Below are 72,089 nucleotides of genomic sequence, written 5' to 3' on the forward strand. Positions count from 1 at the left end.
TTGAAGTATGTTCTAAAAGAGATCCAATGGAGGATACGATGGGACGTCCAGGGGGTTCAATGGGATTCTTATGGAGTTTGGGAAGTAAGTATAGAATAGGTGTTCTAGGGTGTGCGCAATATAAGTATTGGAATTCTTCCTTCTCCAATAATCCCTTGTCGCTCCACTCTAATAATAGATCTCTGAAAGCTATATTAGATCGTGATGGCTCGTCACAGTCAGTTTTACTATAGCAATTAACATCGTTCAATTGACGTTGACCTTCATTCAAATACCTGTTCTTATCAAGTACCACAACATTCCCCCCCTTATCACTTTGTCTGATAACAATACTGGTATCACTTTTCAGATTGTCCAAGGCTGTAATTTGTTCAACAGTTAAGTTTTTCTTAGTCCAAGAGAGTTTGTGATTGCGTATTCTGGTTAGATCTTTTAAAACCCCTCTTTCTAAAACCTCAATCGCATCACATTGAATCATTGGAAGAAAAACTGATTTAGGTTTGAATTTGGAGCCTGGATTGATCCCCACATCAGTTCCCCAAATGTCACAATCCGGAGTGTTATTGAAATCCTCAGAGTCTGAGTCAATAACATGTAATAGTTCTATATCATTCATGTCAAGATTACTGATAGTTGTCGGAATACTCACTGTTTCCCCAGGCTTTGGCTTGGTCTCAAACCATTTTTTCAGTTTTAATTTTCTTGAGAACAAAAATAGATCTATCCGTGTATCTGCGAAATTCATATTCATAGATGGACAGAATGAGAGTCCTAAACCCAAGGTTTTTTCTTCTTCCTGGGTAAGGATCCTTTGTGATAAGTTGACAACAGTCATATTCATTTTTGGATCTTGCTCAATGTTGCCATTCCCATTGGAGCTTTGTTTACGCCGGCACCTCCTCTTTTTGGCTTGTTTGTTGCGACGGTTCCGCCTCTGTTGCCTCGTCCTCGTCCTCTTTGTGAATTTGCATCCTGGTACATTTCTGTCCAATTCTTGCTGATCATCTGAAATTGTAATAAAAAATTGGGGTTTTTTGTTGGATCTGTTACCACATCTTGATTGCCTTCTGGATTAGAAGCATCTGAAGCATTCCCATCAGATATGTCACTTTCTGTAACTTCTTGTCCAGGACAGGATGTTGTCGGTTTTATTACTGCTAATCCAGTCTTCTTATCAAATAGATGATCATACTTCTTTTGAAAGGTGAGCGTACGCCCAGATTGGTAGTCCTTGTAGTCTTGTATGAACTTGCGTTGTTTTTCCGCAGTTATTTCTTCCTCAAGTTTCTCCATTTTGATAGTTAATTTTTTGAGAAATTCATCCAGAGCCTCTTTAGATATCAGGGAACTTAATTCCGTAGTTAATTGTTCTATGTCTACCAGGAGTTTCGCCCTATCTTTAAGGGCATACTTGACCAGAATGCGCATCATGGTGACTGAGCATGATGCAGAATTATCGGTCCATTCCTGGAGCATATCAGCATCAGGGCCTTCATAGGGGGGGATGGTGAAAATGCAAAGTCCCCTCGGGACTCTTTTCACTTCAATATACCTTTGTAGGGACTCCGCGTCCCACCATTTTGCTAGTTCTTTCTTATACAATCTTTCAAGTATATTCAGTTTCGTTTGCAGGTTTAACTCTATCCCAATGCTCGAAGTGGTGGGTCTTTCATCAACGTTGGTACTTGAGTTTGTGAAAAATAATTTGTCAGCGGTCTTCTTACGATGAGCATCTAATTCATCTGCCATCTTAGATATTGTAAATATCCTTTAGAAGCTCTGCACACTTCTCCGATTTTTAGATAGCAATTAAAATTGGTAAAGATGCTCCCAGCCCCTGTGTTACGATCTGTGCCGACGGACTTGCGTTCAGAACACTCCGGTAATCCAGAATCGTAAGCGGCACCCGGAAATGTTGCACTGCTCGTAGACTCCTTTTCCCGTCGTTCCGAACTATTATCGTGCAGCACAGCAAGTATATATATATATGACAAAGTGTTTCTTTGGAAAAAGGTACAACAGGTATTACGAAGAATATAGTTCCATATTGAAAAAGATAACCATTGTGTTTAACATAAAAAGTTTCCATACAATAGCAACATTTGATTTAAATAATTAATCAAATTTAAATAAGTGAACAGTAATATGCATGCGAGCAAGCAATGGCAAAACCAATTGGTTTGATGTTTGTATGACGTGGATTAGGCTTGTGGATGCACACAAATGTGAAACCTATTGACTCTTCAAGTGCTTGTTTGCCCATCAGCACTGAGATGTGAGTGCAGAAAAAAGGTATGAAAAACTAATCCCACAGAAAAAATACTTGCTTTATTTTTTGTAGCATCCATTTTTCGGATGCTTTTTGTCTCACCAACTCATTTTAGATGTAAAAAGGTCCCTCTTGTTTAGCAACGGAGGAGAAGGGACACATTCAAACAGCCAATGAAAAAGTGGTAGGACTACAATAATCCTGTGGGCTTATCCAAGAGATGATTTACAATGTCTCATGCTAATGTCTGGATCAGGATGGAAAAGGTGATAGTTGAGTGAGGCTGCCCTGAAGTCCTTAAAGTAAGTGCAGAATAGAATATGATTGACAGGAACTGCATATCTGCCATACATGACAAACCTAAAAAGTATTGGCAAAGCCAATAAGTCTCACCTGTTCGAGATCTATTGGCATCGTCAATTATTTTTTAAGCATGAAAGGATTATTATAGAGTAATATATTATTTATTTCATAATGCAATATTTATTTTTACTATAATATTATGATGATTCTATGCAATCTGTCGTATGGAGTAATATGATATGTCATGGTATTTATGTTATGATGCGGCCTCACAATATGGGGCATGATATGGCTTGTTAGTGTACAGCATGGTTATGGTAGGGTGTGGCATGGTATAGTATGGTATGGCATTGTATGGTATGGTATGTATGACACGGTATGGTATGTATGACCTGTCATTGTATAGTATTGTATGGTATTGCTTGTCATTCCAATCTATGCATGCTATGGTATGGCTTCTCATGGTATGGTATTGTATGGTATTCTATGGTATGGAGTGGTGTGGTATGGTATGGTATGGTATGGCATGCATTATATTATATGGTATGGCATGGCCTGTCATTGTATAGGGAGCATAGTTAGGTGTGGTATGAATTTTCATTGTATAGTATTGCATGTGATGTTAAGGCATTGCCTGTCATTGTATGGTATGGTGTGGGATGGTATTGTATGGTATTGTATGGCCTGCCATTTTGAAGTATGGTATGGTATGTTGTATGGTATGGTTGGGATTGTATAGTATGTTCTGCTAATGTATCATATGGTGTGGGATGGGATGGTAAGGTACGGTGTGGCCTTTCATTGTATAATATTGTTTGTCCTTTTATTGTATGGTATGGAATGTAATGGTATGGTATGATATGGGAATCGGAATGGGATGGCCATTCACTGTAGGCTATGGTATGGTGAGGTACAGCCCTTCATTGTATAGGATATTATGGTATGGCCTGTCATTGTGTAGTAGGAGATAATATAGAAATCTGTGTTACAATGTACACATTAAACTACAGGAGGAAGTGCAATAGAAGCATCAAAACAAGTAAAGAGGTGTTTTACATTCACATTAGAATGTTTTATCCTAACCCAAATTGTGCAAACATCGACCAATTTGAAACACATCCTGTTTTTTGCTTAAAACTTTTTAATCATGCCGAAGTCATCCTATCCTATAAATCATGAGACAGGTACCAGAAAAGCACTTTGTTACAAACTAAACTGGTAAGTAGTTAATAGTGATAGCATAAAGCCATTAATGTCTTTTGAAATCATTGTTAAAAGCACCATTAACAACCTGTGAGCTGCTGGTGTTGTTATGCTGCAGCAAAGAGTAAAAGGGGAGGCCTCACTGCTCACCTTCCGCGACCGGCGTGTCTCCAAGAGGGTCCACCACTTGCCAGTGAAAGCTCCAAGCCTGGGGCCCACAACCTCGGCAGCATCCCAATCATGCAGCTCCACACCGCGGGCAACCCGGTCACACAGTTGATTCTGGGTCTTGATATCACAATGGCCCAGAACTTATCAGTGTAGGGCATCATCGCAGGCTGCACACCCGATCAGCCCTTTAGGTGCCACTAACTCTGTGTACCGCAAGGCCACGCCACGTCGCTTAGGCCTACACTGCGGTCCAGCAGGGCTCGCAAATATTTAGCAGTCCGGACCACCAGGACGGGGCATCATCGCAGCCTGCACACCTGCTCAGCACGTTAGGTGCCCCTACCTCAGGGCACCGAAAGTCACTGTCCCCTGGCATTGTGCCTGTGTCGGCCACAGTGTGTCCGGTGCCACCAAGTCTGTAACCCTCAAGTCATGGACTCTATATGATTGGGTATTGTGTTGTGGACGCCATCATATAACCTCTGGGAATGTGCTGTGGTAGGGTCCTATGCCCTCATGCATGAATCAGAAGCACACAGACACACCCAGATAGAGAATGGACATGGCGTACAGCACGTGCGCCCGGGCCTTTTTATTGGCAGGGTCACATGTCCTGTGATGCATGTCCTGGATGGATGTGGGGTGGGTGTAAACCAGCCGTGAGGGAGTGGTTGTGGCATGCTGAGAACTAGATCTGTGACCAGCAGATCACTACAAGGAAGACCTGAGACATGTAGCGTTGTCGTCCCCCCGTAAGTGTAAGTGGAGTGGGCTGGCCTGGTGCATGCCAGACCAGGGTAAGGGTGTGAACAATGACCCCAGGGCTCTGGGCGTGGGTCCGTCCTGGGCTGGACAAGGAAATAACTGATGTTTGTGTCCCTGTTGTGGTGCTGGTGCCACCCGGACCTCAATCGGCAATGTGTCACCCTGTGACCTGAATCCCACAACATGAACAACATGGACGTAAGGGGGAGTCACTGACCCAACATTCGTCCATACTTCCACACTTGAAAGATCATAGATATGAAACATCTGTGTGAATATGAATGTTTAATGCACATCCAGTGGAGTGTTGTAGCTGGAGCAGTACAGGGCCATGCAAACCCCACTTTACATTGTTGCCCCGTCGAGGGCCAGCCAGAGTCCTTCAGGGAATGACAAGTTCATTGGAACAGGAAGAGCTCAGTCCGCAGTATGAATGCTGTGTCATTGGTGAACAAACAGAATATGGTAGTCCATGTCGAGGTCCAAGGTGAGTGTCACAGAGTGTGTCGGGGGACAGTGAAGGTGGTGATGCAGAGGGCAAAATCAAGCGGAAACCGTTCATATGGCGGAGATGAATGCTACAGTTTTCTTCTTACCAGGCAGTCAGATTCATCCGCATCTTCGTCCTCTGCTGTTTCATGTGGCTCATCATCAATAAACTGCAGTTGAGGAATCTGGCTTAAAACCCAAGAAGAAAAAGCAGTAGATTCAATTTACTGAAATTGAAAGTGTCTCCAGCACTGCCACAGAGTGCTGGAGACAGAGCACCACCGCCCTGTGTGGGCAGTGGTGCTCTGTCTCCAGCACTCTTTTGCAGTGATACCTCAGGGGCAAGAGGTGGAATGTCTGCCACACTGTGTGGCACTGACACTTCAGGGGGCGGAGATATGGATGTAGTGGTAGCAGCAGCATTCATCAGCGCCAGGTCTTGTGGCAGCAATGCCATGAGGAAGGTTTTTAGGTCATTGAGAAACCCAGCTACCACTCGCTGGTGTGCAGCCATGGCAGCCGCTCTTTCCGCCTGCGTTTGCTCCATGGTCTCCATTAACCTTCACATGTGTCCCAACTCCCGGGTGAGTTCGCTGGAGCCACTCTGACTAGGAAGTTGTTCTTGTCTCAGAGTCAGGACTCCAGCAATGTCAGCCATGGTTCTTCGGTGGGCAAGGAGCGGACTGTGGTGTATGTTAGGGGCTGTGAATAGTCCCTGATGGGACTTGGACACCCACTTATGACATCTAGTTTGGCTGCCATGCGGTCGAACCACACCCACACCTGTTCAGCCTGCTGCTCCTGGCACCTGAACACACGGCGTTGGAAGGCCATGTAATCTTTGTGGGGGTCCTGGGAGGCAACTGTGGTCGTGGGTGCTGCCTGCTCTGTGGTCTGTGCAGGGGGTGGGGTCTCATCCATGCAGCTGGGCTGCCCTGCTCCTGGAGGTGGACTGTGGAGGCTGTCAAAAAATTCTTCGAGGGCGTTGGTGTCGTAGGTGTGGTGGTCCTCTTCGTCATCAGAGAAGAGAGGTTTGTGCTGCTCTGCCTGAGGTGTTGGTGTTCCCTCTGCTATGTGAAGGGGAGATGCAGTTTAACATTGTGTTCACATGCATGCTGTCGCATTTTACATGTTTACATACAGACTGCATGACATTGTACATTGTGGCTGTTTGGGAGGAGCTGCCTATTTGATGCGGGACAGTGGACATTTTGACAACATCACTGATGTGTGTTTGTACGTGTACATTATCATATCACATTTCTCTGCTATGCCAAATGTTATTGGCCAGTTTCTACACACATGCAGAACCAGTTGTGTCCTCTATTCTGTTGTGGACGTGTTGCGGTTTGTACCACATCATTGTTAAAGTTGGTGTGCTCTGCATGTCCTGTGTGTGTGCTGCATTTTGGGAGAGTTGCCCCTGCAGCTCCGATTTTGCTGCCCCGTCTCCCTTACATGTGGTGTGCCTTTGACTCCTGTGCTTATACAGTGATGGGATGTTGCATACTTGGGTACATTGGTCTCTTGGTGAGAGTAGGGGTCTGGGGCATGGTTTGTCGGCATATATTCTCTACTTAATAGTGCATGTGTGCCATTGTGCCCATATCCCCCTTTCCTCATAGTCCCTGGTTGTTACTCACCCTGATGCTGTTGTTTCCGGTCATGTTTAACTGTGGGCCAAAAATCCGTTCCGCTCGCGGAATTTGCGGATTTTCAGCAATTTCGCAATCAGCAAATCTCGCGGAATTGCTGAAAAATCCGCAAATCTGCTTGTGGGTAGATTTTTTTTTGGGCCCACAGGAAGCACTTACAGTTAAGGCAGGTGCTCAAGTTGAAGCTAACTTTGTAACCATTTTAGAATGGCACCAGCAAGCTGCAAGAGTTGAAGTTGCTTACTTGTAAGTTGCAACTTCAACTCTGGCAGCTTGCCGGCGCCATTCTAAAATGGTTACAAAGTTAGCTTCAACTCGGGCACCTGCCTTAACTCTGTAAGTGCTTCCTGTGGGCCAAAAATTAAACCTCAACAGGAAACACTTACAGATATAGCAGGTGCCAGAGTTGAAGCTCAAACTCAGTAACGTTTTAATCAGCCCAAAACATTAGTGAGCACGGTCGAGGCTGGGCAAGTGTGCTTTAACCCCATATCTGTAGTCGAAAATTAGCTGTAATACTCAAGGGAGGTTTTGAGTCCCTGAGTTTCTCGAGCGCAACCCCCGTGTAGCTCCTGTGACCAGGAGGATGCTTTCTCCTCACCTGCTGCCCTGCTCGCTCTCTGACCCTTTATACAAAAGAGGCATGTTGACACACATAGAAACCTCGCTCGTTTGGCCCAGCGCAACACACTAGTGGTATCAAACATCTACCCGCCCTTTCCCAACTATGATGGAAAGCTCACTCAAGGGACCTCGGCGCCTTTTGGTGCGGTGGCAAAGTTACAGGCACACATGGTCAGTGTAGACAAATCTTCTGGCCCTTTACGCAGCTGCAGTGTAGGAAAAGCACTTTACATTTACCCAACGAGGTAGCACTTACTGGATTAGCCAGTAGAAAGTACTCCAGTTGAGTAGAGGTATTGCACAAAACGGTGGCATCTTCGTGGGTAACTATGCAGGGCAGGATTCATTCTGGCACGAGGCTCCTGTCACAAAATTTAAACCTCAACAGGAAGCACACACAGATATAGCAGGTGCCTGAGTTGAAGCTCAAATTCAGTAACGTTTTAATCAGCCCAAAACATTAGTGAGCACGGTCGAGGCTGGGCAAGTGTGCTTTAACCCCATATCTGCCGTCGAAAATTAGCTGTAATACTTGAGGGAGGTCTTTGAATCCCTGAGTTTCTCGAGCGCAACCCCCGTGTAGTTCCTGTGACCAGGAGGCTGCTTTCTCCTCACCTGCTGCCCTGCTCGCTCTCTGACCCTTTATACACAAGAGGCATGTTGACACGCATGGAAACCCCGCTCTTTTGGCCCCGCACCACACACTAGTGGTATCAAACGTCTTCCCGCCCTTTCCCAACTATGATGGGCAGCTCACTCAAGGGACCTCGGCGCCTTTTGCCGCGATGGCAAAGTTACAGGCACACATGTTCAGTGAAGACAAATCTTCTGGCCCTTTACGCAGCTGCAGTGTAGGAAAAGCACTTTACATTTACCAAACGAGGTAGCACTTACTGGATTAGCCAGTAGAAAGTACTCCAGTTGAGTAGAGGTATTGCACAAAACAGTGGCATCTTCGTGGGTAACTATGCAGGGCAGGATTCATTCTGGCACGAGGCTCCTGTCACAAAATTTAAACCTCAACAGGAAGCACACACAGATATAGCAGGTGCCTGAGTTGAAGCTCAAATTCAGTAACGTTTTAATCAGCCCAAAACATTAGTGAGCACGGTCGAGGCTGGGCAAGTGTGCTTTAACCCCATATCTACAGTCGAAAATTAGCTGTAATACTCGAGGGAGGTCTTTGAATCCCTGAGTTTCTCGAGTGCAACCCCCGTGTAGTTCCTGTGACCAGGAGGCTGCTTTCTCCTCACCTGCTGCCCTGCTCGCTCTCGGACCCTTTATACACAAGAGGCATGTTGACACGCATGGAAACCCCGCTCTTTTGGCCCCGCACCACACACTAGCGGTATGAAACGTCTTCCAGCCCTTTCCCAACTATGATGGACAGCTCACTCAAGGGATCTCAGCGCCTTTTGCCGCGATGGCAAAGTTACAGGCACACATGGTCAGTGGAGACAAATCTTCTGGCCCTTTATGCAGCTGCAGTGTAGGAAAAGCACTTTACATTTACCAAACAAGGTAGCACTTACTGGATTAGCCAGTAGAAAGTACTCCAGTTGAGAAGAGGTATTGCACAAAACTGTGACATCTTCATGGATAACTATGCAGGACAGTATTCATTCTGGCACGAGGCTCCTGTCACAAAAATTAAACCTCAACAGGAAGCACTTACAGATATAGCAGGTACCCGAGTTGAAGCTCAAATTCAGTAACGTTTTAATCAGCCCAAAACATTAGTGAACACGGTCGAGGCTGGGCAAGTGTGCTTTAACCCCATATCTGTGTATGTATAAGGGGGTTTACCCAAACATAGTCACTGGGACCTGGGTTCAATAATTACTAGGAGGAAAGGGTCCCAGTGTAGACAAGGAACAATATACACAATTCAAAGAATTAATCGTCAAAACAACAAATAAATCCACAAAGTTTTAATTCACAGAGGGATGGGGTGTAGTAGATATACACAACAAATTATCAAATGTATTTACGGTTATACAGTGCCCCGGGGAGGAAGGGAGGAAGTGATCAAGTGAGGATGAGGAGGTGATAGGTATAAGTGACAGTAAAATCAATAAATAGAGCAAAATTGGCAGTTAATTACACAACCAAAAAAGCCAAAAAATTTTTGCAAATTTCATTGGATGAACATACTTCACAGAATACAACTAATGTAAAAATGGTGGCGTAAAGTTGACACGAGATGAGCAGTTGTCGACGTTTCGACCCTCTTATCAATGCAGGGAACAGTTATACCCTTGCTGCGGGGTCTTCATCAGGACCAAAAAAGGGGGTGGGGGGCAGGTAACCTGGAATTAGTTGAGGTGGAACTAGATGGACAAAGTTCTGTTGAAAGCAGTGTTCCTCTAGGATGTGTCTTTGGGTAAGAATCCTCAAAATGATCGTTAATTTATGGCGTAGCATGTAGAAGGACCGCATCGATAGACAGGGAAAACGCATGTCCGTTAATGAGCCGTGTTCCATGCAAAGTCGGGAATGCGGGAAAAGAATCCACGATATTATTAATGCCGAATGAATCGGAAGGCTCTGTGCGAGGAAACCCCGCTCGTTTGGCCCTGCACCACACACTAGCGGTATCAAACGTCTTCCCGCCCTTTCCCAACTATGATGGACAGCTCACTCAAGGGACCTCGGCGCCTTTTGGCGCAGTGGCAAAGTTACAGGCACACATGGTCAGTGGGGACAAATCTTCTGGCCCTTTACGCAGCTGCAGTGTAGGAAAAGCACTTTACATTTACCCAACGAGGTAGCCCTTACTGGATTAGCCAGTAGAAAGTACTCCAGTTGAGTAGAGGCATTGCACAAAACGGTGGCATCTTCATGGGTAACTATGCAGGGCAGGATTCATTCTGGCACGAGGCTTCTGTCACAAAATTTAAACCTCAACAGGAAGAACTTACAGATATAGCAGGTGCCTGAGTTGAAGCTAAAATTCAGTAACGTTTTAATCAGCCCAAAACATTAGTGAGCACAGTCGAGGCTGGGCAAGTGTGCTTTAACACCATATCTGCTGTCGAAAATTAGCTGTAATACTCGAGGGAGGTCTTTGAATCCCTGAGTTTCTCGAGCGCAACCCCTGTCTAGTTTCTGTGACCAGGAGGCTGCTTTCTCCTCACCTGCTGCCCTGCTCACTCTCTGACACTTTATACACAAGAGGCATGTTGACACGCATAGAAGCCCCGCTCGTTTGGCCCCACGCCACACACTAGCGGTATCAAACGTCTTCCCGCCCTTTCCCAACTATGATGGACAGCTCACTCAAGGGACCTCGGCGCCTTTTGGCGCAGTGGCAAAGTTACAGGCACACATGGTCAATGGAGACAAATCTTTGGCCCTTTACGCAGCTGCAGTGTAGGAAAAGCACTTTACATTTACCAAACGAGGTAGCACTTACTGGATTAGCCAGTAGAAAGTACTCCAGTTGAGTAGAGTGCAAATCGCAAAAAAATCCATGAGTTCGCGGGAAAATCCTCAAATTCTTTGATTTTTTTGCGATTTGGCGCGAATTTGCGGATCGCAGATCCTCCAACTCCTGCCATCGTTTCCCGACTGATGACTGTGGACACCCTTTCCTCCATCTCGTCCAGGTCCTCCTGTGGCGCTGAACTCTCACCTCCGGTCTGCATTAGTGCCTTCCGGTTGTCTGCGAGTTTCTGCTTGGTTTTGTGCTTCACATCATTCCAGCGCCTCTTGACCTCTTCCATTGTTCTCTTTAGCACTCCGACTGCCTTCACCTTGTCCACGATGGACTGCCATATTCAATTTTTTGTTCCCAATGACACAGTGGAGGTGACGAAGAGTTGTTGATGGTGTTCTACCACCTCCATTATCAGTATCCAGTTTTCCATCGGACTGAACTGATTCTTCCTACTCTTCTTGTCCTTGCCCTACCTTGACCCCCAGGTCCCAGGCTGGTCATCCGGGGGTCTTGTGGTGTTCTGATTGTCCTATGTACTTGCTCCGGCTACCTCCATTGTGCTTTGCTGTTTTTTGTTTTTTACTTTTATAGCGATTTTTCCTGCCTGACGTGTGTGAATTGTAGGCTTGGGAAGATTGTCGCTGATTTTTTTATCGCGGTTGGGCCCATCACAACTTTTTTTTGCATTGGGGTTTACTTTTTTATCACCGTCCCGTTGACTTTATCACAGACTTTTGACGCGTTATCGTGAGACTATCGCATGGTACCGCCGTGTTGGGAATACAACGTTAACACAGCATTGTTTTCCCGCAATAGACTGCGATATGAAGAGTTACGTTAAGCTTATTTTGCTATGATTATCACACGTTCTTGTGAATATACCCCCCTGTACGTAAACAAAATGTCTCACAAGCACAGGTGGTAGATGGTAAATCTTAGGAGATATAGTCTTATTTACTTATCCCTTGTACTGTTGCAATTCAGTCACACAGTAATGTCTGCAGGTTTGCCAATACACGTTACATACCGTGTGCAGGGGAGAAAACATGCTATATGATACGGTAGGTTCACAGATGTGCTGCAATTACGAGTATTCTGCCTTAAGGGAGAAATGATTTGTTGAAGGCTAATATAGTCACTAACCAGGCAATAACACTCAATCTTACAACATGGAACGATGCAGATGAGGCCGGAAAAAGAACAAAACAACTTTTATGTATAGCTCAAGGGAATACTGGTAAATTGCAAACTCATTGTACACTTGCATTCGCTAAGGTTCAATTTTAAATTATAATTTTTCAGACATGCAAATTATTCCAAAAAGCCTATAAATGTAGATGGTTTAAACTCGAATGGATTCATCCATTCAAGCTTAAACCGACAAACACATAATTTCGTACACATTGTGAATGTAGCTCAGTCCTCGACCTTCACACAACAGTATTCTGCGTGTTCGTCATTACAGTAACATTCAGAGTGAGAAACAAGCCCGCATGATGCTTCTTGCTGTGGGCATAAGTCATGGCAGAATTGTCAGCAGTACAAATAAGTAGGACCACGGTGGAACATCCGCCTACCTATTTGGAGTTGGCGCGGGCAGTGGAGTGCAAAGGCTGCCACAGCCCTAATGTAAGCAAGGAAAGCTGATCTTGTCAATAACACCAAAATCCTCAGTTATCCTAGGACGCTGTTCAACCCACCCGGACAAAATCTCTACCCTCCTCTTTGCCACTTCATTACTCACACAAAATGTTTTTTTACATACATTCAGAGGTAGGTAGTTGCATCTTGCCTGTGGTGTGTGCTTCACCAAGAGAAGCACTGCACTTAGGTCAGTCACAGATACCCTCAGGAATGAAAGTGTAAAAATTGTATTCACTCTTGAACAGTGACCATGCTATGGAGTACTTGATTATGCCCACTGAGAATGGAAAACATCCAGTTTTACAGAGTTTGAAAAGTGAGTCTGGATTTCAACGTCACTCAAGTATTTTTTCCTGAGATTTTGTCAGGTGCCTTGTTGAGCAAGATTTCTCCCATTTTTTTTTAAATCAGCTACTTATTGTTTCCAATATACATAGAATGGACTATAGGTCTGCCCCTTACTTCTGTTTAGGATTACTTTTTCTCTAGCTCAGTTGCCTCCTCTTGGCTCAATGGGTTTACACCATATTTTAGGGGCATATTATCAAGGGGGTTTATCTCCGCTTTTTTGGCTTTAAAAGCCAAGAAAGCGGAGATAAAATTATCTCCCTATTACATAGCTGTCGCTAACACCAGTTAGCGACAGCAAGTAGGAGATAGTGACCTTCTTGGGCCCCACTTTGTATGTCAGTGATATTTATCACTAATGACATGCAAAGTGGGCGTGCCAAGATGTTAGCGACTGGAAACAGTCGCTAACATCGCTATCTCCTATTACCAACTTTTGGAGATATTCGCGCTAAGCGCGAATATCTCCAAAAGCTAACACCTGCCTTGAGCAGTTCTTAGCTATGTTATCCAATGGGAGGTGGATAACATTGTTAAGAGCATTAGCTCGGTAATGCATGAATATCGCTGACTTTTCAGCGATATTCATGCATTGCGGCTGATTTTTATCGCATTTGCGATAAACCTTGGTAATACCAAGGTTTATCTGTGATAAAAATCGCCGCAGCTCAGCGGTAAATTTTTGTCTCTAATCAAGCAATAGCGATAATTATCGCTATTGCTTGGTAATATGCCCCTTAGTGTTTCTCCCGTTCAGGACCATTTCGGTCTCGCAGTGATCTGGCTGGGTGGCTTGCCTTCAGGGAACTACTTTTTTATTCTTTAAAGGACTCCAAGGGGTATACAACCGTTACCACGCATTTTTTACCATGAAGTACTGTTACAACGAAACCATTACAACGCATGGGTATTTACAACGCATATATTTACAACGCATTACACTACAACGCAGCTACTATTACAACGCATACCATTACAACGTAAGTATAGGTAAGTTTATATTTTTTTAAATACATTTATTAGGGGTATTGGGTTATGGGGTACAGGGGTATTTTAGGGTTGAGGGCTGGGTTTGGGTTTTGGGGTACAGGGGTATTTTTAGGGTTCAGGGCTGGGTTTGGGTTATGGGGTACATGGGTATTTTTAGGGTTCAGGGCTGGGTTTGGGTTTTGGGGTACAGGGGTATTTTTAGGGATCAGGGCTGGGTTTGCGTTTTGGGGTACAGGGATATTTTTAGGGTTCAGGGCTAGGTTTGGGTTTTGGGGTACAGGGGTATTTTTAGGGTTCAGGGCTGGGTTTGGGTTTTGGGGTACTGGGGTATTTTTAGGGTTCAGGGCTGGGTTTGGGTTTTGGGGTACAGGGGTATTTTTAGGGTTCAGGGCTGGGTTTGGGTTTTGGGGTACAGGGGTATTTTTAGGGTTCAGGGCTGGGTTTGGGTTATGGGGTACAGGGGTATTTTTAGGGTTCAGGGCTGGGTTTGGGTTATGGGGTACAGGGATATTTTTAGGGTTAGGGGCTGGGTTTGGGTTTTGGGGTACAGGGGTATTTTTTTACATATATATTTACAAATTCTTTAATTAAATTAAATTTAAATAATTAAATTATTAAAAAAAATGTAATTACATTATTTAAAAAAATTATATACTTACCTATACTTACGTTGTAATGGTATGCGTTGTAATAGTATCTGCGATGTAATGTCATGCGTTGTAAAGGTATGCGTTGTAAGGGATCCTGCGTTGTAAAAATTGCATGCTAATGGTATGCGTGGTAAAAGTATGCGTGCTAACAACATACATCCACTCCAAGGCAGTGCTTGTGTTTTCTTGCTTTATTCCATTTGTTCTCCTTCTCCTCGCCTTCTGTGTTGCTTCCTCAAACACCCAGCCTGCACATTCCTGCACACACCCAGCTGTTTTATTTTTTTAATGAAAACCCATCAGTTCCTTCGATGCATGGTGGCCATTGTGAAATAGACTTTCTTTAATAAGAAACCCATTCCAAGATTGCCAAAGATGCATGTGTCTTCATGCATGCGTTTGCATGCCTATCCAAACAAGCCTTTGCAAAGTCAATAGCTCAACTGTTTTTTGCTGATTGGCTGTGCCAATGATTATCTTTTGCAACTTCACAACCTTCATTTCCAAAGATTCTGAAGTTTAAAAAACACTTCACAAAGTTTCAAGGGAAAAAGTGGCATCATCGCGCATCCGTACTGAGGGCCTGATTACGATGACAGTGGGACCGCAACCGAGAGCCTGTAAGTGGCGGTCCCTCCGCCATTATAATGAGGATTCCCACCTGCCATATTAGGATGGGTGGCGGATGAGTGGTGGTCAGAGAGACTGGCCGCCATGGATCCGACGGGCTCAAGGAGCCTATCAGACCGTCAGAGGGAACTTCAATCCCTACAATGGTGGCGGTGCCTGCCAGGCACTGCTGCAGGGATTAGAATGTCCCTCCCCGCCGGCCGTTTCATGGCGGTTTACCCTCCATGAAAAGGCTGTCAGAAAGGGACATTGGAGGCCCGTAGAGGGCCCCCCTTGTCCCCTGGCTCTCAGCTTTGGGTTTTGGAGGCATATCCCTGCACCATGTGGAAGGAATCGCATGGTGCCTGCCACGTAGTACAGAGCAATGTGTAATGTCTTTTTTTTGTACTTCGTCGTGTGCTGCAGCGTACAGCACCCACCACAGTCCAAATATAGACATTGCGACCTCCGTGGTGGCGGTCACATCTTAGTGCCTATGGAGGTACCACCGACAGCCAGTCGTGCGGTCCATTTTATGAAAGGATGGCGGTCGGACATGAGGCCCCTAGTTCCATGTTTATAAGATAATTCCTATGCCTGCAAAAACAGGAGTTTGCTCAGGGTTCAGGGTTTAGAATTATGACTTTTCAGAAACACCTGCACCTTGGGATTTTCCCCTGATGAATTCGGCAGGTCAAACCCGCAGAAATGTATATGGGAAAAATGTAAAGAAAGCTACCATACATGCAGACAAAGATGGTTTAACACCTATGTTAGCATGTAATGCCCCATTTTTCCAACGACATTTCAGAATCAAAGTTATTTACCACACCTCGCAGAGAGTGGCAATATCCCTCGCACCCCCCCCCCCCCCTCATCTGCACCACACTCAGAAGTGCCATATGTCACACGCTAATACTATAATCACATTATATTACTTAATACGTAATTGCTATATCTCATACGCAATGAAGTGAGGTGGGGAAGACTGTGTTGGGGGCGAGGTGAGATGGTGGGCGCGAGGCGTAGAATGGCACACTCACCCACAACTGCATTCTAATATTGGCAATACAGAAGGGGTGTTTATGTACACGCTAAAGCGAGAAAATGTGTACTTAAGTGAGCAACAAAAGCAGTTTGGCTTCCGAACCAATTATACAAAACTAAGAGCACGCAAACTGCATCCCCACACTGGAAGGAAGTAATGTGTTTTTCAAGCTGAGCCGGACTTTAAAATTGCATTCGTCACCTTTAATCCATTTGCACACATATTAAAATTCCACTATGCCACGAGGCGCAGTGTTGAGGTGGTTCACATATTGTTCTTCCAGTAATCTTCATAAATATCAAATCAATGAATGTTCTTTAATGCAACGCGCTGACCAGGGAATTGAACGGCGTCGAAAATCCATTTGTTTGAAGAAGTAATTTTATTGCACAGCTTCGGAGATCAAGGGAACCGTTTATCATAAATGTCAACCATCAAATATTTCACCGGAAGTAGTATTTGTGTTACTAGTGCGGTGGAGGCTGTGGGCTTCACACATACAAACACCTGCGCACCTAAAACAATTACTTTTAGAGGCAACAATCTATCCCCCTTGATTTAGAAAAGCAGTTCAACAATCAGGACATTTCAGAGTCCAGACCGAACTGCGAGACCAGGGTTCTCGGACCAGAAACACAAATTATCACCAGACCGCTTTTAGCTTATTTGGGCGTTATCAGTGTTGTGCAGGGTGTGGTCTGTAGCGCAGTGAGCACGGGACCCTGTCTGGGCATACTTGTCACACTTAGGACTTCCCACTGAGCAACACAGAAAGGTGGTGGATTGAATAAACTCAAAATCTCAGCCACTGGCAATCACTCCAGCTGCATTCCTGTCCACCTTTTTCACCACTATGCCACTCAGTCAGTGCCCAGTTTAGGCAAACCATTCAGAGGTGACCTGGCCTGGCACTTCGGCCTGGCACTTCGGGCTGGACTGTTCCTATTAGATCAGGACCAAGCCTGTATTATATACGTTTGTTTCTGTCTGAAGGGCCATAGTGGCAGTTCAAGTGTTAGTTAAAAGGTGCAGGGAATGCAACAGTCGGCTGGCATGTCATCCAAATGATCATCGGTGGCAGGGGTGGCTCCTCCACTATGCTTTTAAGCAGTGAGAAACATAAAATGACAATAACTTAGAGTTATTGTCATTATATGTTTCCTGTCCTGCTGCTTCGCAGTGTTGCAGGTGGGTGAGGCTGGTCTGCCCTCCGAGCAGGACAGGGAGGAGTGGTGTGCCCACTCCTAAGTACCCAATGACTGATTGATCAGCACTCTCGTGCCACCAAAACAGTAGGGCAGACCAAAACAGTCATGCCCTCTTTCCTGTTCTCCATGCAGGCTGTATTACAGCCAGCATGCAGAACATGCCCACCCATCTAGCCCCTGGCTGAGCGCCGTGTCACAGCACTCAGACCAAATTCACAAAATTGCATTACAGCATTCTGATTGGCTTAGAGGAGAGAGCCTGGCTGCCTGCTTCCTGTTCTTGAACAAACTTTTGAATACACTGTATCACCATCATATCATACTATTTTTATTATTTTCACATTACAAATACTTTGCAGTAGCATTCCATCTTAAGGGTCCTGACAAAAGCCGGATAGTGTCTTCCATTTGGCCGAAACATGTTGACCTCCCTGCACCGCGCCATTATATAGTTATATAATTTTACACTATTAGGCGCCCTTTAAATCTTGACACTTGGACAATATTCATTAAATTTGTTATTTGTCCTGGTAGTAATTTTTAATTTCACTTACACGTATGCACTGCACATCATCAGCACCGCATTTCGAGAAACGCTTTGGGAAGAATACAACGTTTGGTATCCATTGCCGCACCATCACTTGATGGCTTGGGCGGCTGTTTTGGATCCATTACCTATTTCTACATGAAGATGCTCCGCCAGAAGGGTGGGCTGATGGGAGTTTCTCAACAAGGCGTTATTCGAATGGTTGCTGTATGATTCCTGTTATCTTTTGAGTACATGTACAGGGCACACACATCTTCTTTGACCGGGCTTTTCCTACTGTGTTTTTGATATATTGAGTTGGGGGTGTGGAGATGCCATGGTGGGTAAATATATTCCACTAGACCCTTTTTATACAGTTTCCTTTTTGATCCAATATTTCACCCACACACAACAGGAACAATAGCACAGCAGAAGGTAGAAAAATGTATACACATGCAGGGCAAGCACAGAAAGTATAGCAGCAGTAAATGCTTCCATATGTACACAGAAGCAGTATAACAGCAGAAGCAGTGCAAGCTTTCCCAACACAAACATATAGTTGCATTATGGACGGAACCATTCCAGGCTTTTCCTACTGTGTTTTTGAAATATTGGATGACATTTATACAAGCTGCACCTGTTGTGTGTATTTGAATGCGTGGAAGGTTCACTGCCTCAGCTACGTGTTCTACTGCTCCTGTGCATGTGAGGGAAGCTTGCACTGCAGCTTAAGCTTTCTCCTATCTGTTTGCGAATGGAGTTTGCATTGCTGCTGTTCATGATGCACAATTACACAAGAGGCTTGAAATAGGTTATAAGACATTCCACAGCTTTTTCATTGATCAATGCAAATCTCTCAGCAACCAAATCTCATGTCATTCGTCAGTCCTTTGTGCAGACCATCTTCTCTCTGGTCTTATCGCGATAAGACCTTCCTTCAAAATGAAACAGCAAGCTAAGGCCATTTACATTATGGGTAAATGTTAAGTTCAAGGAGTCCACAAAGTTTACTTTCATCAGCTTTTATTCAATCAGCCAACAAGATCGGACGTTTCAACTCCAACTGCTATATTAACATTACACTTGGCCCAAGTTCTGTTCTATTGTTACTATGATAACATCATATTCACACTCTTCAAGACGCGTCATGGGTATGAAGGAACACAAAAGAAGGAAACACAGACGTAAGTTATAGCACATCTCCCTTTCTACTCTTCCTAAAGATACATTTTTGTATTCAGTTTAAAGCATAAACTGAAATTACAAAACCTTCCTAGAAAAAACAAGAAGGAAAACACATTAAACACATTACAGGAACAAAAAGCAACAGATTAAACAGAGTATGTCAGAGATGGACAATAAAATTAACTAGGTAAAGAGGCTAATACAGTTCATAGTCTCTTAGATGTAAAGGTCTTACTCTGTCATGATAACCTCTATAATCAGCCATGTCACTGGCAACCGTGACATCACTATGAGCCCGATGTAGGTAATAGTGAAATACTGAATTCTAAATACCCAATTTTACCGATTCAGTACTTAGAAATCAGTATTTCAGATGTAGGTAAGAATTCAGTAAAAAATACAGAATTCTTAATATTCGTTATTACCGAATCAGTAATTGAGATTCGGTAATAAAGAATACCTATCCATTCATTCCAATGGGCTTGGAGGCCCATAGGAATGAATGTGAAGACATTACATTACCGATTCGGTATTACTGAATCGGTAATACCGGGAGGTAGTTCAAGGGTGCCAGGGTGTCCAAAGGACACCCTGTTGCACCCTTGAAATGTGCATGTGTGCACATGTGATACACTTGCATGCCCTAAGGGCATGGGTGTGTGCCACATTGCACTTTAGAAAATGCAAAAAAGTGCTTTTTTTTAAAGGAATTCGTGAATTACCACCAACTTGAAGTTGGTGGTAATTACCGATTCCTTAAGGCCCAAAAGCACTCTTTTATGTGAATGATGGGAATGAGGCATGCTCCACACCTCCCCGTCAATAAGTACAACCACATTTTTCTAATATTTGATGATACGCTTTGGTCCATTAAATTCTGATTTACCTTTGGCGGTCCAACTCAGTTTCTTCTAATAAATGGATTATCCCACCCTCCTATTTCGATTACTCACACCATGCTGATGATCAAGACCCTTTTGTATGTACTCTGATAATCTATAACAACAAGCGAGGTTTCTCCATATGCATCTCTCATGCACTTTAACCACAATGGTTTAACCTAAGAATCTGGCAGTCTGCTCTTCAGGCACATAAGTGATGAAACATTAGTGCATTAGGAGTTTACAATGTGCCATAATTTCTCCCTCAAAATCAACCTGAGAGGCATTTTCATTTAAGGTGCAGATTGTGCACATGCTCTTACATGAAAATTCATGCTTTCTACAAGACCATTGGATTGAGCAGAATATAAGGCACTGCGATGATGCACAATGCTAAGAGATTCTAAAAATTCTCTAAGTTTCTGGGAAACAAACTGAACTCCCTTATCAGTGATGATACTGTGGGTATGTAATCAGATGCAAAAACATTGCTTTAGATTTCCATTACACATATGGTGGTTATAGAACTTGCAAAGCAAAATGAGACCCACTTCAATGAATAATCGGCCTAAACTAGAACATATCTCTAATTTAGTCGCAGCAATTGAGTGGACCAATAATATCCAACGCTCATTTGCTCCAAAGTTCATCAGGAATTTCAATAGGGGCCAGCGAAGCTGTCCTCACAGACTTGGATTTATAACTGCTGGAACATTTAACACAATCCTTAGCCATGCTCCCAACATGTCTATCTAAACCAGGCCACCAATAATGCTCTCTTACCCTTGCTTTCATCAAGTTCCTTCATAATTATCCTTCATGAGCCAAATAGATAATCTTACCCCATAATCTAACAGGAGGGCACCATCGACCAGATCTCCTCATCGCTCCTTCTAAACCCCCCAGCCCTCTCTTCTAATGCCAACGAAGCCGCCTCCAACCTCACCCTTTGGCTATCCAACACCGCCGACACCTTAGCACCACTGAAAAAACGTCATCACAAACTTGGCAACAAGAAGGCCTCATGGTTCAACGATGACCTCAAGAAATCCAAGAAACTGTGCCGCTCCCTTGAAAAGGCCTGGAAAAAAGACCCATCCACCAGCAACAAGGATGCCTTCAAAAGCGCCATTCGTACTCACCACCAACTGATCCGAAAAGCCAAGAAAACATCATTCAAGGATCGACTTGACAACAACGCCCACAACAGCAAGGAACTTTTCAACATCGTCAAGGAATTTTCTAACCCCTCGGCCAACTCCAACGACATCACCCCCTCTCAAACCCTCTGCGACTCCCTAGCCTCTTTCTTCCACAACAAGATTGCTGACATCCACAACAGCTTCGACAACCAACCAGGATGCCAACCCACCCTACCTTCTGCAGACCATCTTCCCCCCCGCTAACACCCTTAACGCCTGGAACCCAATCTCCACCGAGGACACCATCCGCCTGATGAACTCCATCCACTCTGGATCCCCCACAGACCCATGCCCTCACCACATCTTCAACAAAGCAGACTCAGTCATAGCTCCGCACCTCCGAGACGTCATCAACTGCTTCTTCAACTCCGCCACCTTCCCAGATGACTGGAAACATGCTGAACTCACCGCCCTTCTGAAAAAACCAACAGCAGACCCCACCGAACTCAAAAACTATCGCCCCATCTCGCTCCTTCCATTCCCGGCCAAAGTCATCGAGAAAGCAGTCAACAACCAGCTCGCCGCCTTCCTCGAATCCAACAAATCCCTCGACCCCTCACAATCTGGCTTCCGAGCAAAACACAGCACTGAGACCGCCCTCATCGCAGCAACAGACGACATTCGAACTCTACTGGACAATGGAGACACAGTCGCCCTCATCCTCCTCGACCTCTCTGCAGCATTCGATACAGTCTGCCACAGCACCCTTCTACAACGCCTCAACAACATCGGAATCCAAGGAAAAGCACTTGATTGGATCACCTCGTTCCTCACTGGAAGAACCCAGAGAGTCCGCCTCCCACCATTCAAGTCCGAGGCTTCTGAAATCATCTGCGGCGTACCACAAGGATCATCACTCAGCCCCACCCTCTTCAACGTATACATGAGCCCCCTTGCGGCCATCGCTCGCCAACACAATCTCAACATCATCTCCTACGCGGATGACACTCAACTGATCCTTTCTCTCACCAGGGACCCCAGCACCGCAAAAACTAACCTACACGAAGGAATGAAAGAAGTCGCAGAATGGATGAAACAAAGCCGTCTGAAACTGAACTCAGACAAAACAGAAGTCCTCATCTTAGGTACATCCCCCTCGGCTTGGGACGACTCCTGGTGGCCGGAAGCCCTTGGAAAAGCACCCATCCCTACAGATCACGCACGGAACCTAGGCGTCATCCTAGATTCTTCACTCTCTATGAACAAACAAGTCAGCGCCATATCCTCCTCCTGCTTTAACATTCTTCGCATGCTCAGAAAAACATTTCGCTGGATCCCCTCCGAAACAAGGAAAACAGTCACCCATGCTCTGGTCACGAGCCGACTGGACTACGGAAACACCCTCTACGCAGGCACCACCGCTAAACTCCAGAAGAAACTCCAACGAATCCAAAACGCATCAGCCAGGCTCATATTAGACATCCCACGCAACGAACACATCTCTGGTCACCTTAAAGACCTCCACTGGCTACCCGTCAATAAGAGGATCACTTTCCGACTGCTTACCCACGCACACAAATCACTCTACGACATCGGACCAGATTGCCTCAACTCCCGGCTGTCCTTCTACACCCCCGCCCGCCAACTTCGCTCCTCCAGCCAAGCCTTCGCCACTGTACCTCGCATCAACAAGACCACCATGGGAGGCAGATCCTTTTCATACCTGGCTGCCAAAACATGGAACTCACTCCCCGCTTACCTTCGCCTCACCCAGAATCACCTAGCATTCAGAAAGCAACTTAAAACGTGGATATTTGACAAATAATCCTCCTCCCCTTTCCTAAGCGCCTTGAAACCCTCTGGGTATGTAGTGCGCTATACAAATTTCATGACTTGACTTGACTTGACCATTCACAATGCTCAATTTGTCTTTTATGTTCCAGAAAACTTTGATATCTTCTTCCTCAAACTTAAGCTTGGGCCACCCTGCCATTAAATAACCCATTGCTACCTTCCTTACGTCATGCTTAACCACTTCTGATACCCATTCTGACCTGGGAAGTGCTGTTTCCTTGACCAACATAACAGGGATATCAGTTTCCATCAAAACCAATCTGTCCTCTGGTAACCTAGGTAAGCAATTTGCAGGAATATTTTTGATGTTTGGATGGTCCGCCATACGAGAATTGAACCCAATTAAGCTCTCAACCCAACTTTTATTGTGTGGAGCAGTATTGTCAATGTTCCTGCAAGCCAGTAATTGAACCAAAGGCATCTGATACATTTTTAAAACAAATGGCCTTCAATAATAAAAAAGTTAAAATGATGTACTACCCACATACAAGTGAAAGTTTCTTCTTCAGTAATAGAATAAAGCTCATCAGCTACATTGAGTAAGTGAGAAGCGAGGGCTACAACGTTTTCTTCTCATTCATCATTTAGATTTCAAACTGGTGTCAGTCGTCAAAATTGTTTGTTTTTTAAACATCAAAATGTTCAAAAGTTGGCATTTTAACAATCTCCCCCTTAATTCTCTAAAAATCTTCTTTACAATCTTTGAACCAATCAAAAGTAATGCCCTTATTTAGCAGCAATCTTAAAAGAAAAGTTGTACCAAACTAGCCAAATTTGGGACAAACTTGTTGCAATAATCCACCAGAACTAAAAATGACCAGGCCTGACCCATGTCACTTGCAGAGGGTGCTGAGATAAAAGCATTGGCCAACTCCAGTTTGGGACTGATTCTATCACCTGATATCATATAGCCAAATAAGAAACTGTTCCCACTCTAAATGTGGCCATTCCTTTTTAAGAGTAAGGAGTAAGTCCTCTTTCTCACAATCTGACCAAAACCTGTCTCAACGTAATGTCATGACTTTGTCTGTCTCTCCCATATACTTAGATATCATCTTGGAAAAACAGTAGTAAATCATTCCCCTTAAGCACTTCCTTAATACATCTTTGAGAGCAAGCAGCTGCAGAATCCCACCCAAATGGCATTCTAAATACATCCAAAGATGTGAAAAAGAATGTGAAGGCCCTAAAATCTTTGTGCAGGAGTACCTAGTGGGAAGCAGTTGAAAGATCCCTCACATTGAAAACACACACATCCTTGAGTAAAGTAACAGCTTCTGTGATATTTGGCAAAAGTTGGTGTTCAACCCAGAGACACAGATTGAGATCTCTCAGATTAACACACATACATAGCTTTGTGTAATTGTCCTAGGAGCCAAAACAATGGGGTGGAATCACTCTGAGGTTTCTATATCTTCAATAACCCCCATGTTTAATAACTTACCTACCTCTTCCAGCAACAGCTTCAACATAAGATTTGGTACTTTCCTTACTGTATGTACTGCAGGTTTCCCTTTCTTCTTTAGGAAAATCGTATACTTGAACACTTCAGGAAACTCGCAGACCAGTCCCCTATCCTCCTATACATTAGCAATCAAAAGAACTTGATCAGGGGCATTGGGATTGAAAGTACTACCTACATCTCTTTCATGACGCCACTCCGAAAGATTATCTACATGTTTGGGTGCATAGATCTTCCCTACTGTTTCATTTGCCTTGAAAATAATATTCATGACAGTGTAACCAAGTAAATCAACCTTCAAATTACCACACCCTCAGGATTTACATTAGGTGGCAATAAAATTATACAGTAATGTCCATAAATCTTCTCCCAATGTTTATAACCTACTAGAGTAAATGGAAAACCTGAGTCAGCTAAGAGCATCATGCTTTTCCCACCAATTTCAATTTTACACTTAGGCATGGTAATACATCCCCATCCATGTGTACATCCATGTGCTTTATCCTAGAAACTGAGGGCTCAACTTGCAATATGGCTTTTTGACTCATTCCAGAAGTTTCAGTGACTCCATGTCCTTTGACTTTCTTGCATATGTGAGCAAAGTGGCCTTTCTTAAAAGAACAACTGAAAATAGAATTATGAGCATACCAGTCTGGATTGTTAGAAAGGTGGATAGGGCTTCCACACTTAAAAGATTTAAACTTTGAAGCTTCTGTAAGGTTAGAGTCTTTTGTAAGGTTAGAATTAACCCTTGGCCCATCATTGGTCAAATTATACACACAAGTCTTACAGCCTTCATTTATGTTCGCTTAATTGATAAATATCTCCTCAGTGTGTGTTGTCATGCTGCACATTTCTCTGACCCTAACAGAAGCATGTTCCATGCTTTCCACAATGTTTACGATTTCCTTCAATATGAGATTCTTGGGCAATAATTTTTCCTGAACTTGGTATCATTGTTGCATCACATCAACAGATTCACACAAGTTAGGGCCAGACATTGAAGCAACATCATTTCCCAACTTTTCTCCCTTAGTTTGAGTCATTGTAAATATAATATTTGTCTCCCCATAACTAAATTAATACGTTGCCCAAATCTTTTCTCCAACATCGCCACCAACATTTCATATAAATCCCTAGGATACTCCACTTCCATTCCCTATGACAATTTCATCCAAACTTTCAAAGATATTAGGCACCTCTATACCAAGGTTGTGTAACAAGACTCTTGTTTCCTTGCTGGAGAAAACCATTCTCCACCAATCACTATCAAAAAAGAGTAAAAAATGTGTTTCCATTTTTTCTAAGGTAGTAACAGTTCATCATATTCAGGCAGAACTCGTGGGGATTGTGAGATGCAGAAACAAGCCATTTTTCAATAACCCTGTGGAAATGAATAAAAAAATAACAAACTAAAGGAATAAACTGACACAACTAGCTAAATTAAAAGGCTAAATTAACAAAACGACTTTATCAATTCAGTTAAAGATGGAAGTGGGGAAATAAAAAAAAGGCTGAAACACAATTAGAATTCCACCTTGGGCACAATGGGAGGGTGAAATGAAAAAGGGGGATGGCTCTAGTTGGCAACACAGAGGGGAGATGCAGAACGGAATTTAACAATAAATATATTGGTTCCAGTGAATGTGATCACACCTTCCAAATTGTGGGATAATGGGGTTTATATTTTGGAGGATTAGATCCAGTCTACACAGGGGTGTACTATATCCATGGGAAATTGCTTATTATCGGCTACCAAAATATTGGTATGGATGCTGCTATATGGGAATAGTGTTTCCAAAAAAAAGTGTATCTTGTGGGACAAGCTAGTGAAACCAATTAATTAAAACACACTTATTTGAGAAGAGGAATAAGAGCTGCTGAAATAATTGGGGATATTTTCGGTGCAATGATACCATCAGTTGGGATGATTCTAAATTCTCACAAAATTTGAAGACTTTCTACTGTCATTGATCATTCATCAACTGATACAGCAGGAGGTTTTCTTGCGATACATACTGAATTGGTTGCTATCAGATCTATGGTGTTACAAAACTGACATGCATTTAACGTCCTTCTTGCAAAGGAGAGCAGAGTCTGTTGAATGCTTAAAGTCCAACAGAGATGTACTTATATCCCTGACAAAAGCAAATATTTGCAAGGATATATCAGCAATATTACTAATTTGGGAAAAGGTTTGACTGAATTAAAGCCTGCCGGTGCTTGTGAATCTATTGGTTTATGATTTACCTCTGTGGGAAAAATGGTTTGCAACTTTGGGGGGTAGTTTAGTAGGGAAAATATTAACACCCATACAAACTTTTGCCATTTGCTTACTAATAATATTAATGGTTCTTTGACATTATAAGCCTACCAAAATTGAGTAAGAGACAAGTGGAATAAAGAGAAAACAGGCAGAAATCGAACTAGAAGATAGACAGTATGAACACAATGATGAATTAAAAGCCATAGAACAATCTAGGCTAAAGCTTATGAAGACATCGGCCTTATAATCGTGACATCAGATAAAGATAAAGATAAGAATGTGAAGACTCAATTCGCCATCAAAGGGGAAATTGATAGAGCAGAATTGTTATCTTTTATCTATTTATGACAATTTTCCACAGAAATGATTTGCAACAACTTTACATGATAATGACAAAAATGTGTGCTAGGAACCATGTATCAAGAAACATACAAAATTTAGTTTATTTTAGTTACTGCATCGTAAAAGCATGCAGAATGTTAGAGGTAGTTTTCTAATAACATAACAGACAATAAGTTGGTGTTAAATCTCACATTTTAGTAACATGTGCACTTATGCTTTGCTAAATGTGATAAATAAACATTAACACAGAAGACTTTTTAGATAAGAGTAAAGTTGCTTCATGTGTAGAAAAATGGGAGTTAATGTTAAAATTTGTAACGTGAGCACTGACATTGACAAGACAAATAGGTGTTACACAAAGTTACGTTATAACTTGCATTCAGTAAAAGTTAATTTCTTATGTGCTTTTGAAAAAGAGACTTGCAAAATTATATGTGAAATGACATTGAGTATTAAACATTTTATACGTACCCTATACCTATATAAATTAATTGAAATTCATGTTGAAACAATATTAATATGCTTACTTTAAGAAATTAACGTACTGGTCTTTGTAATGTGAGATTCATATTCTAGCACAAATTCATCATGCATAAGCTGCATTTCATGAAGGCCTCAAACTTTGCTTCCTTTCCTAGTATGAACTTATGAACTGAATAGTCTGAAGACTATGGGAATCTTTCGTAAAGTTTCCACTTGTGTTATAACTTCTTTCACATTTGTAGCTTACTTGACTAGGCTTCCAACAAAAGTGTTATTTCCTAGAACAATGCTTGAGAAATGGACAGACAAAGGAAGAGGCGCATAAGCTTGCCTACTTTCCAAATGCTACAAACGATCATACGACTAAACTACAGTGGTTCTAAGGAAATTGCGAGTAATGGATTACCTAATTCTTAGGGATCTGTATACTTTGTACTTACTACATTATCTCATCCTGTCGAGAGTGACCAATGGATCGCAGTGGTTCAAAATGTTTGGTGATATCAAGGGATAAAAACCTGGAATTGAGTATAATTGCCTACATTTTGAACAAGGGGGCGTCACCTCTTTACCCATCTTTTGGTATAGAGACTAAAGATTTAGACATTCAGAAACAACGCAAACTGTGACAAAATACTACGTTTGCTGCTGGCTGGTATGCTATCGTAGTGGAACATTTTGGCTGAAAGGGTTCGTGTCAGAGCAACTGTGGCACTGATGCTACTGTGTGGACCTGAAGCCGACGATGCTGTCCATGAACTAGAACTGATCATTTGATATTTGCAGAATTATCCTAAAGGGTTGATATGAGACTCAACTGATTTCCCGCTAATTCCCTAATCTTGAGATAATAAAATCTCCCTCCGCTGTGGAAGCTAGCTCCTTCATATCTGAGCATGCAAATGCTCATTAAACCTGATCTAATTCAAAATTAGGCTGTGTGCCATTCATTGAAACTCAAATACAAATATATAAAATACTCAGTTGGTTCTGCTTCATTTATTTGTTTGTGACTAAGTTGATTTGGCGATTAACTAAAAACTGGGTTTATTTCGGAGATTGCCTTCAATTTTGAATTTGAGTAATTATCTTATTCAAGGTCCTCATATGATAATTGTGCATCCTCTACATATTCCCGTTTCTTTCAGCACAGAACAAGATCCATCGGAGGACCTAGGAGATATAGTATGGTAGCTGAGGTTAATCTGGGATAGTGTAAACTAAAATAAAAGAATTTGTTTATGAGGCCCAACACAGTAATGCTACAACATAAGTCTGGCCTATAAGGCAATCAAGCAGTGGCCCTTAGGCTGGCATCACTGGTTAGTGTGTGGGCCAGTTTTGTGCCTGTGTGTGGGCCTGTTTTATGGTCTGCTGGGCCAATTTCTACTGTTGATTTCTGTAGTTTTAAACAAGCATTGCCTGCAGAAAGCTCAAATACATTGGGTCTTCCACAGCATGCCTTTACCAGTTCAAAACTGGTAAAGTTTTCAGGCAAGTCGCTCCCCATGCTGCGCAGCTCCACCTGACTGCGCCCGTGCCCCTGTGCCCCCGCTCCCGCTGCTCACTTCCTGTCTGTGGGTGTTCGAGGCCCGCCTCCACCCGCAGGCTACCACCTGCGACTCATGCCTGGTGGCCATGGGCCTTAGGTATTTAGCTGCTGCTCGCATTTTGTGCCCCCATTACTGTATTGTGACCGCTGTATTTGTGCCCCAGTTTTTTCTGTGACCTCTTGCCTTGTGACCGTACTACCTCTGTTTTTTGCTGTTGCTGCCTTGCCTTAACTTAGGCTTATTTGTTTTCTTCCTGCTGTTGTGCTCGTTCCCTCTTCCTGCCGCTGCATCCCTGCGGCCCTGCCCCCCCACCCCCATTGGCTCTCCCCCCTCCCAGCTGCTCCTCCATCCCACCTCCCCTTCTTATGGGGGCCGCTAAAGGCAAGCCGTCTGCGCCCGTCCGTGCCTGGTCTGCGCCCAGCACCAGAACCACTGGACCCCGAAGCCACCACAACACCAGACTGAACTACGATTCCAGCACCCTTCACGCACTCAACCCCGGACGAGATCCCTCTTGCTACTGAGCCACCCCGAATCGCACCCAAGGGTCCTTCACTTGCCGGAACTGCAGCTTCACCAGTATCCGGCCCGCCAAACCATCAACTAGAGAACCCAACCACCTCCGATGCATCCTCCTCAACACCCGCTCCGCCCGTAAGCACGCCATCGAACTCTGGGACCTCCTAGACTCAACCACCCCTGACGTCGCCTTCCTGACGGAGACCTGGCTGAACACCACCTCGTCTCCAGACATCGCCATAGCAATCCCAGAAGGCTACTAGATCTCCCGCAAAGACCGCACCAACGGAGTGGGAGGTGGAATCGCCATCGTCCACAAGAACACCCTCCGAGTCTCGACCAACACCAACGACACCCTCAGCACCACCGAGCACATGCACTTCCAGATCCACACTGACCCCAACACCACCCTCAGAGGAACACTCGTCTACAGACCACCCGGACCCTGACCACAGTTCAGCAACACCATCGCCAACCTCATCAGCCCCCACGCCCTCATGGACTACATACTCCTCGAGGACCTGAACTTTCATCTCAAGAACAACAACAACGCCAACTCCACCGCCCTGACCGACAACCTCACCAACCTCAGACTCAAACAGCTCATGACGACACCCACCCACGCTGCTGGACACACACTGGACCCCATCTTCTCCGCAAGTCCCCACGTCTCCTTCAACCACACCACCGCACCCCACTGGACAGACCACAGATCCATCCATTTAACCTTCAGGAAACCCACCACGCACCACTGCACCCAACAGATGCCACGCCGCTGCTGGGGCAAGATCACTGAGAACCAACTGACCACCACCCTCGCCCTAGAACCACCCGCCAACCCCACTGACCCCGACACCGCCGCCATCAACCTCAAACAGTGGATCAACAACTGCGCCGACACCCCCGCTCCACTCAAGACCTCCGCCACCAATCACTCCGACAAGAAAGCCGCATGGTTCACCCAAGACCTCTGGACCTCCAAGCGCACCTCTCAGAAGCTGGAGAAGAGCTGGCTCCGCGACCGAACACCAGACAGCTACACAGCCCACAAGAACGCCACCCGCAGACACCACCAACTCATCAGGACCGCCAAGAGGACCTCCTTCAAGAACTGCCTAGACAGCAACGCACACAACAGCAAAGAGCTCTTCAACATCGTGAAAGAACTCTCCAACCCCAGCTCCAACACCAACGACATTCCACCATCACAAGACCTGTGCAACTAACTGGCCACCTTCTTTCACCGCAAGATCACCGACATCCACGACAGCTTCAACACTGCCACCCCCACATCCACCGCCGAGACCACCACCCCGGCGACCACCACACGCACCAGTCGCCTGACCGCCTGGTCCAACGTCAGCAACGAAGACACCATCAAGACCATGAACTCCATCCACTCCAGATCCCCATCTGACCCATGCCCTCACCACGTGTTCAACAAAGCCAGCACAGCCATCGCACCCCATCTCCGGAAAACAATCAAAATTTCTTTTGCGACAGCAACCTTCCCGGAGAGCTGGAAGCACGCTGAGATCAACGCCCTACTGAAGAAAGCCAAGGCGGACCCCAAGGACCTCAAGAACTTCCAGCCCATCTCCCTGCTCCCGTTTCCGGCGAAAGTCACGGAGAAGATCGTCAACAGACAGCTGACCTGCTACCTCGAAGGCAACAACATCCTGGACCCACCCCAGTCCGGCTTCCGCAGCAACCACAGCACCAAGACCGCCCTCATCGCCGCCACCGACGACATCAGGATCCTTATGGAGAAAGGAGAAACAGCCGCCCTCATCCTTCTGGACCTATCAGCAGCCTTCGACACGGTAGCCACCGCACCCTAACAACACGCCTCCATGACGCCGGAATCCTAGAGAAGGCCTTGGCTTGGACCACATCCTTCCTCTCCGTCAGAACCCAGAGCGTCCGCCTCTCACCCTTCCGCTCCAAAACCACTGAGATCATCTGCGGTGTTCACAGGGATCATCCCCTCAGCCCGACGCTATTCAATATCTACATGGCACCACTTGCCCACGTCGCCCGACAGCATAGCCTCAAGATCATCTCCTACGCCGACGACACCCAACTGATCATCTCCCTCACTGAAGACACCCACACCGCCAAAGCCAACCTCCACAGAGGAATGAAGGCCATCGCTGAATGGATGAAGGACAGCAGGCTGAAGCTGAATTCAGACAAGACGGAGGTCCTCATCCTCTGTCCCACCCCTTCAGCCTGGGATGACTCCTGGTGGCCAACATCGCTAGGAACAGCCCCAGAACCCACCGACCACGCACGCAACCTGGGGGTCATCCTCGACTCCTCCCTCTCCGTGACCAAGCAGGTCAACACCGTCTCCGCTTCATGCTTCAACACCCTCCAAATGCTCCGAAGGATCTTCAAATGAATCCCCTCCGACACAAGAAAAACCATCACCCAGGCCCTCGTCACCAGCAGACTGGACTATGGGACCGCTCTCTACGCAGGAACAAGAACCAAGCTCCTGAGACGGCTACAACGCATCCAGAACACCTTGGCACGACTGATCCTCGACACCCCCGACGCAGCCACATCACACCCCTCCGTAGAGGCCTGCATTGGCTCCCCATCAACAAGAGGATCACCTTCAAACTCCTCATCCACGCGCACAAAGCCCTACACAGCGCCGGACCAGTATACCTCAACGGTCGACTCAGCTACTACACCCCCACCCGCAGCCTCTGCTCCACCAACCTTGCCCTTGCCACAGCTCCACACATCTGGAAAATCACCGCCGGCTGCAGATCCTTCTCCTACCTCGCCGCCAAGACCTGGAACACTCTCCCTACCGGCCTACGACAGACCGAGGACCTGCCGGCCTTCAGAAGACTTCTCAAGACCTGGCTTTTCGATCAGTAGTAGCCCCCCCCCAGCGCCTTGAGACTCTCACGGGTATGTAGCACGCTCTACAAGTGTTTGATTGATTGATTGATTGATTGAAAACTGCACCAATTACAAACACGGGCACTTGTTTTTTATCCTTCAAGTTCACTAATGAGGGCCACTTTTATTTTGGTGCCCAGCCCTATTTTCTGTCTCAGTCTGAACTTTCCCCTGATCTGAGAACTCTTCTAATAAACCGAGGTGCAACGTTTACCTCATGATAGGTCTAAGTACATAATTTGTGTCCTGGGCAAGATTTAATGGGCAGTATGAACAGAAGAATAATTTGACATGGAGAGAGTGGATGAGCACATGTTCTTTGGAATCAGATCTAATCATAGGCTAGACTGAACAGCTGCGTTTTAGACACTTTCTGAATTTAAATCAATCACCTTCTTATCTGATGTGTAACTGTGTGAATTTCCAAAGAGAGGAGCCCGAGTGTGAAGGGATCTTCCACCCGGTTTCTTGTAGAATGTTCGCTGAGATGTTGGTAGATTTTGATTGACAGTTAGCCTAGCTTTTTTATTGTGGAAATGGTTTGTTAATGGCAATAAAGTTTTAACAGTTGATTGTTAGCAAATTGTGTTATATAGACACATATTTTGTTACATGTAATCTCACAGTTTACAGTAGTAGGTAAGGGTTTTGGAGCTTACATCTATGGGGTTTTCACTGTGATAACTCACATTAGACCCCGTTGAAAAGGGAGGTAAATTGTTTTGCAAACTGTATTTTTCTACATATTTGTAATGTTACACCTGTATGCATGAGGGTTGCCGGTATATTTGCACTTGAATGGGTTGGATGTGGGTAAGGTGTAAAGCCACTGGTAAAGGGTATAGGCTTCACTGGTTCATTGGGAAAGGTTATGTCAGACTTCCTTGGTTTAATCTGTTTATCATGAAATGTTATGGCAAAGCCAGTAGGCCTGACCTAGGTATTGTGTAAAAGTATGTGTCAAAGGCAGTACACTTTTAAGGATGAATTGTGATTACACTGTGGTAAATAGGGGTAACCCATGTTATTGTGACCTCTTCGGGTTGAGAGATCGGTTGCGGGGTCCTAGTATATTTCAGGAAAATGAAGGACCCGCACCAGGTGCATTAGTGCGATCCTCGAATTTTTTGGATGTTTTTGTAAGATACTCACCCACAGGTGCCACCTGTGGTATGCTTCATCATTAGATCCTCACCCACAATACCTAGTGTGAGTGCGTGGGCGCGATACAGTTTGTAAGCAGGGCTCCTATTCAGTAAGCCTACTGACTATATGTTGCATACTATACGCCAAAACATGTCCACCTATTGATGTTTTGGGTCCTAGTACCCACGAAACATCTTACTGTTTTTATCTCTGCCAAAGGACCTATATATTAAAAGGAGCTTAGATCTGGAAGGCAATTTTATTTCACTTATAATCCCACACTCTTACAATAAGAGCTCCGCTTACAAACTGCGTTGAGCTCACCCATTCAGAGTATGCAAGGGTGCCGTGTGGTGTGCAGTGGTTCATGTTGATGAATTAAGGGTCGCCAGGGGTTGCAACTGTGACCGTTGAGCAACCCATTGTGACCCCTGGTGCTTTCCATGCGACCCCTGACCCCAATTAACCTTTGATAGGACACTCTGTCAGTTTATTGGCCTAAAAAAATAATATGCATTAACAGTCTTCTTTGCCATAAAATAAATTGTTATATGGGATGCTCTCAAACTCGGAGGGCAGAGTCTGAGTCAACGTGAGGAAGGACTCAGGAGGCTCTGTCGGGTGAATTTGCAACATGCACTTACTTGTGCGCATCTGCCTTCATGGACATGGAGGGAGGCCCTCGGATATATTGCTGCCAGTGTCCATGGGGTCTGCTGTGGCTTTCCAAGGTGTAGCAGTTATAATTTGCAGCAAATCTTAGAGCTGGAGCATGGTAGTGACATTGACGTGGCATGTGTGCCCTATCCAGGCGCTGAAGAATTGTCCCTGCATCCAGCCCTGGAGGTCAGGCCAGCTTCTAATGGGTACACAGGTAGGACGCTGGGGAGGAAAGACATATACAAAATAATTAGGTGCCTGCCTGCTTCAGATTTAAAGGGAATTGCAATCTCACAAATTTCAATATCCTGTTTGTTAGAAAATGTCCTTAAAGTCATGTCTGAGTCAATAAACATAGCTGTTTTATATGAGCAGGTTTAATGTTTAGTAGTCAAAATACATCATCATATTGCGTGCCTACTCTCATCCTATCTTGCCACAGTTTGAGAGCAAGATTGAGTGTTAGGAAGGAAAATATGAAATGACAAACAGTGTTGAAATCGCTTACTTTTGAGTACCAGTAAGCATGCTGCTTTTATAAGCAGTATTAAAGCATACACACAACAACAATCCCAATTCATCTAAAAGCACGCCTGCCTCTTTTCAGAATAAAAGATCATGGTGCACAAACTGCAGAAGGCCTAGGTGTGAATGTAAGGTACTTGTTGCAGTCCATGGCGTCTCTTTATACAGTCCCTGGTTATTGCTAGTAGAACTTAAGTGGCACAGTTTTGCAATGGGTCCCAGGTCCCATATCAGGCCCTATTTTCAAATACCCAGCTTTATAGGCATAAGCACTGATTAATTTCCCAACAGTGACTATAGCAAGGTAATTAATTGCAGAGATTCATTCCCTATTCACATTTAGCATGTTTTACTTCTTGCATTTTCTACAAGTATTTGCTTTTTCTAGGCGCTGGATGTCATTATTTTTATTTCATGCAATATATGCCTTTTTATACTGCATACTTTTAATTCAATCCTCTCCAGAAGTCTGGGTGAGAGATGTGGAATGAGATTAATGCAATACAAGATTGTCAAGTCAATATAGTCTTTATTTCGATTGTCATAATTATTAAAGACACAATAGATCTACATTTAGAATAAATGACATAAAAAGATTCATGATATAAAAAATTATCTTACGATCTCAAAACGAATAAAAACATTTAGGGAAATAAATACACATTAATATATAAAAACACATGATAAAAATATGGTTATATATTAAAGAAAAAATAATCTTAAATACATAGGCAAGGGTACACCACAAACAGATAATTGCACAACTATTGACAGTTACTATTTGACCCTTCATTGGAGCAAAAAACAAACAAGTGCGTTGTTTAGATAACAGTAGCGCCTGCCCGAGCTAAAGGTGGGACCACAATACTGCACCACTGAGACTTATATTAAAAATAGGGCTTAGCAGGTGTTAATGTGCCCTCATCATAGTGGCTCGAATGCCCACATCCAACTCAAAAATTTAGAAACAGCAATCACTATGGACTCCTGTGTTGGTCTTCCAAATTCTTAGCGCCTCAATACCAGATCTTGTGCCCAGATTCGAACAAATTGATTTCAACCATTTGTTTCTTGGAAACTTGTGAGCTGGACATACAAATAAGATATGTGCTCATGTTTTAATCTGAGCTGGGCATGTATAATATTTATCATCCATCGGAGAATGCCATCTACTTGTAAATTATTTTATTGGGAGGTAACCCACCCCACCCTAAACTGGTGGTACAGCTTCATATCACTTGGTTTAGTAATGAGGTCCAAATAAACTTCAAACTTGGTGTCTTGTTTGAGGTCCAAAAATACCCCGGACAGGGTAGGCTTTATAGTAGATGAAAACTTATTGGTCTTAACCATATTCCAATAAGCTGCCTTAAACTCCTTTTTCAGCTGGAATAGGCTGCTTGCTGGGTCCTCCCACAAGTTGCTCATCCCCATATTAATCAGTCTACTTTTTATCTTATTTAAACAGGAGATCTTACATGAACAATCTGCCCCCGAACATCAGAAAGTGCTTTATCATACGTGGACAGCTTAGGGGTGGGCCAAAGCCGTCTCCAGAATGCTATGGGTCTATAAAATGCTGTGTCCTCTATGGTATGGTAGCCAGGATCTAAATGAAGGGGCATGAGCGGCGTTGATTTCGGGAGGCCTATTAAAGCTCTTACAAATTTGTTTTGTGCTTTAGCCAACAGTGATACATCATCAAAGCCCCAGAGCCCTGCACCATACAGTATTGAAGCACTGATCTTAAAATTATAAATCTTTAGGGCGGGGCTATTGGCTTAGTCTGTGAAAGCCTCTGTTAAGGGCCAGTATGTCAATCTGTGGCTTCCAATTTAGTTTCCTGCCTAGTGTTATCCCCAAATATGTGAAGACATCAGTCTGTACTAGGAGTATATTATTCATAAAAACCCTTCCTTTTATAGCGTTGTGTTTATGGAGAACAATAAACTTGGTTTTCTCCACATTAACCACTAGCTCATGATCACAGCAAAATTCCTCGAATCTAGACAGGGCAGACTGCAACCCTCTCTGGGTCTGTGAGATTATCAAGGTTTCGTCTGCGAACATGAGCAAGGGTATCTTCATGCCAACTAATATAGGGGCATCTGTAGGGTGAGAAGAAAAATAATGAACAACCCAATAATAAATAAAGAAAACAGAGTAGGTGCCAAGACGTACCCTTGACGTACCACCTTAGAAACAGGGAACCTGTCTGTGACATTCCTGTACGTGCCCTAATGAACCTGTGTGTAGTAAGAGTCATGGAGTTTAACTAAAATTGCCAGTACTTCCAAAGGCATCCCCATATCCGGAAAAGCTCTCCATATTTTATTGCGAGAGACCAGATCAAATGCGGATTTGAGGTCAATAAAAGCTGCATAAATTGTACCTCCTCTGATGATAACAAGCCACCAGTAAATTAACATAAACCTGAAGACCTATTCTATGGAACCAGTGTCTGGGCGGAACCCTGCCTGAAGTGGAGTCAAGATGCCATTCTCTACTATCCGGGTATGGATTCTGCACTACACTAACCTGGCAACGATCTTTTGAATAGAGTCTATAAGGCTTATCAGCCTATAGTTGCCTCATAGGGAACGATCTCCATTTTTATAAATCGGGACAATTTCAGCACCACTCCATATATCAGGGACGGGTGCATAGCTGGTTATTGCATTAGCAAGTATCTGAATGTAAGTTGCCCTATTATTTTTTGTCATGCAAGAACAGGTCCACCGGTATACAATCAAGACCTGGGGCCCTACTTCTCTGGATCGATTTTAGTACAGATTCAACCTTTGTGCTAACAAAATGCAGGATGGTGTCTGGGATTGGCAGTTGGAATTGATCCTTACTATTGCTAATAGCACCAAACTGGCTCTCATAATATGAAGCCCACAGCTTGGGGGCTACATGGGTAACAGATATTTGAATTATATCACCACTACCCCATTTAACGAACTGCCAACATTTTACCATATTTTTCACTTTACTGGCTAGAAGAAGGTCTTGCCAGCATTTCTAATCCCAATCCTTCTTTGCTTGTTGTTGAGTTTTTTTGTGCCTTGCCCTTGCTTCTTTAATTTCTCCAATTACTTTTGATCTAATGGCTCTAGATAATGGCTTGCAGGCCTCTCTGCAAGATTTATTGGACCAGGAGGCTACCTTGGAATGAGGTTTCCAACTCGGATTTTGGGTTTTTATAAAAAAGTTTTTAAGTTCAATAAACATGTCATTATGAACCTGCAAAATAATAGAACTAATGTCCTCCTGTGCATCACAGTTTTGAAGGGTAGCTAGAGTATGGGCAACCACAGCCTTCATATGTTCAATAGCCCTATCATTGTCAATAATCATGGCCCATCTAACTCTCCTCATATCATTAGTGAGCATGACATCTGCTGTTACCTTCTCAGCTAACTTGTGCTTAGGGTTAGATAGACCCAAAACCTGCAATGATAGTATCAGTGGATTGTGGTAGCTTTCATTCCACTCCTGTGCTACCACGTCTAAAAGAGAGGACCAAAATTCTATATTAAGATATATACAGTCTACACGACTACTTCTCAAATGGGAGGTCCGAATGGGACCTCCCATTGACTGCCCTAACTCCCCGCTCCAAACACAGACCTTTTAGTTGCAGGGCAGCCTCAGTCCATTTTTTAATTGGACATATGGATGGAATATTCCACTGAGCATCCTCCTCTGCACTAAGATTACCATCGTCTTGATATAAAGTCTCAAAAGAACAGTTAAAATCTCCTGCAATTATCAAATTGCTGCATCCCCTATTATTTTCTAAAAAGCTATCAAGAAGGGTTACTATGTTGGTTCCTTTACCATCCGGCAACCCTCTTGCATATACATTAATGATCAGTATGTCAGGTACATTTATCAGGTGAAGCCGTATAGCCATAATATTCAGACAATCGATAGATACTTCCTCAACCTTGGAGCCTGATTGCTATCTTAACCAGAGAGTAAGTCCATGTGAAGGTCTGCCTCTCTCTCACCCCAGTGCTACTTTTGAAAAGTTAAAAAACCCAGGATAATGAATTTGTTCCAGTGACCGTGTTTCCTGGAATGCCCAAAACTCATGATCTCCGATAAATGCTGACTATTCTATCTTTCCGTCACATGAACTCTTATATAGCTGCATTTCACTTGATCCAAGCATGTAAACCCCCCGGATAATTGATAGGCCCTTGCATTAATATGTAATGCAAGAATTAATTTCTGTTATATGTTTTTTTAGATTTTCCCTGAAGAAGGGTGCAAGTAGCACCCGAAATGCAATGGGAATTGTCATTAACAAGCTTGTAATCCACACTACTTGAAATCCATGAAGTTCAAGCAACAGTGCTTTTGAATAAAAGAAGCAATGTACTATGCTGGACGAATTGTTTTCTTAAAAATATTTTTTCAAATTGATTTCACACTTTTTTTTACCGATTGTACACATGTTGAATGTCAGTCTTAACTGATTGATTAAACTGTGCTAAAAATAATTTTCACTCGGTAGGAGTGAATCAAGGTAGTGCAGATTCTGTCTAGGGCAGGCTGTCTAGTTTTTATGTTCGACCATTCTATTTAGGCAGTTTCTGAAGATAATCCCGCCATATCCAGGAAACTATTGACAAGCTTGACTTTGGGTGCCCTTTTGTCATAGTATTAAAAGTTACCTGGGTGTTAGGTACATGAATATTAACCAAGACTTCGAACTAGAGACACAGGTGGGCATTGGCAAACTTCCTGAAGGGATTTTTATGGGACCTTTCTCCCTCACCTCAAAACTCATTTCCGTCCCACTTAGGCAATCACCCTCTAAAGCACTATTACTGCAAGCAAGTTCTCCCCCTTCCTTTATAGGATCCCTATTATGGGAAGATGGGTAGAAATTCCTTAACCTTCAATCGACCCTCTCTAAAGAGGACCCTTTATTGCCACATACATCTGATTTACTACAGCAATTTCTAGTGTTATTTATGGGAGGGTTAATTTTAATCCTAATATTGGATGTGCTCATATAGAAAGTTCTTAGATCCAATGCCAATAGATTCTGGGCAAGATCTTCAGACCTAAGTAGTAGGCTATCATAGTCAGTACGAAGTTCCCAAGACTCGACCCTTTCAGCAGATATGATGTCATCTCTAATTATTGAACGACAATTCCTCAAATGTCAGAGCCACTGTATTTTTTTGTTGATTAAAGACTGCTCATCTTCTTTGAATGAACTGAATGATGGTTTCGGAATTTTAATCAAAAAGACATGACCTTTTGAGTACCAGTAATAGGCTCTATTCACCTTCTGATAGTCTCCTACAGCAATAAACTTGAACTCCTAAGAATGGACGAATAAGACCTTGCTTGGTCAGCAGGACCCTTATACTGATCATGGTACCCATAGCTTGATTTACAACTGCAGAAACATACTGTGTAACTTGCCTTGGTTGTTGACTAGCGTTATTTAATGGGCAGGGAATTAGTTAGCTGGGTGTTTGTTAAGTCCTTACTAAATCTGCCTTTATAAGAGCTACTGGAAATACTATCAATTGCGTTTATAGTCTGGAGGAAAGTGGTTAAATTAGCTACATTGTTAATATTAACTAAAAGGGGAGAATCTTTGTGTAGAATAATGTTCATGGTATCATATAGTTGTTCTATCAAATCCTTCAGGTGCCCACTAACTTCATAAACCTTCCTGTCTGAGCAACAAGGTCTACTGACTGGTTGTTTAAAAGACCCAAGCACTTACATGTACATGTCACTTGAGTTGTTATGTCAAACCGATTCGAGTGATGGTACAGTGCTTGTGTTCGATTTGACAAGCTTATTGTCCTCATTTATACTCATCAAGGGGGTGAATCTATTTGTACATACTAAAGCAAACTTGGACTGGGATTCACTGCCTAAAATAGGTTGAGAGGGAACTTGAAAGGGCGAGCCTACACTTACAGCAACCCTTGTGTCGGATCCTATAGGTGTTCGTTGTAGTGACTTTTTAAACATATCGGGTATGGATTTCACAATACGTGGGGAAAGGGCATGATTAGCGGCTGGTGCTATTGGTGTACCTATAGCAGAGCCCATAGGAGATATCAAAATTTCTTCACACTCACATATTATATTATCTATATGATTCATGACACAATTATTCCGTTTTAGCCACAACCCCTTTAATCAACTTCTTAGGCTTCTTACCCTTTCCTGCCCCTCCCCTCCCCACATCGTACACAGCCTTTCTTTTACCCATGCTGTTTAAAGATCACATTTATTAACCGGAAACAAGCTAAATACTACACTGAATAATACACGGTTATAGCACAGTCGTAGTCTGATGGGTCAGTATTGCTCCAGGTAATTCAGGGGACAGGTTCAGAGGTCAGTTGATACAGAGTTTCTGTGGTGGAGATAGAAAGATGAATAACAGTACCTTTGATGAAAAGCAGAAATAACCTAAAGCAAAGTTTGGAGGTGTGACCCAGCCCAGCCTCCCTCAGTCTCTGACGGGCTAAATTGGACCCGCCCTTGGCCCGGGCTTCGCCCAATCGCGCTCGCGCGCGCCCGTGTTGCGGAGGCCGCAATTGATTTCAAATGTCTCTGGGCACAAGTAACAGGCTTTGGTGCCTCCTGGCGCATTAGCAGGGCTTGCTGGGGCTTGAATTCCCCTGGTGAAGTGCAGCAACTGGTGGCAAGCGGCTCCTCAGGTTGTCACTTTGGCTCTCATTGGATTATGAGGATGTCCAGGCTACTTGCACATCCATTTGTTGGCCTTTCTGCAGTGGGCATTGAGTAATGGTCACATATTAGCTAATTGTAATTGTGGAAAAGTATGTGCAGGAGGTACACAAGAGTAGATATATGGACAACGCCAAAGAAAGAAACAATGCTGTACCAACAGGTTAGTGGGTGAGTTGTCTGCATGGAGAAGTAGAGGAGATGAAAGTAAGTACTCACAGGAGTGAGGGAAAATACACTGCTGAAGAGGAAAGAGATAAAGAGTTAGAAATGGAGATAAATGCTTTCAAAAAGATGTGAGGAGAAAAAGAGCACATATGTCTAATAAAGTGAGAGATTGCAACCAAAAGTGGTGTTCCGGCAAGAATGGTAATGACCGAGATCCTCAGAAGCCAACTTCACCTTCCACTTAGCTTAATAATGCTTAATTGACGGTATTTTATTCAGAATTGAAAGATTTTCAGAGTAAAATTGTTATTAGTTTATATTTTGATAGTGCTAACAACCATTTGCCATCTGCCTGTTTTACGAAAAGGTCCACTGTTGTCCTATATGTCTGGTTGTAATAAGGGCAAAGTTACCAAGGGATTGTGGTGCATTAAGGAATTTACTATCACTCTCTCTTCCCGCTCACCCCTGACATCAATGAGCACCTGCAGGGAAGCACAGTACCTGTCCTGTTCTACTAAATCTGTGAAACTTCTGGCTAGTGCAGGGTACGGTTTGCCAGTTCGATCCCTTCCTCGGCGGTCTTCGCGGTGCTCCTCTTTTAGGATGGCAGGTCACCTTCTTCAGTCGAGGGCATCAAGCTTGTGCCTTGAGCCTGCGCCATCGTGGCACCTGATCCTGCCTCCGTTCAGGCGTGCTTGGTGGGGTCGGTCCCTTCATGTGATGTGCTCCTTGGTTGCAGTACGATGTGGCATCCGGCAACATGTTGCATGTCTTTGGAGCACATGTTGCGGTGGCAGCTTTGCCAGGAGTGTGTTACTCTCCTCTTGCCTGTCTTGGACCACTGGCAACTCTGTCTTGAGGCAGTGTGAGGGATTACCCATTTGGTTGTCTTTGGTCCACTGCCACTGCGGGGCTATGCTGGTGCACTGGAGATGTAGATGCTCTCCCTGCTGCCTTCAGCCTTGCTTCTTCTCTGTGGGGAAGTCTCTCTTTCCTGGGCGCCTGCCTGTGCTGTCAGGTTTTCAAATGCGGCTCTCTACGCACCTCTGACTTCTTCATGGTCTCACTCTTCTGGCGCTTGGCATGCTCACTCACCATTGAGAGCAAGTTGAGCCGTTTCCTTACTTGCAGTGGTGCCAGACAGGCACTGGGGTTGCACGCACTGTGCACATTCTTCACGTACTGCAGGTGGGGGTTGCTGTGTTCTTCGGCTTTGCTGCGCTTGTCTATTTGACGCTTGTCTGGCCTGGTGCAGTTTGACGCTTCTTGGGGCTCTTAGTGGGGTGTGACATATTTCTCCTTCCAGAGGAGAGGCAACCCACTAGGGGCACTCAGCATCACTCCTGGCTGTGTCCCACTATGTAACTTTCATTTTGAATAGGTTAGGTCCTGTGGGGCGGTAGGGTATTGGCTTACTCTTTCCCATGTGTAGATGCAGGTCGTGGCAGCTTGATTGATTGACGTTAGTGCCTTAGCACTGTGCAATACTTCACCACTAGGTGTCGCTGCAGCCACTTCTTCCATGCTACTGCTGCTCTCCTGATGCCGTAGGGTCATTTTGCTTATGCGTGGGGATGCAGGGATGGTTATTTCCTGCCGGTGGAGCCTCACAAAAGGAAGCCAGGTGTGGTCAAGAGGAAGCAGCGTGTGGTGCAACAGGCAACCGCTAGGTGACACTGCAGCCACCATTCAGGAAATGGCAGTCTTGGATGCAGGAAGGAAATCCAAGAATGTGGCCTGCAGGCGCACGGCCCTTGTAGGGAGCCTTCCTTGGGTGGGGGCAGCATGAGAAGGACAGTCCATTCACAGCCAGGTAGGGCTATGCAGTAGTGCAAGCCACTACCAGGTGGCGCTGCAGCCTCTTGACGTCAGCAGTCTCACTTATAGCAGAGCAGCCTGCTCCTGCGGGTCCTTCTGCCCACACTGGCACTGTCGGTACGGTTGGGCATTTACAGCACTTCACACAGCAGCAGCAGCCTTCTTCATACTGCAGGCGTACTCTCCTGTGGAAATTGCGGAAACAAGTGTGGGGGCATTTCGTGCAGTGTGAGCTGAAGGAGGGAAGGTGAGTGCTTCTCTTTTTCTTGGTGCCACTGCTTGGGAGTGGTCATGGGGCCACTGCCAGCTCCTCTTGATGCTGTGACCCGGGCTGCTGGCTCTTTTGCCGCTCCCTGTAAGGGTGGTGGTGGCACTTCTTATTAGCGGCAGTGATCACTTCAGGCTTGTGCAGTGGCAAGGCTCATGCAGGTGATGGCCTACGCACCCACAGCAGAGGTGCGGCTGGCAGGTGTTTGCAGAGAGCTCTGCGGGGCCTCTTCTTCTTGTCCCATGACTTTTCCTGAAGAAGATCTCACTGGCTGTTGGGCAGTGGTACATGCCTCACCTTAAGGGTTCAGGCGCTTCTGCCATCAATATTTTGCCCCCAGCACTACATGGGCCTACTTCTGTGGGCTTCCAGCGGCAGTGGGTTCGAGGGTGCCGCTTACTTTGGCTCACCTTCACTCCATGAGGAACGTTGGAGTCTCTTTTATCAAACATTCTAGGTCAGACCCACCTCGTCACCATTGTAGTGTTGTGGGCCCTAGGCCCACATGCTGCTAAAAGTATTGATGCAGACACAAGCAGTATACTTAGGAAACTGGCCAAGAGCACCTGCACCCGGGCCCTTTTATTAGCAGGGTCACATCATTTGTGACGTTTGTGGTGGATGGGTGTGGGGTGCATGTGTGTCCACTCCCACAAGGGAGCGGCCGACCATCTAATTGTCTGCTACGACACTAGAACGTGTCCAGCAAAACACTACAGATTTGTGCACACCTTGAAGCATTCAATTCCAAAGCTCAAAAGTAAGAAATATAGACTGCAATTTTTTTTTTACATTGTGTATAATCGATGAAGATCTTATAAAATATTTGATCAAACCATCACTTTGTGCACAAAACATGGTTCAACATTAAAAAAATTTGGTTGGAGCAGAAGAATTAACATGTTATTCTAAGATTTACGAGGAAGTGCCGCGGCGCGGCACCGCTAGCCCTTTGGCTGCACCACGCTGCCGCACTTCCAAAGCCCGTGAATGCAACATATTTCCAATAATATGTTGCATTTCTGTGCCCTCTCCTGCGCTGGCACACAAACAGCTGCCATGCGCCAGCACAAGCACCCTTGCTCCATGGTGCAAGGATGCCGGTGTCATCGGGAGATTATTTGTGAGCAGGAAGGGGCACATTCCTGCACAAAAAACAATCATTACAGGCAATTTCCTCTTTCAATGCGTACTGTAGAGTGCAGCACGCATTGAAAGAGGAAAAAACGAGGAAATGAAAGCATTTCTCCTCGTTACGCCTCCCTACGCCTCACCATTTCCAGATTAATGATTACTTGTGAATCTGAAAATGTGTCTGGTTCCATGGGTGTTACGTGGGAACACCCACAGCAACACCCATGGAACACCACTTTCATGCAAATTGCTGAGTGTAAATATGGAGCAGTAAAACACGCCACCAGTACTTCACAGAAAGTGACGTACTGGTGGCGCAGGGGGCTTGTAGATCTGCCCACGGTGTTTATATTTTGGAAATTGTGCAAATTTAATCAGATTTAAAAAAAAGCAGAAAACGTCACACATCCATAAACTGGCAAGGGTTACCAAATTTAGGACTCTTCCAGTTGAGACACAGCCTTTTGCATCATGATTTTGCAGTCTGAAGGTGAACGAATGATCCAATTTAAATGTACAGATTTTTAATCTCCAGTGTTTCACTGAAAATTGATGTGAGCGTTCTAGGAAACCCCTAAAGACAGGTGAGTCCCGAAGTACAATGAGTAATCACGGCAATAATGAAAGGGAATGAGATGGTCTAACGGATTTAAAAAAATGATAAATGACTCGCAGAAGTTTTAAAATTGTCGAATGAAGTTTAAATGTGAATAAAAGAGGAACAGTATAAAACTAATTGGGAAAAGTGGCATTGAGAAAGTGAGCATTGGTTCAGAGGCAGAGATACCTCTGATTAATTAACCCATGAAATATGTTATGATTGGGGCATTCTACAGCAAATGACAGAGAGAGGGAGAGTGTGTGTATGTGTGTGTGTTTGTATGCGTGTGTGCGTTTGCGTGTGTGCGTGCGTGCACGTGTGTATGCGCGTGGGTCTGTGTACGTGTGTCAGTCAGTTCTGTCCCAAAATATTAAACCCATGCATATTAAAGGTCCACTGGCTCTGTGCTGCTCCTTGGTTGGTTCCTAAATTCCCAGCGAAGCAAAATTATTCAGCAAGCTTTAACTTTCTTCTCTGGTGTTATCTGTGATTCCAGAATAAATATACTAGGAGAGCACACAAAGAGAGATGAAGACCCAGACACATGCAAGTAACCAAGTCAATTTAGGTGGGAAAATTAATACACCCTTTAAAAAACACATACCACATACTCAGATTACCACGCCATAACATCTCACGCAAACATAAACATATACAATAATAAACACACACGTAATCACATGCATAGCGAGTGACTACCTATTTCCATTCAGAAGGAGTGGTGTTGGGCAAAAATAAATCCCATACCAGAAATTCGAAGGGGGATATTCTCAAGAATGTGTGATAACCATCGCAAAATTAGCTTAATGCAATTCTCCTTATTGCAGTCTATCGCAGGAAAATAACACAGTCTGAACGTAGCATTCACAATACGGCGGTCCCATGGAATAGGCCCATGATGACACGTCAAATGTCCGCGATAAACTCAACCCGACGTTGCAAAAATGCGAAATAAGAGCACAAAAAATGCGATGAGGCCAATTACGATACAAAAATCCGCGAAAACCAGCAACAGGCCTGCAATGTACTCAAGTCAGGTGGGAAAAATAACACTAAAAGTAGAAAAAAAAGCAGACAAACAAATGCCAAACAACAGCGAAGCACAATGGATGTTACCGGAGCAAGTACAGAGGACAACCAGAACCCCACAAGCCCCCCGGAGAACAAGTCTGGGAACTTGGGGTCAGGGAAGGCCAAGGAGAAGAAGAGTATGAAGAAGCGGTTCAGTCCTCAGGAAAACCGGATCCTGATAACGGAGGTGATAGAACACCATCAGCAACTGTTCATCACCTCCACTGTATCATTGTCAATAAAAAATGGACTATGGCAGTCCATCGTGGAAAAGGTGAATGCAGTCGGAGTGCCGAAGCGGACAATGGAAGAGGTCAAGAGGCGCTGGATTGATGTCAAGCGCAAAACCATCTGAAACTCGCCAACAACCGGAAGGCAGCAATGCAGACTGGATGTGGGAGTCCTGCGCCACAGGGGGAGATGGACGAGATGGAGGAAATGGTGTCCATAGTCATCAGTGGGGAGACAGTGGTAGGAGTTGTGGGACAGGACACTGCTCAACATGAGCGGATAGAACAGCACCAGGGTGAGTAACCACCAGGGACTGGGGGGACGGGGGAGATGGGCACAATGGCACACATGTACAATTAAGTAGAGTACATCTGCCGACAAACCATGCACCAGCCCCCAACTCCCACCAAGAGACCAATGTACCCAAGTATGCACCATCTCAGCACTGTTTAAGCACAGAAGTCAAAGGCACACTGCATAAAAAGGAGAAGGGCCATCATTACCAGAGCTGCAGCGGCGACTCTCCCAAAATGCAGCACACACACACATAACATGCAGAGCACCTCAACCTTGACAACAATGTCGTACAAACCGCAACACTTCAACAATAGAACACAGGACACAACTGGGGCCCCTTGTGTGTAGCAACTGGCCAATCACATATGGCGTTGCAGGGAAATGTGAGTTGATAATGTACAAGTACAAACACACATTCGTTATGTTGTCGAAATGTCCACTGTCCCCCATCAAATAGGCAACTCCTCCCAAACAGACACAATGTACATAGTCATGCAGTCTGTATGAAAACATGTACAATGGGTCAACATACATGTGACCACAATGTTAAACTGCATCTCCCCTTCACATTGCAGAGGGAGAATCAACACCTCCTGCAGAACAGCCCGAACCTCTCTTCTCTGATGACATAGAGGACCACCACAGCTTTGACTCCGACGCCCTCCAATAGCTCGTGGAGAGCCTCCGCAGCCCACTTTCAGGAGCAGGACAGCCCAGTTGCTACGAGGAGACCGCATTCCCTGCACAGACCACGCAGCAGGCAGCACCAACCACCACAGCTGCCTCCCAGGACCCCGACGAAGAACACATGGCCTTCCAACGCCGTGTGTTGGGGTGCCAGGAGAATCTGGCTGAACAGGTGCGGGTGGGCTTTAACCACATGGCTGCCAAACTAGATGCCGAATGTGGGTGTCTACGTCCCATTAGGGACCACTCACTGTCCCTAACGGACACCCACAGTCCGCTCCATGCCTTTCAACGGACCATGGCTGACATCGCAGGAGCCCTGACTTAGAGACTAGAACAACTGTCCAGTCAGAGTGGCTCTAGCGATGTCACACAGGAGATGGGACACATGCGGGGGTCAATGGAGACCATGGAGCGGACGTAGGCCGAAAGAGCGGCTGCCACGGCTTCACACCTGTGAGAGGTAGCTGGGTTTCTCAATGACCTCAGGACCATCCTCATGGCATTGCTGCCACAAGGCCTGGAGCTGATGAATGCTGCTGCTACCTCTACATCCACATCTCCGCCCCCTGAAGTGTCAGTGCCACACAGTGTGGCAGACATTCCACCTCCGGCCCCTGAGGTATCACTGCCACACAGTGCTGGAGACAGAACACTACCACCCACACGTGAGGCACATGAAACAGAGAGGACGAAGATGCAGATGAATCTCCCTTCATGGTACGACGGACGCAGTAGCATTCTCCTCCGCAATATATCCGGTTTCACCTAGGTTCTGCCCTCTGCATCATCACCTTGCACTGTCCCCTGATACACTCTGTGACACTCACCTTGGACCTCGACATGGACTGCCATGTTCTGTTTGATCACCAATGACACAGCAATCAGACTGTGGTCTGAACTCTTCCTCGTCCTTTGGACTTGTCATTCCCTGCAGGACTCCGGCTGGCCCTCCACGGGACAACATTGTAAAGTGGGGTTGACATGGCCCTGTACTGCTCCAGCTGCAACATTCCACTCAATGTGCATTAAACATTCATAATCACACTGATGTGTCATGTGTAGGATCTTTCAAGTGTGGAAGCATGGATGAATGTAGGGTATGTGATTCCCCCTTACACGTGGAGTGAGGTATCACTGCCACACAGTGCTGGAGACAGAACACTACCACCCACACGTGAGGCACATGAAACAGAGAGGACGAAGATGCAGATGAATCTCCCTTCATGGTACGACGGACGCAGTAGCATTCTCCTCCGCAATATATCCGGTTTCACCTAGGTTCTGCCCTCTGCATCATCACCTTGCACTGTCCCCTGATACACTCTGTGACACTCACCTTGGACCTCAACATGGACTGCCATGTTCTGTTTGATCACCAATGACACAGCAATCAGACTGTGGTCTGAACTCTTCCTCGTCCTTTGGACTTGTCATTCCCTGCAGGACTCCGGCTGGCCCTCCACGGGACAACATTGTAAAGTGGGGTTGACATGGCCCTGTACTGCTCCAGCTGCAACATTCCACTCAATGTGCATTAAACATTCATAATCACACTGATGTGTCATGTGTAGGATCTTTCAAGTGTGGAAGCATGGATGAATGTAGGGTATGTGATTCCCCCTTACACGTGGAGTGGTGTGGCTCACTGGTTAGAGGCGGCAGACCCGGAAGCAGAGGTCGGACCGGGACCAGGGTTCGATTCCCGACGCAGCAGGGTCTTGGGCAATGGTCAGCGGACTCGATAATTCTCACCTCAGTGCCTACTCCAACCATGGGTCCCACTCAGCAACTCTGGGCAATAGCTTGCTTAATCTCTACTACCAGCCCCATCAGCGCCGGGAATGCTTGTCTTCACCTTGGAGATGCCCAGGAGGGACCATCTCACAGGGAAAGCCAGGATGGGTTCCCCAGCAGTATACAGCACCGGGACGCCCCTTTGCTGGGGCAGCTGTGTGCTTTACAAGTATATAACATTTAACATCCATGTTGCTCATGTCGTTGGACTTGGGTCACAGGGTGCCACATTGCCGAATGAGGTCCGGGTGACGCTGACACAACAACAGGGGCACATGCATTAGTTACTTCCTTGTCCTGCCCAGTACGGAACAACTCCCAGAGCCTCAGTGTCATTGTTCAAACCATTATGCTGGACTGGCATACTCCAGGCCAGCCCACTGCACTCACGCTCACGCGGGGGGATGACAACGCTACATGTGCCAGGTATTTCCTGTAGTGATCTGCAGATCACAGGTCTAGTTGTCGTCATGCCACAGCCACTCCCTCACGGCTAGTTTACACTCACACCATACCTATCCAGCAGACAAGACACAGGACATGTGACCCTGCCAATAAAAAGGGCCAGGCGCACGTGCTCGATGCCATTTCCACTCTCTATCTGGGTGCATCCGTGCAGTGTTAATGTAGGCATGAGGGCCTCTGGTCCTGCATATCACATTCCCCTGGGCGAGAGGTGACATGATGTCATCTGCACCACGATACTCAATCAGAGAGGGTCCATGACTTGCGGGGCACAGACTTGGTGGCACCGGATACACTGTGGCCGGCACAGGCACACCGCCACGGGACAGTGACTTTCGGTGCACTGAGGAAGGGGCACCTTAAGTGCTGTGCGGGTGTGCAGCCTGGGATGATGCCCCATTCTGGTGGTCCAGACTGCTCAGGATTTGTGTGCCCTGCTGGACCGCAGCATAGGCCAGAGCCAGCGGGAAGCACGGGCCCACCGCCAAGTGGTGTTGCCTACGGATTACAGAGTTGGTGGCACCTAAAGGGCTGAGCGGGTGTGCAGCCTGCGATGATGCCCTGTGCAGTGATATGTCCTCTGCCACAGCGAAATCAAGACCCACATCTAGAGTGTGACCTGGTGGCCTGCGGAGCAGGGCTGAATGATGTGGAGGGTGAAATGTTTGCGGGCCCTGGGTTGGGGCTTGCACCGGCACATGGTGGGCACTCTTTGCGAAATGCTGGTGGCGGAAGGAGAGCAGTGAGGCCTGGGTGCGCGGGCATGCACCGCTGGATAGTGGGAGGGCTTGGGGTGCAGCTGCCTGGGTGTGCAGGGGTGGGCATGAAGGGCTAAGCGGTGGGAGTGGCTGAGGTGCAGCTGCCTGGGTGGGCTGGGGTGGACAGGCGATGATTGCGTGTGCAATAGTATGTACTCTGCCATTCATGTATCTGGACTCTGTTTTAGATGAGGGATCTGTTTCCGATGAGGGACCTGGTGGACTGCAGTGCCTACTGTCACATGGTTGGAGTCACACCGGGCCAGCAGGTGAGCAGTGAGGCCTGGGTGTACGGTGTTGGCACTTTCTTTCCCTATCCGTCTCTTCTTTTCACTGTGTGTCTCTCCCTCTCTTTCTCTCTCTCTCCCTCTCTTTCTCTCTCCCTCTGTTTCTCTCTCTCTCTCTCTCTCTCTCTCTTTCTCTCTCACTCTCCCTCCCTTTCTCTCTTTCTGTATCTCTCTCTCTGTCCTTTGATGTGTGCATGACACACCTTCTTATCTGGAATTTCGTCTTGCAAGCAGTGACCTACAGATTGTCCTGAGGAGACCCTCCATGAATCCTCAAAATTGATGTTTTGACTTTTGTTTAGTTTGGTAATTCAAAGTTGAATGTGTGATGATCATTTTTATGACAATATATGCATGTTGCCTTTTGTGGTTGTGCGACATCAGGCAAATTATTTTGCATCTGATTACGTGAAGTTGATGTGACATGTCTTTGCCCAGGGGTGGGGGGTCGGGGGGCATCCTAGGGGTGGTGGCGGTAGGTGTTGTGGATCTATTGGAGCTCCCAGCATGCTAAGTGGCTCCATGGCATCTGTTGCATTTCAGATGTGGCTCTGGCCTGGGCTCCCTTTTCTGGTGTAGGCTTTCGTCCGACTTTACACCAGGTCAGAGCAGGTGTTAATTTCCAGCTGCTAACATGCCTTATCTCGTGTTTTGTGATCTTATCACCAATTTGTCTGGTCGTTGAGAATGTTGCAGACTGGTGTTGTCGCAGCTTTTGGCACTGGAACGCCTATTCTCCATTTAATTTGCTATAGTTGCCGTTGTCATCTGTGGCGATGTTTCTTGCTGCCGCTATCGCAGGTAAACTGGTGTTATGGACTGTTAGCACCAGCTTGTGAATGGGGAGATAAATGTATCGCCACTTTGGCTGCGATAAAGTGCTGATAACTCAGCAATAGTTCCTTGAGAATATGCCCCTAAAAGTTCTCTGTAATCAATTTTTCTTTAGAAGAAGGGATTTAGGTCGAGAGGGAAGTGACATTTCTGTGTGGAACATAATGCAAGAACTTGTAACAGTTAGCGTGGGCCATGTACATGAAACTTGAAGCACAATGGGGCATATTCTCAAGTATGTGTGATAACCATTGCAAAAGTTATTTAATGCAACTTCCAACATCGCAGCTTACCGTGGGAAAATTACGTTGTGTTAACCAAGCATTCTCAACACGACGGTACCATGCGATAGTCTCCAGATAATGTGTCAAATGTCCGTGTTAAAATCAACACCACGCCGCAAAAATGTGAAGCGCGAACGCAAAAAATCTTGCAACGAGGTCAATCGCAATAGAAAAAGCACCAAACACCAGCGACCGGAGCTGCATATCCCACGCGTCTGTCGGGAGAATGCACCATAAAAGCAGAGTAAATAAACTGTGAAATGACAACGTGCTAGCACAACCCAACAGCTGTGACGCAGAACAAATGACCATTGTACAAATCAGATCAGCAATTTCCCACAAACAGCCACAATGTACATCACATTGCATTCAGTATGTAACCTGCGCAAATGCGGAAACAAACATGGTACACTCCGTGAAACCGCATCTCCCCCTCACATTGCTGAGGTACAAACAACACCCCCTGCACACCAATGTGCCATGTCCATGCTCAAACAAGAATGAAAGCACAGACTAATGTAGGGGCAGTGACTCACTCCCCCTTACGTACATGTTGCCCATGTCGTGGAACTTGAGACACAGGGTGCATCCCTGCATCATGGTGGAACATATGAGAGCACAAAATAATCCCTGTTGTCACTTGTAGGCCACATATGACAGCCAAAATGGAATGATTTGGGACACATGTGAAACGTCGACGAGTGGTATCCCTTAACAACTGTGACACATAGAACTGGCGGCAGTTCAAATATGTGACACCATAAGGAGCCTCACTGCACAGAGGTGACACACCCACCATCCATTAATAAATCCCTCAATTGACAGCACAACATGTTGCACCCACACTTGTCTGAGTGAAGTGCCTGTACAGATGAGTGACATGCACGAAGGGAATGTGTATCACAATGCTTTTATTAGCACATGCAGTGCTTGTGGTCAGTCAACATACTGTGCCATGACTGCTAAGGACCCACACAATGTGACGTCAACCTGAGAAGAAATTGTCACTGATGTAGTCCCTACAGGCTTTCCTTGCTGCAGCTGCAGTGAGGTGTGGTCCACCAGCCTCATCTTCATCATCGTCGTCCGGTGCATCTGGCACTCGTATCCATGGGGCCTTGCTGCATCCACATATGTTGTGCAACACACAACATACAATGATCATCTTGCATATGAGGTCTGGGCTGTACTGGAGCTTACCATCAGTGACTTTCAGGCACCTGAAATCTGGCTTCAACACACCAAATGTGTGCTCCACGATGCCCCTGGTGCGTTTGTGGGCCACATTGTACTGCCTCTGGGTCTGTGTGCTCGGGGCTCGGAGGGGTGTCATCATCCAAGCGCAGAGTGCATATTGTTGGTCACCTGTGACAGTGCAGAGAGACATGAATCACGATTACGTACTGCATGATGTGTGGGCATGCTCACCGGTACATTGGTGTGTGATATGTGTGACCTAGTGATTCCTGATTGACATTTACTGCATGTTGCAGATGAGCTGCATCACTGTGTACTATGTAGCCTCACTGCTGCACCTCCCCCCGAGGACATTCACTTGTGTGCGCAGCTCGATTACATCACATGCACCCCTAGGGCACACCATTGACATGCCTGTCTGCGCATGTCTACAAGCCTGAGTACGACACAGTGATGATGCTGCGCAGAATGTGGCCGCCCACATGTGTGTAGGCCCATTGCAAGGACAGGGCTGACACAGATGTAGAGCACCTGCCTGGTTGCACTCGTCATGCAGTTGAGGGTACATCTTTGGCTCATGCTGCACTAATAGCGACACACAGAACAGTTGGCATGTGTGATCCCTGACCCAGAGTGGGCATGCCCTCTCTCATGTACTCCTTCGGCCGACCACACACACCGGGGGCATGCCACATAGCAACATAGTCCATTGAGAGAAGGTTGGCGCAGACACTACAACAGAGACACACGCATCAGTCACATCCATGGCAAGGCCCACGCTGAACCATACCTAGATCCACATGGAGGAGCCACACCCATATGCAGTACTGTCGTACGCCTGTCCACCCCGCTTACGCACACATGAAGATACGACACGGTTACATGTCCCAGGTCTACACCACTGCCTGCTGTGACATCGTTGCGCACGCTGTACACAGCACAATGTAATGTGGAATGGCCCCGGCCCCTCATGCATACATAATTACCACACTGACACACTGAGTAACTTTGTTGGAGTGGCTACGGGCACCTGCACCCGGCCCCTTTTATTGCCAGGGTCGCATCTCCAGTGACGCCTGTACTGGATGGGTGTTGGGTAGTGTAAGCCACCACTCAGGGGTTGGGAGGTGCTGGCAACAACCACAACAGTGAGCAGACAATCAGCAGTACAAGGTACAGAGATCATGTGACCCTGACTTGAGCAGCACAGAGTTTGTGGTCCCGGATCCACAGCGGCCAGCACAGGCACACCGCCATGGGAGGGTGACTTGCGGTGCACTGAGGTAGGGCCACGCGAGCTGAGCATGTACTCATCAATGTCCAAGGGGAATGTTGTGGAGGGTTTGCAGAGGACATTGGAAGTTGTCCCTCCAGGGCATGATGCAGAGGGCAGTAGCAAGCAGGAACAGGCAAATGGCGAAGTTGAATGCTACACACTCCACTTTTCCACCTTGTCAGTATCAGTTACATGTAGAAGAAGACAACCTCCAGCCCATGGGCCCAGACGACACCGACGTGCAAACAGAGATCGACCATGAATTTCAGGGCACACACTCAGGGGCACCAGAGCTGGAAGGGGATGCAGTCTGCGTTTAGGCCTGTACAATGACATTGATTCTGCCATGTAGAGGGTAAGACTCAGTACAAAATGTGTGACCTACTCCACGACAGTGTGTGCCAAAGCCTGCGGTCATCAGGGGCCCACAGCCACTTGTGGTAGGCATATGCAGCACAGAGTCAGTGGCACCAGTGCAGTTGTTGGTAGTGTTCCATCACCTCCATAAAGGTGAGCCTTTTCTCCTCCGGACTGAAGCGCGTCTTCCCCTTACTCATCTCCTTGTGTACAGTGACATGCACACTGCCATGAAGATATCAAGACTCAGTTCCAAAAATGTGACCTAGTTGGCCTCAGTGTCTGACAAAGGCAGCGGTCAGCGAGGGTTAACCACTGTCCAGCCATCTCCTCCTGGATCTCCAAAATATGACGTTGTAATGGCATTTTTATTAGATTTGTGGGTGACATAGGTAGTGGCACCTGAGCTGAGCATGTTTTTAGCCAGCGACGATGCTGGGTCCTGTTGGTGATGGACTGCATTGGATTGGTGTGAGGCCTGCAGTACCACAGTGTAGGCCGAAGGACACAGTCAGCAAGTGCCCACAGACATGTTTGGTGGGAGTCCTATGCACAGAATTGGTGGCACCACATTGAAGGGAGTATAGTGACATAACCTCAATCTTAAAAAAAATTCTCACCATGATGTAATCAAGATTCAGTTCCAAATGTGTGTGCTTCTTGTCTGCTGTTTATGCCAGTAGAGTATGTCAACGAGAATGGAGTTCTGCGGGCCTGTGTCGCGGAGGCCGTGATGGTCCGAGGTGGTTGCCAAGGTCGTAGGGCTCGGTCCTGGAACTTGCACGGGCATGTGGTCGGCCCTCTCCGACACACGCCGGTGTTGGCAGTTGGGCATTGAGACCTGGGTGCGCAGGGGTGTGTAAGATGGGTTTGGGGACCAGTGGCCCAGGGTGCAGCAGGCACAAAGGATCGCAGGCAACACCGCTCACGGCGACGGCGTTGGCATCATGGCGGAGAGAGAGGCGCCGTCCTGGCAGACACGTTGGACATTCCGGAAGAGAGCCATGCCCAGTGCTACGTGCTTTTTCTTCACACTCCTACGATGTCCTGGCGTACGCCGGGCCAGCCCACTCTGCTCACACTTACAGGGAAGGACGTAACAAGCTGTATTTCCGCAATCTTCCTCACTGGCTCGGGTGACATGGTTGCGTCCACTGTCCACTACACTCCAAAAACCAGTGGTGTATGTCGACATGGATATGTGTGTGGTCTGCGTACTGTAGTCTGGCCAGCACATCCACGCCACACTTGGCATTGTGTACATGCTTATTCACATTTCACCTGCCTCCTTCACACAAGCCTTGTTCCCACCTCTCCCCAAAAACTGCTATGGTGTGGCTGAGGTGCCATGCTGTTGATGACTTGTGTACAGGGCTATCCCAGGTTCACACAGTAATTTGTGCTGTAGTGTCTGGTGGTTGGGCTTGTTGTTTGGCACGTTGTAAGTGTGTTTGTAATGTGTGCATTGCCAGAGTTGTGAGTTGCATGATTGTGAAGTTGTGGTGTGTTCATTTGGTACGTTAATCTCCTGCTGCTAATGCACCTTAGTGCATGTTTTGTGGTCGTATCGCAGATCTGGCTGGTCGTTGAAAATGTTGGAGAGTGGTGTTGTCGCAGCTTTTGGCAAGGGAACGCCTATTCTGCATCTCATTAGCGATAGTTGTGGGGGTCCTCTGTGGCAATGTTTTTTGCGGCTGCTATCGCAGGTAAAATGGTGCTATGGGCTGTTAGCACCAGCTTGTGAATGGGGCCATAACTTTATCGCGACTTTGGCTGTGATAAAGTGCTTTTAACTCGGCGATAGCTCCTTGAGAATATGCCCCAATGTACGTTATCAATATTAACTAGATCTTAACTCTTTCCACAAAACACCCATGGAACCTGACACATTTCCAGATTTACAAGAAATAGAAATCGTACACCTGGAAATGCATCTGAATGCTGTGCCTTCACAGGGGTGGCGTGAGAAGGAGTAGCGGGGAGAAATCACCTCTGGTGATTGTTTATGTACAGGAAGGTGTACATGCTATGGAGCATGGCAACAGTTTGTGCTCCAGCGCAGGGGGGTATAATGTCTCCACTTAAGTAATGACAGGATTCCGTGGTAAGTTCCCTTAATTTATTGAATAAGAGGGAACAAGCTAGATAAGATGTTAACAAGCCTGAGCCAACTGTACGTGTGTGGAATCTGGTCCACGCACACTGTGTTCCAGATTCAAGTGAAGAACACAAAATACCACACATCTCCCTCCTTTGAAATAAACAATAAAACTTATACAAAACACAATGGTGAGATAATGGATAATCTTATGCATTAGCTAAAATTAGATAACATTCAAATGGCAAACAGAAATAAATAAAACTTTAAAAGCACAAAATTAATCACTGTAACATGGCAAAATTATCTACTCATGACATCATCTTTACACCATGCTGGTGCATGTCTCTATCTCACATTCACTTGGCTTCTCCCAACATTGGAAGAATATTGATGACCCCTTCGCCAATTCAAATTTTTATGCAAGACTTTTTTTTTTTTTTAATGATGGAACTCGATAATTATCCCCATTAGAAACTTTCACAACTTTAGAAAAACTCCAAACATTTCCATCAGTTAACTCCACAACTTGTCTCCCAACTCTGACCACTTTCATGGGATCTGAAAATCGAGATTCACCTGCTCTGACAAATCTACCCTTTTTTGCACGTACCCAATCACCAACATTTACAGGACAAGAGAAAATCTTGTTTGGATCATTATACCTAACATGTGACTGTTTTATATTCGCTTTGGCAACTCCATTTCCTTTGTCCACTAAGTCTCTCATCCATTGTTGACTCAAATTGCACAAACTCTTCCTACCTCTCATTTTTTCAAAAGGTGATAAATCGCCTTCACTTCTAGGAGTATTACTATAATTCTAAAGTAATTTATTCACAGCATCATAGCAATTCTTCCCATTGCCTAAAGCAAGTTGTAAATCTTCTTTCAACACTCTTATCCAGTGCTCTACAATACCATTGCTTTGAGGATAGTATACTGAAGAACGTTTATGAATAATACCATGATTTTCAAGAAATGACTTCAGTTCCACAGAAGTTAACTGCACCCCATTGTCAGTTAGAATTGACACAGGAAAACCTTCCTTCTCAAAAACATAATTCAAAAACTGAATGACAACTTTTGAGGTAACCTGAGAAACAAATTTAACTTACGGCCATTGAGTTAGTTGCTCAATTAAAATAATGGCATAAATTGGGTTATGACCGAAACACATCGGTCCAGCAATATCCAGTGACACACATCCCCCACACTTTTGTAGGTCTTGAAATGGGAGCATGATGATAAATCAACGTTTTATGTGATTTGTCACTGATGCATTCAAAACAAGGTCTAACTCTCCTTTCAATGCATCTATCAATAGCAGGCCACCAAAATTCACTCATAATTCTTCTCTTCGTACTAGACATACCCGGATGTCCTTCATGGGACATGTCTAAAACAATTTCCCTAAAATCACGAGGTACAACTAATTGAAAACCCCTCATCAAAATATCATCCTGAATGGATAATTCTTGTGCAACTTGAAGAAAAGGTAACAAGCTTTGAGACACATCAACTTTCTAGGGCCACTTGGTTTCAACAAAAGATATAACTTTCTTGAAGTCTTCATCATTTTCACATGCAGTTCTCCATTGATCTTCCTTTATACACCCATTAGAAATTTCACATATAGATACAACTTTTTCATAATCAGCATCATCTATGACAACATTGTAATCTTTGATCGGCAATCTTGACAAACAGTCAGCTAGTAATTTTTTTATTCCTGGAATGTATTATACTTTAAAGTGAAAATCTTGTATTTTATATTGCCATCTGGTAATTCTAGCTGTTGCCTTTCCACACCCTTTAGTTGTAAACAAATCTACCAATGGACGATGATCAGTCCTGACTCTAAATTCCATACCAAACATATATTTGTGAAAATATTCAATACCCCACCAACAAGCAAGTGTTTCTTTTTCAAGAGTGGAGTATTTGTCTTCTGCACCTCTTAGGGGTCTTGATGCAAATGCTATAGTGACAAGATGACCTTTTTGATTCTGCATAAGCACTGCACCAATTCCCACAGTGCTTGCGTCAGAAATGATAACAGATTCACAAGATGTGTTAAATGGGGATAAAGCAGGTGCAGAAGCTATACATTTTTTAAGAAAGACAAATTCTTCTTTACAATTTGAATATCAAACAAACATTTGATATTTTTCATTAAAGCTCTCATGTGTGTTGTTTTGTCTGCAAAAGATGGAATAAATTTAGCGTAATACTCAGCTAAACCTATAAAAGACCTCAACTGGTCTTTGTTTTGAGGTTCTGGAGCATCTTCAAATGCTTTCACTAAATTTTGTTTAGGAGAAATACCATTCTTACTTATAGAATGACCTAAATAGTCAACAGAATCCATGCCAAATTTACATTTCTCTTTAGTTAAAGTTAAACCATTGTCTTGTAAAATAGACAGAACTTTGTGTAAGACTTCTGTGTGTTCCTTTACATCTTTTCCAAAGATTAGGATGTCATCCTGAAAATACAAAATGTTATCTGTGTCTTTGAACAATTTATGCATTACCCTCTGAAATACTGAGGAAGCTGAAACTAGCCGGAAGGGCATCCTTTTATTCCTAAAAGCACCTTCAGATGTGATAAAAGATGTAAGATGCTTGCTCTCTTCATGTAATGCAATCTGATGATATGCATTGGATAAATCTAATGTGAAAATATGGAAGCATCTTTAAGTTCAGCAAACATCTCTCCAATATTTGGTAGAGGATGTCTGTCAACCCAAACATTGGAATTCAGATCTCTCATATCCACACGTAGTCTCACCTTACCGTTAGGTTTATGTACTGCAACCACTGGCGAAAGCCATTGGGAAGGTTCAATCTCCTCTATCACATCTAATTGACAAAGTCTTTCCAATTTTTTTTTAACAGCATCCCTCAACAACAAAGGAATGTTCCTGACCTTATGAACTTTAGGCATAGCATTGTGTTTCAAAATGATTTTGTGTACACATTTTTGCAATAATCCTGAGAGGAAAATACTTTTGGAAAATAAAATTCCCAATCAGTTTTGACATCATTAGTGACTTGACCAATCAAATCAGAATAGCCCAACACTTGATCGGGGTGATTGGGATCGAAAGTGATCATCCAGTCTCGTTGTTGTGGCCGACCCAAAAGACAGGATCCCTCTTTAGCTACGTAAACTTTAGCCAATATGGTTTTACATTTAAAACTAAGATCAGAGATAAAATAACCCAAAACATCAATTGGTTTCTTACCATATCCTACCAATTTGATGTCAGGTGGAAGCAACAACATGTTAGGAAATTCCTTTAACCACTCATCACCAATTAAAGTATGTCTTGCACCAGAGTCGGCCATAATTTTATATCTTTGTTACCTATTTGTAACATACACAATGGTGAATCCTTGCTGGTATCATCAAAATCATATACAGCCAATAAATATTCAGAATCATCAATGTCACTACTAACTTCCTTAACATTTTCTGACTTTGAGTTTCTAACTTCTGCATTTTTATTTATAAATGTATTTCTATTTCTGCACATTCTGGCATAATGACCTTTAGATTTGCGTTGTCTACATGCTTGACTTAGAGCTGGACAACGTTTATCAGAAGCCAAATGTCCTGGAAAACCACATTTAAAGCAAACATATTCTTTTCTTTCTGAATTAGTTCCAGAAGTAGAAGGTTTGTTGGTTTTATCTTAAACATTTTTTTTTAACAATTTGTATCTCAGATGCAATATTTTTTTTATCTGACAACTCCTTCATACCTAACTTCATGTCTTCGAAATGATGAGAATATCAAGAGCTTTAGACAGAGTTAGATCTTGCGCAGAAAGTAGCTTTTCTTGTAATTTGGCATCTGCAACATTGTGTACCATCTGATCTCTTACCATTTGATCATGAAAATTTTTATCATTGCATTTTGCAGCCAAAATTCTTAAATCTTTGACAAACGTGTCAATAGGTTTGTTGGATAATTGCTGTCTACCCTAAAATGTATGTCGAGCAACAAAATCATTCATTTTCTTTATACATTGTTTATCAAGTTGTTTAATAGCATTTTCATAAACATCCATATCTTCATCACTGATATTATCTGTGGGTATTGGATGTAGATGACTTAATACCTGTCTGTCTTCAGCTCCTAGACAATGTTTCAAAATAGCAAATTTACGTTTATCAGTGTAATCATCACCTCCAATTGCCTCCATATGAGCCTCAAAACCTTCTTTCCATTGTTTCCATTCTAATGGAGGTTCTCCTGGTGAAGCTTAAAATGGAGGAGGAGCATTGAAGCTTTCCATTTGTGTATTGTATTATAAAAAAATTAAAATAAATAAAAAAAATATATATTGTGCTTGTGCTGTGTGTGTCAGCGTTAAATATTGTTGACACAAAATAAAATGACCCACTGCTGTGTGTATCAGCGAAATTTCACGATGAATCCACTTTAAAATGAAGTTGTATGCGTTAACATTAACACACGTGTTGATTTGTTACACTACCCCGCAATTTCATGATGAATCCACTTTGAAATGAAGTTGCATGTGTTAACATAACCCATGTGTTGATTTGTTAGTCCAGCGAAAATCGGAAGATCAGGCAATCAGCTGGTGCCAAGCAACACCGCTTATGACATCAGCGCTAAGCAACGCGTAAATGAGTTGCTTTCAGCACGAAGCGTCATAAACGTTGTGTTGCCTAGGAACACTCGTCAGGCATTGCGAGTGTGAAACCTCCGATAGCAAGTCTCTGGGCATGCGTGAACTACGTCATAAGCACTCGAGATCAGCGTGAGACAGCGCAAGCAGAAGCGCTCGCGATCAGCGTGAGACAGCGCGTGCAAAGGATTCAAGAGCGCGAGTCTCAGGGCACTGCTACAGCTTAATTTAGAAAAAATTCAATAAAGTCTCACCGGATAAAGTTATAAATTCTGGATTTTCAGCGTAGCCACGGGGATTGAGAAAGCAGTACTCGCAGGAATGTCAGCTGGAATGATGACCATAGAAAGTCAACCGTCTCTTGATCTGCAGACAATGCAGGACTTCAGGCTTGGATTCTCAGGGTTATATTTCCAGTATAATGTCTCCACTTAAATAATAAAAGGATTCCAAGGTAAGTTCCCTTAATTTATTGAATAAGAGGGCACAAGCTAGATAAGATGTTAACAAGCCTGAGCCAACAGTCCTTCTGTGGAATCTGGTCCACGCACAGTGTGTTCCAGATTCCAGTAAAGAAGACAGAATACCATAGGGAACCAACAATAGAACTGATAGATACTTTTACCTTGTTTTTGAAAAAGCCACATAGACCTAAACAGACGTGACTACCTAGTCTTTTTAATTCTCAGTTTTTTATTTTTTCAAAAATATTTGATCCATAGTTTTATTTGAATCGATTATTCGACAACATTTTTCATAATTTGTACATTAACAAAATACATTACACAAAAAATCCCGCATTCTAACAATTTACATTTCACATACAATTCCAATCCCACTTTCAATATTGAATTCACACTAGAAATAACACACTCTTATCCGCAAACACACACATTCATCTTTCTCACAATCCCTCAATTTTACAGTTTTTTATATTCAACATAAACATATTTGTTGAAAACAATAGCAAGACCTATGGTGCACAAATAACATAATTATTGTAAACATCCAAAGAAATTAGAATAATTCAAAACACTCAATAGGTCACAAATAGCAGGTCGACGCATTAGAAACACCCCAATTGAATGGTGTTCTCCTCAGGACCAACAAGCTGCAATGACATAAACAGAATGAAACTCTAAATTACTCTTTTGAAAAATGTATGCTCCTGCCTCCCTCTGTCACCCCTGCCAGGGGTCTCAGGCTTACCTTGCTCTCTTTTGATAGATCAGCCGATCTATTTATCTATTGAGAACTTGATCCAAGATCTGTAATAACAAATTGTATTGAAAAGACTCGAAAAAACCGTTCAACAAGGCTACTTCCACCACCCGATAACTTTGCAATCTCTTAATGCCACTTACTCATAGCCACACGAACTTCCAAACAACTCACGGGAGTCTGTACTGTGTATACTTGACTCTTCGCCAGAAACAAAAGAAAACCGATTTTGAATCAACTCATCTCGATAAAAAACCTTTTGATTTATTTATAAGGCTTGCATCAATCCTACACTAACTGTGAGAAGTTCTCTGTGGAAAAATTGACACCGCCACAGCCCCTTTCCGGCAGTGGAATCAATCACATCAGCGCCACGCTGTAACACATAAAAAGTGGCAGAGGGTGCCTGTTATTAACCCGATGTAGGCAATCAGCGTGCCTTCAATGCGCTATTTACAATTGCCCCAACAAACCTTCATTTCGGGGTGGCGGTCCTTTTGTTCATTTCCTGGGTTCGCAATCCACAACGCATGAAACTGCTTCCAGGTTAGTGCACTTGCGTAGTTCTTTTTTTAGCGCTCTTGGCGGAAACACGTAATTATGTTCTCTTTGTGGGCTGTCGTGATGAATGATGCTCCCGGCATTTTGGGCATTGTAGTCCAAATTGGAGAGACTTTGTGTTTTCCGATATTGATAAAAGGGGGCATTTCATGAAAACACATTATAGTACCTTTTGAGAAGAGTGTTAATGGCGCATCGTATTTAATGCTCGTTGGTTGTAAGAATTCCTATGACCAAGCTGGTTTTAGCACAATAAACCATAATATGTGTACTTATTCTGGATCAATGTGGCAATGTGGCTTATTAGTATGCCCAGGCTGGGTGCAGCACAACTTATTATGAACAAGGTCCTCATCCAAGCTTGTAGATTTCGGATAATTTGTATAGTCAAATTAATGCTGAGTTAGATTTAATAATTAACAGAGCTTCTCTGCGGGTCATTTTCAACTCCAAATCTCCAGCTCTAGTATCTAGTTCCACTTTTGAAATCACTGTCCATTTCAGATCTTTTTCGACTTGATTGTTTAGTCTCCAGTGGTTTACCAGGGGTGCTGTTTGTACATTTTTCCGGATCCGTGATTTATTTTGAGAAATCCTGAATCTTACTACCTGGTTTGTCTTACCATTGTATAATTCCTACACGGGCAAGTAATCCCGTACATCACATTTTTCGATCTGCAGTTGGTCAAGGAGTCATGTTTCTAATAGATGGAATCATGTATGAACAGTGCTCCTTCTTGAGTAGAGTCACAGCATGAACACGTACCACATTTATGGTGGCCTGTTACCGGGGGAAATCCCACATAGTCTTGTAATGTGTTTAGCTTTTGTTGAGCTACTGCTGCTCGTACAATCTGATTGGCAATACTCTTATCTTTTTAAAAGCAAAAAGTGGTTTTTATCTACATGTTTGATCAAATGCCAATTCTGATGGATAATTTTCTTTAGGTGGTTTGAATTTGGGCAAAAAGTTGACACGCTTACGATTCTGTCCATAGACGTCTTTTCTCTTCTTTCCAGCAGTGTCTCCTGTGGGGTCCACCATGCTTTTTTTATTGCTTTTTTCAGCAATTTTCTTGGATAGCCTCGGTCAATCAAGCTTCCCATCAAGTTGTTGGCGTGAAACATATATTCATCCTTATAGGTGCAATTTCTTTTTATCCTTAGAAATTGGCCGTACAGCAAGTTGTCTTTTACGCTTTTCGGATGATTACTTGAAAAAATGCAAGGCTTTATTTCTGTCTGTGGTTTTTTTTAACAGTGTTGTGACAAGTCTGTCTTCTTCTGCATACACCTCTACATCAAGAAACGGCATTCTAGTACTAGAATGACTCATGCTAAACTTGATGTCTGCAGATCTATTGTTCAACCACTCATGGAATTTAAGTAGATCCTCTACAAAACAGAAGCAGCGCAGGGGGAAGCACAGAGATGCAACATATTGTTGTAAATATGTCACATCCCTATGCTTCCAAACTAACGCAGCATGGTGTAGAAAAATTACCTGCTGCACCTCGCTGCATTAGTTTATTGTAAACCTGTCTTGCCATATTTTACATGCAGAAGCCAATCACTTAGCCTTTCGCAAGCTGTTAAAAATGTCACTTTTTCCCTAAACTGGTAAAACTCCTCACCACTGTGGTTACTAGCGCTGGGATGCCTCCGGGTAGCCATGCGCTCTATAAATGTCTTTTTTATTTCATTTCATTTCAGAAGTATCTGTGACGCAAGCGCAGCGCTGTGTGTATGGTGGAGGGCATGACCTTTCAACTTCACACAGAGTATCGTAGTGATGGCTCATCAACCCTTCCCTGCATTAGTCACTGATTCATGCCTCCCATGCCAGTTCAAAAATGTTAGACTACATTTTTTATCAAGCAAAAACATTACAAATCCATGGTTGTTAACTGCAACAGTTTCAATTAGTAAAAAAAAAGTTTTAGATTCTGCACTTCACAATTTTTAATATTTGAAGCTCAATTCAGAGGTTATCAGTCAAGCAGGTGAGTGGTAGGATGTAATGATATGGTGCCAATCATAAGGCCACACACAGAGCATGGCTCAGTTGTGCCTCAGCTCAGTTTGAGATATATAAATACTAAAAGCTACGTTAATCAGTTTTGTCTAAGATAAGCTATTATAAATATGCCCCATAGTTCTTACTTTGTATGGGTGTTTGCCGGTACTCGGCACCGACACTTTATTCTTAACACCACCAATTGTAGGTCGGGCCCCGGATCATCAGAATTGAAAGACCTCAACCGCCATGTTTGGGTCCAGTAGCCCCTGCATGCCCCGTTATCCTTGGTGTTACAAGAAAAACACTCCACCATGAATAGCTTAAAGGCCAATTTATCAGGAAATGGTTCCATAACTTCAAATTTATTAACAAATAACATCAATTTTGCCGCTAAGGCAAAAAAAACAACCTCACGCGTTCATTCACCTTTTCCCCCCCAAATGTTTATTCCCAAACGCCATACCTCGTTCCATCATTCCCGGACAAGGTACCACCCCTGGCATTTTCTCCTGCACTTCGCTCTTCTTCCCCTCCGAGGGTGTGAAAGAGCCCTCATGTGACTCCCCAACCCCCAAGACTTCCGCCTGCTAGCCCCTCAACCTGTCCTAACTTTGGAATAATAACCGGAACCACTTCAACATGTAGAGTGGGTGGGTGGCCAAAACTTTTCTTTAGCCCCGAAATCACCCCAACACCATTTCTGGTGACGCACAGGGTCCGGAAGACACAGATCACGTGTCTCCGGACCCTTATATCCTTCCAGCATGACTCGCCCCTTCACCCCCTACCCCCCCATCACTACCCATGTCCTGTTTCCCCATCACTAAATCCCCCGGGAATGCCTAGTGTGCGACTATCTGTTCCCCTGGGACCGGCATCGTGCTACAAGAAAAACACTCCATGAATAGCGTAAAAGGCCAATTTATTAATAAGTGGTTCACATAACTTACACTTCATTAACAAATAACATCAACTTTGTCACTAAGGCCCGAATATATAACGATACATGGCATGGCATTACAACACAGTTATTAATTAATTTTGTTACCCCCAAAACACTAAAATTATCCATACTACCCCAATACCCATACCCCCTAAAACCCTAAAATTAACCTTACTACCCCAGTACCCATACCCCACAAAATCCTAAACTTACCCTTACCAAGCGAATACACATACCCCTAAACCCTAAAATTACCCTTTCCACCCCAAAAGCCATTCCCAACCTGAACCTTAAAATGACCCTTTCCACCCCAAAACCCATACGAACCATGAACCCCAAAATTACCACTTGCACCCCAAGACACAAACCCACCCTGAACCCTAAAAATACCCCTGGCACCCAAAACCCAAACTCACCCAGAACCCTAAAATTATCCCTGGCAAACCAAAAGCCATACCCACTGGAACACTAAAATTACCCCTGGCACCCCAAGACCCAAACCCACCCTGAACCCTAAAAATACCCCAGGCAATCCAAACCCCCAAACTCACCCTGAACCCTAAAATTACCGCTGGCACCCCAAAACCCATACCCACCATGAAACCTAAAATTACCCTTGACACCCCAAAATCCAAACGCACCCTGAACTCTAAAATTACCCTTGGCAACCAAAAACCCATACCCACCATTAACCCAAAATTATCCCTGGCACCTAAAAACCAATACCCACCCTGTTCCTCAAAAGTATCCCTGGGACCCCAAAACCCAAACCCTGAAGCCTAAAATTTACCTTGACACCCCTAAAACCATACCCACCCAGAACCCTACAATTACCATTGGCAACTCAAAACCCAAACCCACCCTGAACCCTAAAATTACCCTTGGCACCCCAAAACCCATACCCACGCTGAACCCTAAAATCCTCCTTGGCACTCCAAACCCATACCCACCCTAAAACCTACTTACCTAATACTTACATTTGAAACGCACATCCCTTTACCATTCATGCCTTTACAACGAAATTCGTTGTAAAGGCATGTGTTGTAAAGGCATATGCGTTGTAAAGTTTGCATTGTAATGGAATTCTTTGTGCTGCCATTTGCGTTGCAACAACTGCGTTGTGCTGGCAATGCATTGTTACATCTGCATTGTAATGGTTGTTTCCCCTAAGGCCCAAAATGCCCAACCTCACACTTTCATTCAACTCTCTCCCAAAATGTATATTCCAAAACATCATACCTTGTTCCATCCTTCCCTGAAAAGGTACCACCCCGGCATTTTCTCATGCACTCCATTCTCCCCCCCCCCCCCCGGGTTGTGGAATAGCCTGCACGTGACTCCCCACCCCCAAGTCTTCCACCACCCAGAATAAATCCTGTATGTTGTTTTCTGTACCCCCTTCCTCCGTTCATTCTTCGAAACCATTCAAAGGTGATCGCTCTTACATCATATGTTCTCATGTCACAAACAACCAACTGTTTCCCTCAGCTCCATCATGTAGTACGCATTCTCCATTCTGGACAAGTGCTCCCCATCATCCCGGATCAGGCACCCTTCTTGCTCATGAATAACCACAGGTGCGATCACTGTAATCCCCACACTGCACAGAAAACTCTCATAACTCTGCTCAATTTCCTGCGAGTTCTGTCTATTGGCCAGGATAGCAAATTTCTACACGGCATTCCACTCTTTCCCTACCACACAACTTTGTGTTGGCCGCTATGCAATCCCAGGTTCCTGCCATATATTTGCTTATCAGCATATTTGGCTGCCCAGTACAGCAAAGAATGTCCCATGATCAAGGTCACAGTCTTGGCCCCTGGACCACTCTCACAGCTTGAGTTAAACGAAAAACATCATTAGTCTGGCACCCCCCAGCCCATCTCCCCTTTCCCTTCACCCCCCCTTTTGCACGCTGATTCGTTGCTGCCCTTACTTCCGGACAAAGTGCTCACAGCAATGGGACTGCCACCTACCAATCCTCCACATGCTTTCCCATCCACAACCGAAGTTTGCCACCGCTATCGCTGCTTCTACCCGGAAGGAGTGGGTCCAGAAAGCTGTTGTATCTTTCCCCAACCATGGAAGCCCCATGCGTAACAACTGTCCAACTTCCTCACCGGGCACACTCAGTCGCTCCATCCCTTGTTCAACCAGACCCACTTTCTCCTGCCCTGCTGATCAGTTTTTGAACAGTTCAACCATAAACCCAAACCCCAAACGCCCGGATCCATGCGCACTCCTCAAGCATTAAAGCTTTTGACCTTGCTGACCCCAATAGTTCCAATACTCGAAATGCCCCAAAAAACATCCACACCATGTAAAGCTGGAAAATAGCTCATTCAAACTCATCATAACAACAGGTGGGCAGTACCACCAACAGATCTTTCAATAATTCAAAAGTTATGGCCTCCCTCGTTGCCACACTCCCCCGCCCCTTTGCTTGCCCCAACCTTTTAACATCCAGCCTATAATCTCTTCCCTGGCAGGCTCAAACCCAAAATGCAGCTTGCTATAAAACGAAACACCAGCCAATTTGTCTCCCATTGTGATTGGCAATATATTTGTTTCAATGCAGAACAATATGAAACACAATACTCTCCTTTTTATCTCCTCTCGATCCTGATTCTAGCCCTGCGCTGCATTTCCTTCAAACACCCCAAACTCCATCCATGCCAGCCTGTAGGATGCTGCCAAAGCTCCATCCACCAGGCTGACGATCCTCATTCGCCCATCCACCAGACCTCCTCTTGGAGCTGTGTCTTGACTGCGTCCGCACTAGGTGCCAGTGATCAAAAATATTGCCACTAGAACAGGATAAAGCATATGCAATGTCATTCGTGTCTCTTGGTACATGTTGTTTGGTGCCCGGCCCTATTTTCTGTCCCAGTCCAAACTTGCCCCTGATCTGAGTACTCTTCTGATAAATTGAGGTGCAATGTTTACCTCATGATAGGTCTAAGTACATAATTTGTGTCCTGGGCGAGATTTAATGGCCAGTATGACCAGAAGAATTATTTGACATGGAGAGAGTGGATGAGCACATGTTCTTTGGAATCAGATCTAATCATAGGCTAGACTAAACAGCTGTGTTTTAGGCACTTTCTGAATTTAAGATAATCATGTTCTTATCTGAGGTGTAACTGTGTGAATTTCCAAAGAGAGGAGCATAAGTGTGAAGGGATCTTCCACCAGGTTTCTTGTAGAATGTTCGCTGAGATGTTGGTGGATTTTGATTGATAGTTAGCCTAGCTTTTTTATTGTGAAAATGATTTGTTAATGCCAATAAGGTTTTCACAGTTGATTGTTAGCAAACTGTGTTATATAGACATATATTTTGTAATCTCACAGTTTACAGTAGTAGGTAAGGGTTTTGGAGCTTACTAGCTATGGGGTTTTCACTGTGATAACTCGCATTAGGCTCTGTTGAGAGGTGAGGTAAATTGTTTTGCAAACTGTATTTTTCTAGATATTTGTAATGTTACACCTGTATGCATGAGGGTTGCCAGTATATTTGCACTTGAATGGGTTGGATGTGGGTAAGGTGTAAAGCCACTGGTAAAGGGTATAGACTCCACTGGTTCACTGGGAAAGGTTATGTTAGACTTCATTGGTTCAATCTGTTTATCATGAAATGTTATGGCAAAGCCAGTAGGCCTGACCTAGTTATTGTCAAGGGCCATACACGTTTAAGGATGAATTGTGATTGCACTGTGGTAAATAGGGGTAACCTATGGTATTGTGATCTCTTCGGTATGAGAGATCGGTTGCGTGTCCTAGTATACTACAAGAAAATGAAGGACTCGCACCCAGGTGAATTAGTGCGATCCTCGCATCTTTTGGATATTTTTGTAGTTTCTCACCCACAGGTGCCACCTGTGGCATGCTTCATCATTAGATCCTCACCCACAATACCTAGTGTGAGTGCGTGGGCACAATACAGTTTGTAAGCAGGGCTCCTATTCAGTAAGCCTACTGACTATATGTTGCATACTATAGGCCAAAACATGTCAACCTATTGATGTTTTGGGTCATAATGCCCTCGAAACATCTGACTATTTTTTATCTCTGCCAAAGGACCTTTATATTAAAAGGAGCTTAGATCTGGAAAGCAATTTTAATTCACTGATAATCCAACACTCTTAGAATAAGAGCTCCGCTTACAAACTGCGTTGAGCTCACCCACCCCAGAGTATGCAAGGGTGCCTTGTGGTGAGCAGTGGTTCATGCTGATGAATTAAGGGTCGCCAGGGGTTACAACTGCGACCCTTAAGCAACCCATTTTGACCCCTGGTTCTTTCCTTGTGAACCCTGCCCCAATTAACCTTTGCGAGGACACTCTGTAAGTTTATTGGCATAAAAAAATTATGTGCATTGACTGGCTTCTTAGCCATAAAATAAATTGTTATATGGGATGCTCTCAAACTCGGAGGGCAGAGGCCGAGTCAACATGAGGAAGGACTCAGGAGGCTCTTTGGGGTGAATTTGCAACATGCACTTACTTGTGGACATCTGCCTTCATGGACGTGGAGGCCTTCGAAACATATTTAGCTCGATACGCAACTCAAATATGGCTGCCAGTGTGCAGGGGGTCTTCTGTGGCTGTCCCAGGCCTAGCAGTTATAATTCACAGCCACGCTTAGAGTTGGATCATGGTAGTGACGTTGATGTGGCATGTGTGCCCTATCCAGGCGCTGAAGAATTGTCCCTGCATCCAGCCCTGGAGGTCACGCCACGCTTCTAACGGGTACACAGGTAGGCCGCTGGGGAGGGAAGACATGTGCAACAGAATTAGGTGCCTGCTTCAGATTTAAAGGGAATAGCAATCTCACTAGTTTCAATATCCTGTTTGTTAGAAAATGTCCTTAAAGTCACGTCTGAGTCAATAAGCAGAGCTGTTTTATATGAGCAGGTTTAATGTTTAGTAGTGAAAAGACATCATTATATGGCATGCCTACTCTCATCCTATCTTGCCACAGCCGGAGTGTAAAACAGATTGTTAGGAAGGAAAATAAGAAATGACTTAACAAGTGTTGAAATCGCTTACTTTTGAGTACCAGTAAGCATGCTGCTTTTATAAGCAGTATTTAAGCATACACACAACAACAACCCCAATTCATCTAAAAGCATGCCTGCCTCTTTTCAGCATAACAGATCATGCTGCACAAACTGCAGGAGGCCTAGGTGTGAATGTAAGGTACTTGTTGCAGTCCATGGCGTCTCTTTATACAGTCCCTGGTTACTGCTAGTAGGACTTAAGTGGCACCGTTTTGAAATGGGTCCCAGGTTCCAAATCAGGCCCTATTTTCAAATACCCAGCTTTGTAGGCATAAGCACTGATTAATTTCCCAACAGTGACTATAACAAGATCATTCATTGCAGAGATGCAGTCACTGTTCACATTTCACATGTTTTACTTCTTGCATTTTCT

The sequence above is a fragment of the Lissotriton vulgaris genome, chromosome 3_1 (genome assembly GCF_964263255.1).
Source record: "Lissotriton vulgaris chromosome 3_1, aLisVul1.2, whole genome shotgun sequence".
NCBI classification, from domain to species: Eukaryota; Metazoa; Chordata; class Amphibia; order Caudata; family Salamandridae; genus Lissotriton; species Lissotriton vulgaris.